Raw genomic sequence first — 60,948 nt, forward strand, 5'->3', positions numbered from 1 at the left:
GAGATGTCACGTAAATTTTTAAGAAATTTTGTCCATGATATGATATAATCTAAAACTGAGAGACATCAAATGAAATTTTGTGAAACACGAAAAATACGATAAATCATAAATTTTGCATCATCATTCTGAAAATTAAGTTGTGCTTACCCCTCGTGCTTCCTGCACATCGTCTTGCTTAATGTTTGGCCCATATGTGTTATTCTCCTGCAAAAAATTGATTGTAATATAGCAAATTTTATATTCGAAATTTTCAATATGGAACTTGAGTTATATTTATTTCATCAAAGGTGATCCTGAGCTACTCTTACATCAATACTTGGGGGAGCGTGGGCATTGAAAATTGATAGCACCATAGCTTTTTTTTTTAATCACTGGCTGTCCCTCCAAAAAGAAAGAAACTTTAATCACTTGGTAATGAAACTACTGCAATAAATTAAATAATATGAAATAATGAGACGACTTCTAGCTATTGTTGTACCACTAGGACTGATTATGATACGAGTCGAGTTTGAGTATGTCACTTAGGTCGACTCAAACTAGATAGTCTATATTCGAGCTCGAATCGAGTTGTTTGAATTTGCTTATTGCAAATATTTGCAATGCACCCTGTCAATTATACTAGATGGCATGAGCAATATGTTTAACACAAACAAATGTCTCACTTTCAAGTCTCAATCAACACAAAATATTGAAGGTCTGAATAATACAGCAATTAGAAAAAAATACACTATGTAGATGAAAATAAAATAAACTAGAATGAAAGGTTAGTTTTTCGAACATTCAGTAAGCAAACTCATGACTAGTGGAAACACTATCTTTATATCATATGACATACTTATTAAAACATGGAAATGCAAGGTAGATAAAATCAAACGCAATATAAGAAATAAATAATAGATAAATAAAGGGGTGAGAGACTGAGATCTGATTACCTTGGAGTGATGGGAAATTTTCGGGCTGCTAGAGAATCAGAAGGGTCAGACAGTTGCGTGGTTTTCGCCAATATATTGATGGAAAATTTAATATTGTGTTATTTGTGTATTTACATTATTACCCTTTGTATTTTATATTTGAGTATTGGTAAAAAAAAAAAATATTTTCTTAAAAGGATATTTGTTAGAAACAATTTAGTATAAGTCACTTTTTGTCAAAAATAACTTTTAAATTTTTTTTGTCAAGACAAATTTTAGTTTTCTGTCACATTAAACTTGCTGACGTCACTCCGGCATTGAAGGCCTGTTCTCCCCAGCTTATTTTCAGTTCAGTTCAGTTCATCTCCAATGAATTCAGTTCAGCTCTAATCAGATCAGTTCAGTTCAACTCCATTTTTTTTATAACCAATTTGTTAAATATTATTATTATGTTGGCATAATTTATTTTACTAATTACTATTATTATTATTATTATTATTAATTTTATATCATTACTATTAAGTATTATTATTATTATTATTATTATTATTATTATTATTATTGTTGTTGTTGTTGTTGTTGTTGTTGTTGTTGTTGTTGTTGTTGTTGTTGTTGTTGTTTCTATATATTATTTTTTTTATTATAGCTTTACACATTATTATTACTATCATTATTAGGAGGAACATGGTTTAGGTCAAAGAACAAATAAACCCACGTTTTTTAGCCCATAAACCAATCAAATCGCGTCAAGATGGTTTATGATGTAATTTTGCGGTCCAACCCAATCATTATTTTTATTACTAAATATTATTATATTATTAAATTTAATTATTAAAATAGTAATATTAGTTTACTTCTTAGATATTATTGTTATTATATATCATCATCAAGTATTAATATATTAATACAAATAATATAAAATAATTTTTATTAATTTTTATTATTATCATTAATTATTATTATTAATAACAATTTATGATTATTAATATTATTTATTTATAACTATCATTTAAAAATATCCAAAATACTACTATTATTATTCATTATTATTACTTATCATTATAATAATTATTTAATGTTCATATTATTATTGTTTAAATATTATTTATATATTTATTACATTCAATTTAATTTAATTCAATTCAATTTAATTCAGGTCAGTCCAGTTCAGTTCAGCTCCAATCAGTTCAGTTCAGCTGTAATCAGTTCAGTTCAGTTCAGCTGTTTTATGCCGAAGAGAACAAACCCTGACTCAATGATTGAAAAAAAATCCATCTTCCCTCCAATTCTTTAGCACTCAAAATGATTTTCCCTCCCTTGTGCTGCATAAACACCCTCTTTCTTGTTCCTTTGACTCTGGAATAGCCCTAACTTTCATTTGGACAAGCGTGTGGCTAAGCCATTGTCTCTCTGGCCAAAGACGGGCAGGAGGTGGCTGTGACGTGGTTGTTGCTTGTTGCAATTATGCTCGTTTTTGGTTCTTAATTTGGGATTAAGTGTTGGGGTTTTAGATGGTGGTGGATATGAAAGTGGAGGGGGTTGGGTGGAGAGAGAAAGAAGAGGACACCACTTATGGAGGAAGGAAGGAGGGATAGACCGAAAGGGAAGAGAAGAAGGAGTCGTGATGACGCTGGTAACGGGTGGTGGGTAAAAAAAATAAAAAGAAAGATTGTAATATGTGTTATTAATTGAGTCACGTCGGAACCAAGGATGTCTTGGCCTAGTGGTTAAGATTGAGGTGCTGTGAACGATAGGTCACAGGTTCGAATCCTCCTTCCCCTTCTTTGTACTTTGTACTGCCTTCGTGGCTCATATGGATCAAAAAAATAAATTTGAGTCACCGTCGGAGAAATAAGGTAAATGTCGGAGCGATGTCAATAGGTTTGCTCTATTCTTTTGGAAGCTGTTTGAGCAATTATGTAATTGTTGCCCTCTTGCCAACTGATTCTGAGTCGCTTTATCAAGATCAGAAGCAAATTGTCCAAAGGCTTCTAATTCTGCAAATTGGACTAGCTCCGATTTTAATTTACCATCTACTTTTTCATGGCTTTAATTTGAGTCGCGGATCCTACTCAAGAAACCGAAATGCCCAAATTAATAGCTGGTTGAATTAATAAAAATTCAATTATGTTTAATTCAGTTCTATTCGGTTCTGTTCAGTTAATTTTCTCTCACAATTTTTATTCATTTCAGTTTAGTTCAGTTCTATTCGTTTCAATTCAGTTAATTTCATCTCACAATTTTCGTTCATTTCAGTTTAGTTTAATCCATTTCAGTTTAGTTTAATCCATTTCAACTTAATCCAAAAGAATATATCCTAATGTGACAAAAAAAAATTTAGTTTAAAGTTTTTCTTGACAAAGAAAAATTCAAAAGATTATTTTTTATAAAAAGTAACTTTTGTAAAAAGTTGTTTTTGACATAATTTCTTTAAAAAAATAATCAAACAACTCAGACTGATTAAAATCTCGAGTGAGCTAACTCAAGCTGAAGTTTAATCAAGTTTCAACTAAGTCGAGATCTATTATTTCATAAGTTGTCTAATTTTGCTGATGTCGTAAAAAAAAGTTGTCTAGTTTTATAGTCACCCCTAACCAGTACCCACCAGCCACCAGTTACTCAATTAGGTAGTTACCAGTCACGACCTTTAGAGCGAGTCAAAAGTTCAAATTCGTTCGATAAAGGGGTAAAGCCAAGCAGTTTCTGCACTGAAAATTCATGACATTATATTTTCCATGCAGATTTAATTTGCTTTGCCTTAGGGAAATAATTTTACTAGTGCTGGCATCAGATTTATAAATTAAAATCTAGTCGTCTAAATTGCTAAGCATGCGATGCGTTTGGCCTGTGTATTTATGGCGTTTGTTGAAATTGCAGCTGGTGTTCAGTGATCAATTACTCCTCGTTTGTGCGTGAAACTCGTGTTAACGTGAAAGATCAAAGAAGAAATAAATAAAACACAATCATTCTAGGTGAAAGGAGATCGCTGCCATTACTTGTCTAAAAATGCATTCAAGACTCTTGTCTCTTGGACATAATGCCGTGAAGCAAGTGTCAATGTTTTCGTATGAAATTGCGATAGAGTGTTGGGGTTCTTGAAGTGATCTTGGAATAGGTTGAATGTGGCTGATGTGATCAAGTCGAAAGAAGTAGGACTTAGTTATTTCCATCTAGTGGTTCATGTTCTTGATTAGTTCCCCTATAGGAGTTAGATAGAAGAGTTTGGAACTCGAATTTTCTCCTTTTATTTTGTTTACTTATCTTCTTAATCAATAGCATATTCTACTCACTCTATATTTAAAAAATAAGAATGAGGTAGAAATAGTACAAAACTACAGTCAAAGTAAATTATGAAAATAAAAGAGAGAAAATGATGTTATGTGAGTGAAATGAGGATTTTAGGACTAGGTGAGAGATATAGGTATGAATAAGCTTAGGATGGTTGATTAAGATTTTTATGTAAAATACAAATTGGTTTAAGAGGTATACGTACGGTAATGAGTAGAACATGTAAGTATTTTAATCTTTCTTACTTATAAAATGGAGGAGAACTTAGATACGAAATTTCATTTTTGGTTTATTTTTTTTACTATTCCTAAAATATTGCCGCATGCATAGCGTGTATAAAAAGCTAGTTATTTAATATGCAAACCATTATCCAACAACAAGCTACAACATATACTGGTGATGTAATGCCAAATTTGTCAACCCAGAGTATTATATCATAGAGTCTTATCAAATAACCTACCAGTAAGTAGTAGTTATTATTAAAATTAAGTGAAAAATATGATATTAGAGATATTGGTGATATTATATTAAAAATGATATAATTTCTTACTAGTATATGTTAATGAGAATTAATTATACATAGATTGAGATTACTAAAAAAAATATTTTTTGGTGTAGCGGGGGTTGGGAAATAACAACTACTCCCTTCAATGTAAGTTACAAAACCCTTAAATGAATATTCATCCAATGAAGATAATCTTAGCATTTTTTTGGGCCTGTTTCAGGAACCCGTGATAAGATGAATTTCTTTTGGGTTGTCATTGTCCAGGGTCACTCACCAGAAGCCCAACAAGTTCCAACCCCCCTCCCCACCTTCCCCCAACAATATTTAAATTTTTGCTTCCACCAAGATTTGAACTTTGGTCTCCCATCTTGGAGATAGGAAGCCATACCATGGACCTAAGAATCCTTGGTTCTTAACATTTATTAATTTCAAATTAATATATAGTATGAATTTGCCATAAATTTTTAATTTATACTACTTTGAAAATTGTGTCGTGATTAGGCTATATTTTCTGATAAAATTTGGTTGACCCAGTGGTTAATTTACCTACTACTAGAATTTTTTTTATCCATATGAGCTATGAAAACAGTATATAGAAGGAGAAGGGAGATTCGAACTTGTGACCTATTGTTCACAGTACCTAAATCTTAACCAATAGGTCAACATATCCTTGATACTACTACTAGAATTTAATGTAACGTGGAATTATATTCAACTAGACATTAACAAGGCAAAAGCTAACAATCTCACATTAACAATTGAAACGGTTGTAAAAGTTGCTCTTATGCCCGTTCAAAGTCATGGGAGTTCTTAATATACCATCCCATATCCCCTCGAGCCATCCCACGATATTCGGTGCACGGGTCACATGGACGTCTAGAACGTGACTAACTACCTTCAATTTTGACTATTTTAGGGCTCCTCCAAGCCCGATCATATTTTTCGCCGAAAACATTCATATGGGGTGTGGCATGACTTATAATGCATTCTGGGTGCTTCGCACCATCTGAATTGCCCCAGAATGCCACCAAAGGACCATTTATTATTTTGTCGTGTAGCAATGAAATGACCCCGAAACGGTAGTAAAAAATGTGTTCTTATGCCCGTTTAAAGCCGTGGGAGTCCTAAATATACCATCCCAAGTCCCCTTGAGGCATCCTACGATATTCAGTGCACGGGTCTCGTGGACGTTTAAAAGCGTGACTTATAACCTTCAATTTTGACTGTTTTATGGCTCATCTAGGCCCGGTCATATGTTTCGCTAAAAACCTTCCTATGGAGTGTGGCACGACTTATAATGCGTCCTGGGTGCTTCGCACCATTTGAATTACCCCAAAATAGTTTTAAAAGTCGTTCTTGTGCTTGTTCAATAATGTGGGAGTATTTACTATATCCTCTCATGTCCCCACAAGGCATTTCACGACATCCGGTGAACGAGCCCCAGAGACAACTAAAAGCGTGACTTATACAATTCAATTTCGACCATATTACAGCTCCTCGAGTCCCGGTCATATTTTTCACCGAAAACATTCCTATGGGCCGGAGTGCGGCACGACTTATAATGCATACCAGATGCTGTGCGCCATATGAATTGCCCAGAATGCTACCAAACGACCCATTAATTATTTTGTGGTGCACCCTCAAAATGGCCCCGAATCAGTCGTAAAAGCAATTCTTATGCCTGTTCAAAGATGTGGGAGTCGTTAATATATCCTCCATGTCCCCACGAGGCATTTCATTACATTCGGTGAACGAACCCTGGGGATATCCAAAAGCGTGACTTATAGGCTTCAATTTCAACCGTTTTAAGGTTCCTCGAGTCCCAGTCATATTTTTCACAAAAAACCATACTATGGGGTGTGACACGACTTATAATACATCCCGTGGTGTTTCGTAGCATCTGAATTACCCCAGAATGCCACCAAATGACCCATTTATTATTTTGTCGTGCAGCCACGGAATGACCCCGAAACGGTCATAAAAGTTGTCCCTCTGTCCGTTCAAAGTCGTAGGAGTCTTTAATATATACCATCCCATGTCCCCTCGAGGTATCTCACGATATTCAGTGCACACGTCCCGTGAACGTCTAAAAGCGTGACTTATAACCTTATATTTTGAACGTTTTAGGGCTCCACCAGGACGATCATATTTTTCGCCGAAATCCTTCCTATGGGGTGTGTCACGACTTATAATGCATCCTCGGTGCTTCGCACCATCTGAATTTCCCAAATACCATCAAACCACCCATATATCATTTTGTCGTGCACCCACGGAATGGCCCCGAACCGGTCATAAAAGTTGTTCTTATTCTCGTTCAAAGCCGTGGGGGTTCTTTATATACCATCCCATATCCCCTCGAGGCATCTCACGATATTCAGTGCACAGGTCCTGTGAACGTCTAAAAGCATGACTTATAACCTTATATTTTGACCGTTTTAGGGATCCTTCGGGTCCGGACATGTTTTTCGTCGAAAACTTTCCTATGGGTGAGGCACGCTTATAATGCATCCCGGGCTTCGCACCATCTGAATTACCCCTAAAATACCATCAAACCACCATTTATGATTTTGTTGTGCAACCACCGAATGACCCGAAATGGTCGTAAAAGTTGTTTTTATTCCCGTTCAAAGCAATGGGAATTCTTAATATACCATCCCATGTCCCCTCGAGGCATCCCACGACATTCGGTGTACGGGCCCCGTGGACGTCTAGAAGCGTGACTTATAATCTTCAATTTTAACCGTTTTAGGGCTCCTCCTGGCCCGGTCATATTTTTCGCCGAAAACCTTCCTATGGGGTACGGCACGACTTATATTGCATCCCGGTTGCTTCGCACCATCTGAAACGCCTCAGAATCCCACGAAACAACCCATTTATTGTTTTGTCGTGCAACCACAGAATGACCCCGAAATTATCGTAAAAAATGTGTTCTTATGCCCGTTGTATGCCATGGGAGTACTAAATATACCATCCCATGTCCCCTCGAGGCATCCCACAACATTCAATGCAAGGGTCCCGTGAACGTCTAAAAGCATAACTTGTAGCCTTCAATTTGAACGTTTTAGGGCTCCTCATGTCCTCGTCATATTTTTCGCCGAAAACCTTACTATGGGGTGAGACACGACTTACAATACATCCTGGGTGCTTTGTACCATCTGAATAACCCTTGAATGACACCAAACGACCCATTAATTTAATTTTGTTGTGCATCCACAAAATGATCCCGAAACTGTCGTAAAATATGCTGGCTCTTATGCCTAATCAAAGCTGTGGGGTCCTAAATATACCATCCCATGTCCCCTCAAGGCATCCCATGACATTCGGTGCATGGTTGTCGTTGACGTCTTAAAGCGTTACTTATAGCTTTCAATTTTGACCGTTTTAGGGGTTCTCCGGTCCCGGTCATATTTTTTCTTGAAAACCTTCCTATGGGGTGTGGCACGATTTATAATGCATCATGGGTGCTTTGCACCATATTAATTGCCCCAGAATGCCACCAAACGACCCATTTATTATTTTGTCGTGTAGCTACGGAATGACCCTGAAACGGTCGTAAAAGTTGTTCTTATCCCCGTTCAAAGTTGTGGCAGTTCTTAATATATCATCCCATATCCCCTCGAGCGATCCTATGAAATTCGGTGCACGGGTCTCGTGGACGTTTAAAACCGTGATTTCAATTTTCGTTTTAGTGCTCCTCCGGGCCCGGTAATATTTTTCACCGAAACCTTCCTATGGAGTGCGGCATGACTTATATTGCATCCTGGGTGCTTCGCACCAACTTAATTGCCCAAGAATGCCACCAAACAACCTATTTATTATTTTGTCATGCAGCTACAGATAGACCCTGAAACGGTCATAAAAGTTGTTCTTATGTTCGTTCAAAGACGTAGGAGTCCTTAATATACCATCTCATGTCCTCTCGAGGCATCCCACGACATTCGGTACACGGGTCCCGTGGACGTTTAGAAGCGTGATCTCTAGCTTTCAAAATTGACCGTTTTAGGGCTTCTCCGACCCCGGTCATATATTTCGCCGAAAACCTTCCTATCGGGTCGCCGGTGGTGTTGTACGTACAACAGCTCGACGAAGGAGAGGAGCGAGAGAGAGAGTGCGATGAAGGAGAGAGAGTACGAGGATGTTGGTGGCCGGCGAAGCTCCGGCGAGCGGCGGCCGAGGCAGGGGCTGCGAGAAAATTGGGGAAAGTTTGGAGGATGGTGGGGAATGGTGGGAGGGAGAGGAAAGCTTGGAGGTTCATCCATGGAGGAGGGTGGGAGGAAGGAGAGAAACTGAAGAAAGAGAAAAAAAAAGTTAACGGCGTTAGGGTTCTGTCAAGAGTAAGGGTATTTTAGACCCAAACACAAACCTCGGGGGTATCTGAGGAATTCCCTAAATGTGAGGGGTAATTTGGAAATTACATCAAACCTCAGGAGTACTTGAGGAAATTTCCCTAATTTTGTTTTTCGAATCCTACTACTCTCATTTTCCTTTATTGATAGGTGTGTAGTGCACCTAGAAAAAATAAATAACATCAATGACATAAGTAACCTCTAGATCTTATAATGTATTGCATGATACTGAATTACAAAGTAATAATATAATAGTAATAATATATTTTATAAAAGATAAGATCTTGTAAATAAGTTCAGATCAGATCAGATAAGTTGAGATCAGAAAATTTCAGGTGAACTAAACATAGCCTAAGTCAGGGCCGATCACATAGAGAGAAAGTTGTTCATGATTAGCACTTAAATAATGGTAAGACTAAATGAGATTAATATCAAGAATAATGGTGGAATTAACTATACTAAATCATATCAAAATAAAAGACTATAGAGTTAAGTATCCCCACTAGCATGAATTAATACAATAATACTTCCTACCCCAAACTAATTAATTAAATATTCACAAGAAAAAATACTCCTATATAATACCATAAACCTCTCCCGAGTATCTATGGCTTACCTAATATATATATGCACTCAAGCCTACTCTTGTGAAATCATGCAAATTAAAGACATTACATGTGACACTCTTACTTCGTAACAATCCATTCTACCTATTCCCATGGAGAACTTCATGTCCTTAGTTGAAATATTCAAATCCGTCAAAATCCAACTCCCGTTGTGATCAAGACAATGGAATCATATGCACGATCAATTAAGCAAGAACAATTAAGCAATTAATTTGAGAATTTAAAGGTATAATCATGAATTAATTCACACTAGGGTTCAACTTAACCATATATCATAAACTATGCAAGCATAATTTAAATAAATAAAAATAGAGAATAATAATAAAACATCATAATAGAAAACAAGGAGAAAAGAAGAAGAAAAGAAATACTTGAATTAATGAAAGAAAGACAAAGTCTTGAAAAACAATGTAGATTTACAAGTTTCTCTCTATAAAAACCCTAAGTATAAATTTATAATGATGATATAATATCTAAGCCGTTGAAAATTAGGTTCAAAGTCCTATTTATAAGCTAAGAATAATATAAACCGACATAAGTTAGATCACGTGGAAGATATGACATTACACCAGGTTGCACAGGCAATAACAACTTCTTGCACGGACGTACAGGGTTGTGTACGGTCGAGCGAAATCTCGCTCGATCGTGCGAGTAAGGCAGAAACTTTTGTGGCTTGATTTCAGCAGGTTGCACGTACGTGTACACATCCGCACTGGCGTGCGAGCAACGCAGAGGTTTTAGCTCAATTTTGAACATCTATGACTTTTGATCTAGAGATTTTTTTTGTACATGTAATATATCGTTGGAAATATCTTGAAGCCTAGTTTCCAACCCAGTTAGAATTACCTCATTATCATTCTTGTATCAAAAATTATGAATAAAATGGTGCAGAAGTGTCATATTTCGCACAAGTACACAAAATCGTATGTATCTTTTTCACTTTCAATCCGTTTTGGGCACACGATATATCGTGTTGAAGGTCATCTACGTGCCTTAATCATCATGTCTTCAAATAGGAGTCCAAAGTACCTGAGATTACATCAAGAAATCAAATAATCCGTGAACGCATCGTAACTTATGAAAAGAGACCTAAATATGCATAAATGCAATGTAAATGCTCTAATGTTACATGAAAATGAACCCGAATATGCAAGTAAAGGATGTTAGAATATGCACTTATCATTAATCTCCGTGAAAAATGAAAAGTAAAGTGAGCACTATATTATAAGATAGAGGTAGTATAATATAAGAGAAATTGGTGGGATATGCCAAAAGAAAATTAAAAACTTGACATGAATGACAGACTGGATTGCAAAAGGTACACTTCTTTTTAAGAAGTTTTTTTTTTTTGATAATTTGGGATTGTTTTATTGATTTCAAAGGTCCGCTAAATGAAGTGGCCATTATTACAGAGGATTACAAATCCTATTTTCACATAAGAAAAGCTACAAATTTTCAACTAGAGAACTATTACAACCATGCAATAAATTCATCATGCCTGGAAAGACCTTGTTTTGCTAAAAAGTCTGCAACTCCATTGGATTCTCTCCTTTGATGTACGATTTCAATACCCTCATTGGCAGCCATTGCATTCTTGATGTAGTTTATAATGAAATTGATATTCCAAGGCCCAATTGAGACTCCATTACACCATTTAACCGCGTTCACAGAATCCGATTCCACAATGATCAGATGGCTAGGGGAACAGTAATCCAAGGAGGAGGAGATTTTGATTGCTCGCTCTCTGGATGGCTAGGATTTCAGCATGATTTATTTCCATGAATGGAATTGGTGATGAGAAAAGGCACAGAAATTTTCCCTCATGATCACGAAGGACACCTCCTATGGCAGCCTTGGAGTCACATATTTTCATTGAGGCATCCACATTCCATTTGAGGATGTGTGGATGGGGAGGGGCCCACAACAAAGGGGGTCGAGGAGTGAGAGATGAAACTAGCTTTGATGGGATCATGGACCATTTGAGACAGTGGGGGGATCGGATTACTTCTGATGAGCTATAGGGGAAAGGGTCTCCCCAACCTTGTATCCACCAACTTAATCTTAAAAGAATCAGTTCTTGGAGTTGAGGCAGTGAGCATGATTTCTCCTCAAAACATCTATTATTTCTCTCTTTCCATAAAGTCCACAATATTATGGGGAAGCTAGCAGCCCATACTTTCTTGAAAAAAGTATTATTTTTTGGGAAATACCATTGATGAAAAACTCCATAGGGAGAGCTAGGAGGGCACCATTGAAGACCTCAAAGGTTCAACCACCAACACCATAATTTTCAGGCAAAAGGACAATGAAGAAAAATATGCTCACTGGATTCCAAAGCTGACGTACATAGGACACAAAAGCCAGCTGATTGATCAATAACCCCGATTCGGATGAGTTTGTCTTTGGTATTCATTTTACCAAGGAGGGCGAGCCAACAGAATATTTCAATTCTGTATGGAATAAGATTTCGCCATAATCCAGAAAATAGTTTCTGAGGCCCAAAGCTGCCGTTTTTTGCAAGTTCCAGTGAGAAAGATTTCACAGAGAAATCGCCCTTTTTGTGAGGAGACCAGATGAGAGAATCATTTTCATTGGGGGCTAGGAATACCTGTGAGAGGAGTTGATGAAGGTGTGAGAGTTTCGCATTATCTCGTGGCCTTAGCGGGCGACTCCAATCGAGAGTCCAGTTCCATTTAGCCCATCCCATAAACAAAGGGACGCCACTAGGGCATTTTTGGAGGTGCTCAGCCGGAATAATCTGGGGCAAATAAACTTCAGTGGAGAATCATATACCCAGCAATCATGCCAAAAGAAGGAACTCAGGCCATTTTCAATTTTCTTTCGGATTTTGGATTTAATGAGGGCCTTTGCTTGGGGATGTGAGAGCAAAGCATTACAAATGGATCGCCATGGGCCTCCAGAGATGGGGGTATGGATATCAAAGGCCGAAAAAAGAGGCCCATAGTTATATTTCTCTTGAACTAAGTTGCACCAGAGAGGAAGCGGGTTTTTTAAATATCGCCAGACCCACTTTGCTAGAAGGGCGAGATTTTTTTAAGAAGTTGATAGTAGGAACTTCGAGTCTTGGCAAATTGCTAACATTTTAGAAGAAATCAAGCTCCTACTACAGAACTTCGAGCCATGACAAATCAAACATGTTATCAAGAAGCAAATAGAGCGCCAAATTGAATAGCTAATAACGTAGGGTAAAATTTTGAATCATGTATGCATCCTCCATTGGTAAGTGCTTCTAGATCTAATCAGCTACACAACCTGTTGGCCATCCCAATAAAATCTTAGCAAGCAATAATAAAAAAATATACCCCACAATTCAGGTGTGTCGCGTGTCAGTGGAGATACGCCTTGTGGTTGTGGACCGGATACCTGATATTCTATATATATTGGCTTTTTCATTATCTGACACACGCTCTACTAGGGAAAAAACTTGGTTAACCCACCGGGTAGACTACCCACCCCATAATGTAAGGTTGTGGTAATTATGATAGTGGAATCCAACTAGACTTAAATACTAATATTTTAATTGTCTATTAGTAGCGGATAGTCTACCCGGTGGGTTACTCAAGCAATGTCCCTCTACTAGATATATATGGTGTACTTCATAGCCAATCTATAGAATGCAAACATTCATACTTCCTCCGTTTTTTATTAGATGTTACACTTTTCAAATCACGGACTTCTAGGTAATTTTTGGAATGGAGAGAGATAGAGAAGAATGAAAAACAAAAGGCCCCATGTGAACATGTGATAGGATAGAGATAGAGAGAAGTTATTATCAAAAATAAAAGTGTAACATCTAATTTAAAATTTCCTAAAATAGAAAGTGTAACATCTAAAAAAACGGAGGAAGTATATGATTTTAATTTTTAAATGTAGTATGTATCATCTCCACATACCCAACAACTAACTTGGATAAACTAAACCTAATAAGATTGATTATCACTAGCCAATGCACATAGACTATATTACCAATATGAGAGTATTGACTTATTGAGTATACTTCATGTTTGATTAATATGTCAAATATTGATTGATATCTCTATTATATTAGTTTAAGCTATGATGATAAATTGAAATATAATTCAATCCCAATATGCTTCGAAACGAGACCTAGTCAATTATTACTCTTCACTCATATACTACCTCCGTTTCTTTTTAATTGTTACACTTACACTTTTCACACATGCCGATGCACTATTTTGAGCCTTTATATCTCTAATTTTGTATTTGTAAAAAATATAAAAACTACATATTAATAAAATACATACTAATACGAATCTAACAAGATCCCACATGACTATGTTTTTATTCACGTATAAATCACAAACGAGGGTCAAAGTGCAATTTGTTAAAGGTGTAAAATGTCAAAGTGCAACAATTAAAAAGAAACGGAGGTAGTATATGATAACCTAATTAATCTGAACCAACCGATTTAAATGACCTGCTTATTAGTTATAAACAGCTCTGCAGTGGACCGAAAAGTTATGACCCATGACATAACTGTATGGTACTAGCGTTTGAGGTAGCGGTTAGCAATTTGACAAGATTAAAACGCTACTTAAGAAAATTAGGAGTGTTTGGTAAGGTAGTGATTATAGTAGCGGGTAACAGTTGGAGTGAATTATGAGTAGCGGTTGTGGAACGTTACTAAAGTAACGTTTGAGATTTTGAGGTAGCGGTCTAGCAAATAAATACTATATAATAGCATAAGGTAGAATTATTAACCAATATTTTTTATTTCTTTTTTCTTCTCTGTTTATAAATTGTTTTATTTTACGGCAATTCAATGTTTATTTTACATTAGCAGAGATGTAATTTAAATATTTATCGTAAAGATAAGATATTTTACAAGTATTTTAGTAAAATTGGTAATATACATAATTTTTCGAAGGGTTGAATATTTTCTTAAATTTATACATTTCTTTGAGCAGCTAAAAAGTCCTATATTCCTTTTTGTGTAACTTCTTTGAAAAATAAATCTTGAATTTAACTATTAAACGAACATATGAAATTGTTGTAGTTAATTTCATATTAGAATAAATGTCATTTATTATCTTTTATAGTTTCAACAATTACTTTTGCTAAACACTTTTAATTAAACAACTAATTTAATCGTTGATCGTTGAAATCTACTAGTAGACAGTTAGCAACTACTTCCAACAACTATATCTACTACAACTGCTAACAGTTACTAGAAACCGCTAATTTTGCCAAACATGTAATATCTTCTGTGCTGATTTGGGAAATTATTTTTACTAACGTTGGCATCACCGCAACAGATTTGGTAAGTGGAAAATTCTACGTGTTAGAATTGCTTGCACGCGACGTGTTTAATTGGGTTTGTTAATCTAATGCCTTAAATCTTAATGTCAGTTGTTGGAATTGATGTGCTTGCTGGACAATTGCTCAGTCGTGTCTCGTCACTCGTGTGTGCGTGAATCTCGTGTTAACGTGGAAGATCAAAGAAGAAACAAAATCAATTATTTTAGAAGAAAATCAATTAATTTAGAAGAAACGCATTTTACGACCTTGTATATAAAAAGATACCATCAACATATTCGTGATGCCGCATAATTTAAAATTTAGGTTATGTTTGGCAATAGAGTTTAGAGTTTAGCGGTTAGAGTTTAAAATTTGCTGTTAGAGTTTTAATTTTTTATTTAACAGATTTGACTGCTAATTTGACAACTTTTTTTATTATAAATGTGTTTAGTAACAATTAGCTTATTGCTAAAAACTTATTGTCATTTGTTTGAATAAAATATATATATTTTAATACAATGTGTAGTAGTTTTATTAGAGGCAAAAAAGTCATTGAAAATATTTGTACCTAATCCTCTAAAGAAAAAGCTCCTATTATGAGCTTTTTCATTTTTAGAGTTTTCATTCCAAAATTCTTTCTAAAACTCTATTTTATCAAACACCCCTTTTAGAGTTTTTGACTAGTCAAAACTCTAAAAGTGATCCAAAACTCTAATTGCCAAACATCCCCGTATTCTTCATCATATGTTTATAAATTAAAATATATAGAAAAATAGTTTTACACTAAGATTAAACTAAATTATGATGCTTTATACGAATTTTTTGCTAATACAGTTACGAAATAAAACGAAGCATCCTCTTTTATCGACTTGTCACATATTCCTATCGAAATGTCTATTATTGGGATTAAACTCGTGATTATGTACTGTCTTGAAATTCGTGATTCGGTAATTGTGCAAGTCATTATCCAACAATACAACTATTATTTATGCTTGTAATGAAATGCCAATTTTGACACGCAGAGTATTATATCATATAGTATAACTACGAAATAATTTAGTCCCTTACAATCTGAAACTGAAATGTTTAGTACTCCTTAACTAGGCCGGTTGGAACATAAGGTGTCTGGGAGATTGTTGAGAAAGGTTATACAGGAACCAAAGATGAGTCTAACTTTAACCAAACGAAGAAAGAAGCATTAGATAATGAGAGGAAAAAGGATCGGAATGCACTTACTGTCATCCATCAAGATTTGGATGATGATATATGTTTGAGAAAGTTGCTAATGCAACTAGTTCCAAACAAGCAGGGGATACTCTACAAAACTCATTTGAGGGAGTAAATAGAGTAAAGAAGGTTCGACTCCAAACTCTAAGAGGAGAATTTGAAAAACTTTAGATGTTAGAGAAAGAATCCATCTCATATTATTTCACAAGAGTTTTAAACGTTGTGAACTAAATGAAGAGGCTTGGAGAATCGATGGAAGATTCTCGCGTAGTAGAAAAAAATATTGCGTTCGCTTAATTTTGATTTTGACCACGTAGTCGTTGCTATCGAAGTGTCAAATAATGACTCGGATTCGATGACAATCGATGAATTAAATGGGTCTCTTTGAGCCCATGAGCAATGAATGGTTAAGAAAGAAAAAAAAGGAACATGAGCAGCAGGTGCTGCAAGCCAGAGTATCCTTTAATGATAAAGGAGTTACACGTGATAAATAAAATTGAATTAACTTTGTAATATACACAAAAATTTTGTAATTTATAATTGGTTATTTTTATCTCTTTGTTCGAATGCAAGAGCAATAATTTTTCTCAACGTACAACTAATATACTTCTAACTATGATTTGAATTAATTGCCTTCTTCTTCTCAAAAAAAGTACGAAAAATTAATTGCCTTCTAAAAATTACAATGATCTTCAAAGATATGTTGGTCAATCCAATTTATCTTATTGGTGGGCAAGATTGTCTTTATCTTAACTTTCTTCAGTTCCTTGCATTATTACTTTTAAATCTATTTTCTAGAAATATGATTGTAACTAGGCTATATGCCTATATTGATATGTGTTATTTTGTAATTCTTTTTTTTTTTGTGATCAAAAAGGGGACAAAAACCCCAAACCAACGCAAAGAAACAAATTAGGAAAAACTAAAATAAAGCAACTAAAGCAAACTAAAATAAACTATTCAAACCACTACTGCAACTTCCTACTTTAGCCAGATTTAAGAGGACACTCTATTGATGACTTGATGTTATTTTGTAATTCTCATCTTTTTTTTCTAAGAATTTCTTCACTTCGAACCTTTAATGGATTCTTTCTAATAACTTCAATACCCTTTTTGCTTCTCATTTCTTTCTTTGTCCCTCTGTTTTTCAGCCCAACTTATTGACTTTTTTTTTGGGATTTAGAGTTATTTTCATGTATTATACTCCATCTATTTCCTAAAGATCTTCCCTATTTTCGTTTAAGTGTGTTTTCAAAAGATCTTTCCTCTTTTACTTTATTTCTTATTTGGAATTTTTTCCCCTTTTTACCATATCACATGGTCCACCATTATATTATTAATTCAGTTTTACTCCATTTCTCTCTCTTACTTTAACCCCTTCTTATTTGTTTATTTATCTTAACCTCTTTATCTCTCCTACTTTAACCACCCCACACAAATAGATCCTCCTTGGTATCTGTATGAACAGTAACAACGAAGATCTTTAGAGAATGGAGGGCGTATGTATTAATCATTTTATCTCCTTCTTTATTTAGGAAAAGTTGTAATCTTTATATGAAATTAGTATCTAGATTTTGCTTGATTTGTTGGAATTGAAATTGAAGAGAGAATAATCGAGACTTTTTGTGACATATTATTGTATCAATTGGAGGAGGATTGATAAGATATCATCTGAGGAGTGAGGATTAAGGGGGTTGAGGAGGAAAAGGCAAGAACGAATACTCCATTGAATTCAACGCTTATCCATTGAATAACAGAGGAAGTATAAAACAACTTTTTAAATTTTTAACGAGGAGGGCGGATTGGGGGATATGCATAACAAAAACTCTAGAGATATTAGTAATTAATTTTATTTATTTTTATGGAACTAATTAAAAATATTCAAAACACTAATATTATAGATTTACCGCCGATTTTGTCATAAATTGTCGATTTAATAAGAGTGTCATAGAGAATTTTTTTATGCTTATATATAAGTTTTACGATATGATTGGTAGCAAGTAACAAATGGTGATAATGCCAATAATAAGTGTATTATAAGTTGTATGAATTTATGGAAAAATTATGTGTCAATCGATGCAATAAATGATCAATTAATACATTTTATTTTCTATGTTTAGCTTATAATATACAATCTTAAAGACTGTATATAGCTTTCCTCATTATTTAATGGTAATTTGTCTAAGAATGAAACTCGTCTATCAATAAATTTTAGTGTGTTTTAAAATCATAAACAGGAAATTGTGTGTGATAATAACTGTTTAAAGTCTTTAAACCAATACAAAAAAGTGGTTATAACTTTGGCCATAATAAGGTGCAATCTTGTTAAATCTTATACTCCACTTATAAGATCTTCAAAAATATAGCTAAATCTATTTATTTCAAGAGTAAATCATCCACTCCTAATAAAAGAATTTTAAAACATGCTTTTGCATGTCGTGACTCGCATACAAGAATGATGTTATAAATAGGAACATGAACATTTTCAATTCTCCACAAAACACAATAACTTTACTTTAAACCTTCTTCGTGTCTCTTTCATCCTTTATTTTTCCTCCCCACGAAGGCCACCCATCCAAAAAAATATCCCCTACCATCGTTGTAAATCTCAACTAATGGCGCCTGTACTGCCTGTATACAACCTAAAAACAGAAACAGTTCTCCCTGCAGAAGAGCAAGAGCAGCAATCTGATCATTCCGATCACATCCTGTATGTCCGAGTTCGACTCGCAACTGATGAATCAGATGTTCCCTTCATTCATGGACTCATACATAAAATGGCAGCATTTTACCATCTGAGTGACGAATGTGAAGCAACAAAGTCTGCTCTTTCTTCCACCCTCTTCAACTCCAAAACTCCTTTCGAACCCTTCAAAACTGTCACTGTTTTCCTCGTTGAAGTCTCATCTACTCCTTTTGCACCTAATCATCCCTCAACTCAACACTTCAACCATATCGAAACCACTCTTCACCTTCCTCACCCCATCAATGACCCAGAAATGGAGCTTTTTCGCACCAAAGAAGGAACAATCATTGCAGGTTTTGTGATCTTTTTCCCTAGCTACTCGACTTTTTTGTCGAAACACGCGTTTCATGTGGAGGATTTGTTTGTGAGGGAAGGCTATCGAGGTAAAGGTTTTGGAGGAATGCTGATGAAGGCGGTTGCTACTCAAGCTGTGAAGATGGGGTATGCTAGAATGGAGTGGACTGTCACAACTTGGAATGTGGCTTCTCATACATTTTATGAGAAATTGGGAGCTCATATTTTGCAAGATTGGCGGATTTTCAGACTTGCTGATGATGCCCTCTTATCTTATGGTCGATCAGCTTAAGTAATCGGTATTGGAATTGAAAGTTACGTAAGTTACAAGAGCATGGGACAAGTATTTCAAGCTAAGGTCATCTATCGAATTTGTGTTTCAATTCAATAATGCTATTTATGATTTATCTCGTCGTTCATTAATAATTCAATACTCCACCTTATGTGTGTATTGACAATTTTATGTATAAGTCAGCCAATGCAAAGTGGTAGCTTATTATTGCCTAAAGTAATAAAAGTTCTCATGCATCTTTATGATTTTGCCTTTCCCTTATTATACGTATTATATATATACAAAGTACAGACCTACTAAACCAGCACCTCTAGTAAATCAGCCAGCCTAGCACATGAGTTAACGCTTGAGAGTAAGGGGATATAAAAGAATCTATACTCCCAAGTATATTTAGGTAGTGGAGTTCGAACTTGTGACCTCAAAGTCACAAGGTGAGTTCCCCACAACCTGCATCAAGCAAGCTTGGATGAGTACAGACATATAGAGCGACTTTAATGGTGCATGTAAATCTACTACCCCTCTAAAATACAAAATTCTTGACCTAGCTAGTTAGTTGGAGGTCCTCCTTCTGCTGTCTTTGTGATAAAGATTTGATTTTTGAACTTTACAAAATCTTCCAATTTACCTTCACTTGTGCAAGAGGTATTCATCTTACATACGGTGATATATTCAACAAAAGAACTTAAATGGATCCGGTTCATAATAACTTATTATTATACATCATGTATCGTATGACATAGTCAGTTTTTATTGATATAGTCAGTTTCTATTTGGTGTAGCCAGTTTTAATTGTATGACATAATCTCCTTTTATATAGTTAATTTTTATATTATATAGTCAGTTTTCTAAAATAGTCGTTTTCGTAGATATAGTCGGTTTTCTCTTATATAGTCAGTGTGGGTTTATAAAAAATAATTGTGAATCCGATCCAACAAAGACGAATTGCATATCAAATATTATTTTAGTGGCCGGTGTAAAATAAATTTTAAATGGTCAATATATGAAAGACGATATTACAGCAAATTTTGACTTTCATTGATAAAATGATCTCACATATCAAATTTAATATGTGGCTGAGTAACTCCAAACCTGACAATAATGTCAAAGCAAGCCCTTGGATTGCTACAACGAAAGATAGAGGTTAAGAGTTGGTGATGTTGAAGTTGGCAAAGTAACAACGAAAGATAAAGGTTTAACAGTTCGTGATGTTGAAGTTGGCAGAGGCAGCAAAGCTACGCACATAGACAGAGGTGTAAGAGATGGTAATATGCGTATTTTGGGAGGAGTAGCTGCTGTTACGGCTTTTGATGATGCTTTGTCCACTACCGCTGCGGGATGTGGCGGTGGCGGTGGAGGCTGCGGTGGTTGTTAACTGATGAAGTGGGCAGTGGCGATGTGGCAGTATATGATATCTTATTCTTACGTAGTCATCATCCTTGTGTGTTTAAGTTGTTTGACATTGTAAATTGAGAAGCAATCATGCAATTAATCATGTACGACTAATTTATTTTAATTTTGTTGATGCAAGTGTGGTAATCTCTTCCAATATACGCTTCTCATAGTTTTGGTTTTAGCCTTTAGGAGTTTAGATTTTGTTAAAAGTTCCTTTGTAGTATTTACTTAATTCAAAACTAGAAAGTTAAAGATGCATTTAGAAAAAATGAAAGTACCATGGACATGTTTGGCAAAATTAGTTGTTTATTAATAGTTATTAGTGATTAAAGTAGTTGTTTAATTCCAAGTGTTTGGCAAAAGTAGTTGAAATTGTAAAAGATAAGAAATGACATTTATTCAGATTTGAAATGAACTACGACGAACACTACGTAGTTGGTGGTACAAACTGCATCCCACCCCGTAGTTGGTGGTACTGACTGCACCTCATCCCACAATTGGCGGTATTTAGGTTACTAGTCATAGTTGGTGGAGTTGGATGTACCCAAACTATAATTTAGAGTATTGAAGCCAATTTTACCAAATCTGCAACGTATATGCAAAGCAATATATTTATCATCATTAAGGCTCAAAACCAAATCACTAACTAGTTCTTTGGTGGCAAGGCCCACGTTAGTTAGGAGCAGTTGCACAAACAAATCCACATGTAACATCAATCGTAGTGTCCATCGTGCAAGCCTTTCAATTTATTGTAGTAACTAGATTAATACCCGTGCACGATTTCTTTAAATATTTATGATTCAAAATTTTCTAAACTCCTCCTTTATAGGGGTAAAAAAATCTAATTTCAAATACAACTTAAATACTTCATATATTATGATTTAATTTGCTTTGCCTTTGGGAAATTATTTTACTAGTGCGTGGCATCAGATTTGATAAACTAAAATCTAATCGTCTGAATTGCTAAGCATGCGACCCGTTTGGCCTGTGTACAGTGTATTTATGGCGTTTGTTGGAATTGCTGCTGATAGTCGGTGGTCAAGTACTCAGTCGTTTGTGCGTAAAACTCATGTTAACGTGAAAGATCTCAGAAGAAATAAAACACAATAATTCTAGGAAATCAGCTGCCATGACTTATCTGAAAATGCATTCAAGGATCTTGTCTCTTGGAGTTGATGCCTTGAAGCAAGTGCCAATCTTTTCGTATGAAATTGCGAGAGTTTGGGTTTCGAATGTGATCTTGGAAAATGATAGGTTGAAGGTGGCTAATGTGATCAACTGGAAAGTAGGACTTAGTTATTTCCTACTACTATATGTTAATGAGAATTAATTATATATAGATTGAGATTACGAAAATTATCAAAAAAAAAATTGGTGGATTTTGTGAAAATTCCTCTTATATAATTTTATTTTGCGAAAATAAACCTTAAACAAAAAATTTCTTGCGAGAACAAACCTTATGCCTTATTCAGATTATTGATCAAAGGTTTCGGTATTCACCATGTTATGGATTTTATTGGGTTTAAAAAGTCAATTGTCTTGCACATGACATGGTGAATGCTGGAATCTTGGATCGATGATCGAAATAAGGTATAAGGTTTGTTGTTGCAAAAAAAAATTGTTTAAGCCTTAAGGTTTGTTTTTGCAAAAAAAAAAAAAAAAACTATATAAGTTTGTTCCTCACAAACTTCATATTTTATAAGATGGTTTTTGACAAAAACATCCTAACAACTATGAGAAATTAAGTAACCAATAATTATTAAGTCTATTACAAGAACTATTTGAAATTTTACTTGATTAGTTGAAGATCGAGTACTAAATTCTTCAGTTATACGACCATTCTGAAAAAACTATAAACTGAAAAAAAATATCTTTAATCTCAATAATTTTTGTAAATAGATTTATGTATGATTAAATAAGCTGAGCTGAAATATAATTGTATTATCATAGTTTATTATTAGAATAAAGTTGAGCTAGAAACTTTTATAGCAAGGTCGCACGATTAACAACCATGTGGTGGTGCGCGTGAAAACAAACCAACTATGATATACTCCCTCCATTCCATAATATAAATTCTGTTTTCTTTTGCGCAATTTGCAAGACGTACTTTTGACCTTTGATGTCATCATTTATGTATTAATAAAAAAAATATAAAAATTGATCTTATGAAACATATTATAAAAAAAAAATCTAAAAAGATCCTACATAAGTATGTTTTTTTTGTATGTATTAATAAAACTAAAGTTTGACACGCAAAAAGGAAACATGACTTATATTATAGGATGGAGAGCGTGTTAATACATTAGACATATGTAACCCCTTCGATCAATTCTATGTGAGTAACCCAGAAAATTTATAAGTAACCCATAGTATATTACTACGTAATCTCTAAGATACATAACGTCATAACCCCAACATCAGACATGAGTAACCCCTATTATATTAGTGAAAGTATTGTATCAGACGGTCTGACCGAAACTTTCGGTCGGACAACAACAACAACCCACAACAACTTTCTCTCTCTTGCATCTGGGTGTGCATCCTGTAATTTCAGGTTTCTTGGAATTTGTTGGGATATTATTCTCTTCGGTATGTATACACTTTTATGCTACTGTAGTAACAATTGTGAACAATTGTGATAGTAATAATTAAAAAAAAAGGTAGAGGTTTGGATAAGATTTGTGAAAATCATTTTTGAAGACGCCGAATCCGAAGAGGAAACCGATGGCGATAACCACCAAGATGAGGCAAATACAGAACATGCAAATCTAGCTTACTAGGACAACACATCTTTCTTTCTGCTTTATGCTTCTTTCTCTCTTTTCCTTTGCTCTGAATTTTGATTTGGTGGCAAGTGGTGTAAAGGAATTTGGTATTTGGTAATCTAATTTGGTGAGAGATTACTTGACTTTGAGGGGGATGAGGTAGAGTAGAGAAAGAAGATTAGTAATAATTTGGTAGAGATTACTTGACTTTCAGTTGGTGTGTAAATTCTTTCATTGTTTGTTTTTTCTTTCATTTGGTCTTCTGTGTTCTTTCAGTTGGTGTGTAAATTCTTTCAGCTTGTGTTGTTTTTCTTTCATATGGTCTTCTGTGTGTGACGTCCGACGAGAATGGTTTGTCAGACGAGTCTGACACAATACCATCTCATTATATTAATGCGTAACCTCGACCAATGTAAATAATCCGATGATATACTTCCTCTGTTTCTTTTTACTTGGAACTATTAGTTTGACTTTCATGTTTGTCAATGCATAACTTCAATTATTAACATCCAGAACTATCAATAATAAAATATTATCAAAAGTAGATTTTTAAAAAAGTACATATATATATTGAGACAAATTTAACAAGATCGCACATGAATATATTTTTCCTTAACAACAAATCACCAAAGATAAACTAAATAAAATTTGTAAATAGTGCAAAAGGCAAACCGTTCAAGTAAAAAAAAAGTATAGTAATAAATAAAGTCTCTTAGAATAGGGGTTACAATGAAGTGATGAACCAATCATTGTTGATGACAACCCCCGTGAAGAAAAAATAATAGAGTTTGGAGAAAAGAGGAAATATGAGAATAAGAATGATGAGGATAAGATTTTAAACAACCTATAACTAATATCCAAAGCGGTATATTAAATCTTTTTTTTTAAAACTAAATCTATTTAAAGCAACTAAATTCTTACGTTTCTATCTATTTCTAAGATGTTTGGATTTCTCAAAACTCCATGAAAAGCAACTAAATTCCTACCTCTCTATTTATCTTTGAGATGTTTGGATTTTTTAAATCTTCATGGACAACAACTAAATTCCTACCTCTTTATCTATCTCTAATATGTTTGGATTTTTCAAAACTTCATGGAAAACAATTCTACCTCTAATCCTTTCTATCTATCTTTGAGATGTTTGGATTTTTCAAAACTCCGTGGACAACAACTCTACCTCTCTATCTAACTCTGAAATGTTTGGATTTTTCAAAACTCCATGGACAACAACTAAATTCCTACCTCTCTATCTATCTCTGAGATGTTTGAATTTTTCAAAACTCCATGAACATGCAAAAGAGAAATTATCCAGGCTTTTTTTCTGACCTAGTTTCATTCCACACGTTCAATTTTTGACCTACCATGGAATGACCCCGAAATGGTCGTAAAAGTTTTTCTTACGTCCGTACAAAGTCATATACCATCCAGTCTCACCTCGAGGCATACAACGACATTCAGTGCATGGGTCTCGGGGACGTCTAAAAGAGTGACTTATAGCCTTCAGTTTGACCGTTTTAGGGCTCTTCCGGGTGTGATCATATTTTTTACCCAAAACAATCAAATAGGGTGCGGAACGACTTATAATGCATGCCAGGTGCTTCGCACCATCTGAATTGCCCCATAATGCCACCAAACGACCGATTTTCTTATTTTGTGGTGCACCCTCGGAATGGCCCTGAAACGGTTGTAAAAGCAGTTCTTATGTCTGTTCAAAGATGTGAGAGTCGTTAATATATCCTCCCATGTCCCCACGAGGTGTTTCATTACATGCGGTGAACGAGCCCTGAGGACATCCAAAAGCGTGACCCTAATAGGCTTCAATTTCAACCGTGTTACGGTTCCTTGAGTCCCGGTCATATTTTTCATTGAAAACCTTCCTATGGGGTGTGGCACAACTTATAATTCATCCCGGGTGTTTCGCACCATTTGAATTGCCCCGGAATACCACCAAACGACCCAATTATTATTTTGTCGTGCAACCATGGAATGACCCCGAAACAGTCGTAAAAGTTGTTCTTATACCCGTTTAAAGTCGTGTGAGTCTTTAACATACCATCCCATGTCCCCTCGAGGCATCCCAAGACATTCGGTGCACTGGTCTCGTGGACGTCTAAAAGCGTGACTTATAGCCTTCAATTTTGACTGTTTTAGGGCTCCTACAGGCTCAGTCATATTTTTCGCCGAAAACCTTCCTATGGGGTGCGACACGACTTAAAATGCATCCCGGTGCTTCGCACCATCTGAATTGTCCCAGAATGCCATCCATTTATGATTTTGTGGTGCAGCCACGGAATTGCCTCGAAACGGTCGTAAAAGTTGTTCTTATTCCCGTTCAAAGCCGTAGGAGTCCTTAATATACAATCCTATGACCCCTCGAGCCATCCCACGATATTCGTTGCACAGGTCCCGTTGACATCTAAAAGCGTGACTTATATAGCCTTTAATTTTGACCGTTTTAGAGCTCTTTCGAGCCCGTTCATATTTTTCACCGAAAACCTTCCTACAGGGTGCGACAAGAGTTATGATGCATCTCAAGTGCTTTGCACCATCTGAATTGCCCAATACAATCAAACCACTCATATATGATTTTGTGGTGCAGCCATAGAATGGCGCCGAAACGGTCGTAAAAGTTATTCTTATTCCTGTTTAAAGCCGTGGGATTTCTTAATATTCCATCCCATATTACCTCGAGTCATCCCATGGCATTCGGTGCAAGGGTCCCGTGGACATCTAAAACCTCGAGCCTTCAATTTTGACCGTTTTAGTGCTACTCCGGTCCGGACATATTTTTTGCCAAAAACCTTCCTATGGGGTGCGACACGACTTATTATGCATCTCGGGTGCTTCGCACCATTTGAATTGCCTTAGAATGCCTTCAAACCACCCATTTATGATTTTGTCGTGTAGCTACAGAATGACACCGAAACGGTTGTAAAAAGTTGTTCTTATGTCCGTTCAAAGTCGTGGGAGTTCTTAATATACCATCCCATGTCCTCTCAAGACATCACACGACATTCAGTGCACATGTCCCGTGAACGTCTAAAAGCGTGACTTATAGCCTTCAATTTTGATCGTTTTAGGGTTCGTCCGTGTCCGGTCATATTTTTCGCCAAAAACCTTCCTATGGGGTGCGACACGACATATAATGCATCCCAGGTGTTCACACCATATGAAATTCCCCAATATTCCCCAAATGACCCATTAGTTATTTTCCCGTGCACCCACGGAATAAGTCCGAAACGGTCGTACAAAATGTATTCTCATGGCCATTCAAAGTCGTGGGAGTCCTAAATATACCATCCCATATCTCCTCTAGGCATCCCACTACATTCGGTGCACGGGTCCCGTGAACGTTTAAAAGCGTGACTTAATTACAACCTTCAATTTTGACCGTTTTAGATTCGTCCGGGACCGATCATATTTTTCGCCAAAAATCTTCCTATGGGGTGTTGCACGACTTATAATGCTTTCCATATGTTTTGCACCAACTGAATTGCTCCAGAATGTCATCAAACCACCCATTTATGATTTTGTGGTGCAACCACGGAATAGCCCAAAATGATCGTAAAAGTTGTTCTTATATTTGTTCAAAGCCGTGAGAGTCATTAATATACCATACCATGTCCCCTTGAGGCACCCCACGACGTTCGGTGCACGGAACTCGTGGACGTCTAAAAGTGTGACTTATAGCCTTCAATTTTAACCGTTTTAGGGCTCCTCCGGGCCCGACCATATTTTTCACCAAAAACATTCTTATGGGGTGAGACACGACTTATAATGCATCCCGGGTGCTTCGCATAATCTGAATTGCCTCAGAATGCCATCAAACCACCCATTTATAATTTTGTGGTGCAGCCACGGAATGGCTCTGAAAGGTTGTAAAAGTTGTTCTTATGCTCCTTGAAAGTCATGGAAGTCCTTAATATACCATCCAATGCCCTCTCAAGGCATTCCACGACTTTTGGTGTACGGGTCTCGGGGACGTCTAAAAGCGTGACTTATAGCCTTCAATTTTAACCGTTGTAAGGCTCCTCCGGGCCCGGTCATATTTTTCACCCAAAACCTTCTTTTGTGATGAGTCAAGACTTTTAATGCATCCCAGGTTCTTCGCACCATCTGAATTGCCCTAGAATGCCACCAAACTACGCATTTATTATTTTGTCGTGCAACCACGGAATGACCCCGAAACGGTCGTAAAATTTGTTCTTATATTTGTTCAAAGCCGTGAGAGTCATTAATATGCCATACCATGTCCCCTTGAGGCATCCCACGACACTCGGTGCACGGAACTCGTGGACGTCTAAAAGCATAACTTATAGCCTTCAATTTTGATCGTTTTAGGGTTCGTCAGGGCCCGATCATATTTTTCGTCGAAAACCTTCCTATGGGGTGCAGGATGACTTATACTGCATCTGGGGTGCTTTGTATCATATGAATTGCCCTAGAATGCCAGCAAACGACCCATTTATTATTTTGTCGTGCAACCGTGGAATTACCCCCCAAAACTTTCATAAAAATGTGTTCTCATGCCCGTTATTCAAAGTCATGGGAGTTCTAAATATAACATCTCATGTCCCCTCAGGGCATCCCACAACATTCGACGCACGGGTCCCGTGGACGTTTAAAAGCGTGACTCACAACCTTCAATTTTGACCGTTTCAGGGTTCTTTCGGGCCCTCCGATCATATTTTTCACCAAAAACCTTCCTATGGAGTGATGCACGACTTATAAAGCATTTCGGGTGCTTTGCACCAACTGTATTTCCCCAGAATGCCATCAAACCACCCATTTATGATTTTGTGGTGCAGCCACGGAATGACCCCGAAACGGTCGTAAAAGTTGTTCTTATGTCTGTTCAAAGTCGTGGGAGTTCTTAATATATCATCCCATGTCCCTTCTAGTCATCCCACGACATTTGGTGCACGGGTCCCGTTGACATCTAAAAGCGTGACTTATAGCCTTCAATTTTGGGGACTCTTCCGGATCCGATAATATTTTTCAGCCAAAACTTTCTTATGGGTTGGTTATCCTTTCAATGATTTATTAGTATTTTCAAAGCATCCATTTATTGATATTACTAAATGAACATGAATTTGCCATAAATACTCAATTTATACTACTCTGAAATTTGTGTCATGAGTAGGCTATATTATTGATACCACATGCTCATGATTACGAATTTGCCAAATTTTGTTGGTAATTTTTCAAACAATGAGCCTCTTCTTCATAACAATAAGATTTAGTTCGTTTTAAAATTATAATGGAAAGTTGTGGGTGATAATAATTATTTAAACCAATATAATAAAGTGGTATATACTTTTAAAATCCTAAAATTATCTTTATAATTTCAATTTTTATTCAAACTTTATAAACTTTGACCATTTTTTATAATTCATATATAACTTGATTTATAATCTTGTTAGATTTAATCATAGCGTCTATCCCATTGATAAATAGGTAAATTACACACTCCTAATAATAGACAATTAAAAAACAACTATTAAAGGTGATTTGATACCGAATCATTAGTTAAATTTTATTAATAATAAAAACGTGTATCTAGGTTGCGAGGAAGTGTGAACTGGTCCACACAAGACAAACTTTTATTGGAAGGGAGGGAGGAAAAAAGTAATAACATACTAAGACTTTATTCTTTTGGGCTAAACTAATGAAAATGCAGTACAGTTTAATTCATACAAATTCAGTTTAGTTCAGAAAAATTCAACTAAGTTCATTTAGTTTCCTTTTACATTTTTCATTTAGTCCAGTCCAATTCAGTCCAATTCAAGAAAATAGAGCCGAAATCCAACATACACGGATAATGTTATAAATACGGACATGCATTTTCCGTTTTCCACAAAACACACACTTCACTTCAAACCTTCTTCGTGTCTCTTCCCCCTTCATTTTCCCATCCATGAAAATATCCTCAAAAACCATTATAAATCCTTACATTCACAATAAATGGCGCCCGTACTGCCTGTACACAGCCTAAAACCAAAAACAGTTCAAGACGAGCAATCTGATCATTCCGATCACATCTTGTATGTCCGAGTTCGACTCGCAACCGACGAATTAGATGTTCCCTTCATTCATGGACTCATACATAAAATGGCAGCGTTTTACCATCTGAGTGACGAATGTGAAGCAACAAAGCCTGCTCTTTCTTCCACTCTTTTCAACTCCAAAACTCCTTTCGAACCCTTCAAAACTGTCACTATTTTCCTCGTTGAAGTCTCATCTACTCCTTTTGCACCTAATCATCCCTCAACTCAACACTTTAACCATATCGAAACCATTCTACACCTTCCTCACCCCATTAATGACCCAGAAATGGAGCTTTTTCGCACCGAAGAAGGAACAATCATTGGAGGATTTGTTTGTGAGGGAAGGCTATCGAGGTAATGGTTTTGGAGGAATGCTGATGAAGGCGGTTGCTAGTCAAGCTGTGAAGATGGGGTATGCTAGAATGGAGTGGACTGTTACAACTTGGAATGTGGCTTCTCATACATTTTATGAGAAATTGGGAGCTCATATTTTGCAAGATTGGCGGATTTTCAGACTTGCTGATGATGCCCTCTTATCTTATGGTCGATCAGCTTAAGTAATGAAGATTGGAAGCTAAGTCATTACAAAACAACCAATCAAATTAATAAATGAAATATTAAAAAAAACCTAGCCTGGCCGTTTCTCAGTTTTAGAAATCCTAGTGAGTTCGGGGTTGTTACCATCCTTTTTTATGACTATAAGACCCAACTTTTACTTTTATGTACTTTTTTTTTCCTAGTTTCCATTAATAATAATAATCCTTTCTTCTTTCTCTAGTTGGGGAGCTTTCTACCCAATTATTGAGCTATTTGTCTCCTCTAATAGGAGTTTGAAGTTAGATCATTTAGTCTTGTGGGAGTTTAAAGTTTCATTTTCATGGTTTGTTGTAAAAATGCATTTTTTTGGAGAAATTCCTATTAAAATTTGCAATGAAATGATCTCATACGCTATCTACACGATCCAATAAAGAATAACTCTCAAAATTACATTACATGATAAATACTCTCAATAAAAGTCTGCATGATTCAGCAAAAGAATGGGGGGCTATACTATATTGTCATTTGGCTCATTATTATCGTAGTTATGTCGCAGAGGGACTTTATTTAATCAAGTTAGATTATATTTCGTTATTTTTTAAGATCGATTGTAGATGTTGTATGACTTTCGATTAATAAAATTTATCTTTTCCACTCAATTTATGTAAAAGCTCAATTATTATAAGTATTCCTTCATGTTGGAACATTTTCAATTTATGTAAATTTAATATTAATTGTAATATTACTAAATTTGATTTTATTTTTTGAGAGGATTACTAAATTGGTTAATTGTTCTATGTAATGATCTCTATTACACACGTCTTGTTTTAGCCTTCTTATTTATGTGCCATAGACTAGATATTGCTACCGGCCGAAGAAAGGAAGGAAATAAGTTTCAAGAGCATGGAACAAGTATTTCAACGTCACATAATATTTGTGTTTGAATTCAAGAATAATGTTATGTATCCCACTGTTCATCAATGTTATGTGGTTATTTTAGGTATTCCTATCCCCTTTATGATATGCTTGATTCTCCGTGCTAGAGTCTTACTAGCTCATATGATTTTTCAGTCAATTAAATGACTTGGCTTGCTCACGGGGTTTAAATCGAGATCTTACACCCTTGGCCATTCAATAGGATTTGGAAAATTAGTATTGCCCCTAAAATACAAATTTTATCATGGCAAATTCTACATAATGGTCTCCCCTTAATGTCAAACTTAGCAAAACGACAAATAACTGGTAATTCTCAATGTCCTATAAGTCATGCAGGCACAGAAATCGTAAGTCATTTACTCTTTTCTTACCCTATTACTCGACAATATTGGACCTTTAATTATACAAGGCAAAAACTATAGCCTAATATACCTTCATATATTGAGCAATGTCTTAATTCTCTTAGTCACCGTCCCAAGTCTATTAAATTGGTTAGTTATAACCTTTGGAGCATCTGGAAAGAACGTAATTATATTGTGTTTGAAAAAAGCACCATGAACATAAATCGTATATACGATAGAGCCTGACATTCGCAATAAGAATCGATCGCTCATACAATGGTAGATATCTGGGAAAGCACTATGAACTTTCTAATCCCCGCGAATGATAGTTGGGAAAGCACTATGAACTTTCCAACCACCGAATGATAGCTGGGAAACTTACTACGATTACTACATCACCTGAGCCAAAGCTTTTGACCACAGCTTACCAACTTGTAGCTATTACTTGTTGAACCAACCAAAAATTCTCGTCAGTCATCACCTAACAATATATATAATAACAAGTAAAACCATGATTAATATTATAATGCTTCCTAGCCCCTAAGAAAGTCAACAATCAAGCAGCCAATGGAAAGTTACTTGTAGAAGTTGAGAATTAGCTGCAGCTTATGCATTCAAAATCACCATGAATACGCTTTTTCAACCTCTTCCAATTTTTATAGGTTTTCCTCCTACTGAGCCCTTGATAAGATCGTTGATCACGATATCTAACGAGATATCCTCGCTAAGTAATTACCCCCCTGTACAGGTCAAAAACATCTTAGCAATGACTCGGAGAATCAGACTTCTTTCACCGCTGTTTACAGAGGTGCAAGAGCTTAAAATCCCGCTTCTTCCATCTGCAATCCTGTGTTTTACTGAGCTCTTGTCTCTGATGACGAAAGTGAAGCTTCTGATTCAAGGATGTACTGAAGGTAGCTACCTGTGGAACCTCATTCAAACAGAAGAAGATAGGCAAAGCTCTTGCTATATTACCACTACAATCTATGAACATAATGATAGATATCAGAGAACAAGTGGAGCTCCTGTGCAAGCAGGCGAAAAGGTTAGATTTGTCAATTGATCCCAAAGAACTGGAAAGAAGAAGTGAGGTTCTCCAAATAATAGCGACTGCCAAGGAAACCAATGAAAAAAACTATGGTTTCCTGGATGTTGAAATGGCAAGAGAGCTTTTGAGCAGCATTGGTTTGAGAAGTCCAGTTGAATTTGCAGAGGAAACTTCAAAGTTGAAGGCAGAGGCAACAAGTCAGAGCGGTACAGGTGGGCCCTTAGTTGTTTCCAAAATTAATAGTCTTATTTCTTTGCTTTCATATCTCAGGTCTATGATCTTTAGTTTTGAAGAGAATGAGATCAGTCTTAAACTCTTGAAGCAGAAAACTACTGCAAAGAAACTTGCTGCATCAGCATCTTCATCTTCTCGAGCAATACTGACAGATATTCCGAATCAATTCTGCTGCCCCATTTCATACGAGGTAATGATAGAACCTGTAACTGTTGCAACTGGACACACTTATGACCTACACTCCATTTCCAAGTGGCTTAATTCAGGGCGTAAAAGTTGCCCAAAAAGTGGATGGAAGCTGACTCACCTCGCTCTAATACCCAACTACAACTTGAAGAGTTTGATCCATCAATGGCACCAAGATAACAATATCCCGTTGAACAAATTAGCAGCATCTTCCTCGGAGTTTAAGATGAACAAAGAGGGTCAAGTATGTACTGATTATATCAGATTCACATCAGAATTTTTAGTAGGGAAACTTGCTACTGCATCTCGAGAAATGCAATGTAGGGCAGCCTATGAGATTCGTCTGCTAGCGAAAAGCAGCATGAATAATAGGAAAATAATTGCTGAGGCTGGAGCTATTCCATTTCTGGTGAACTTCTTAAGTTCTCAAGAACCAATTATGCAGGAAAACGCTGTGACTGCACTGTTGAACCTCTCCATCTACAGTAACAACAAAGTCTTGATTATGGAAGCTGCAGCACTTCAAAAATTAATAGAAGTTCTAGAAAATGGGAAAACAATCAAGGCAAGGGAAAATGCAGCTGCAACAATTTCAAGTTTGTCAATTGTGGATTATTACAAGGAAGATATTGGAGCTCAATCAAGTGCCATAGCAGCTTTAACACGTCTATTGAGAGAAGGAACCACAACGGGAAAAAGAGATGCCGTTTCTGCGCTTATTAATCTTGCATTATATCAACCAAATCAGACTAGAATAGTGCATGAAGGGGCAGTACCTTTAGTTGTTGACATATTGATGGATGACAGGGCAGGAATTACAGATGATGCCTTGGCACTGCTTGCATTACTCTCAGGATGCTCTGAAGGAATGAAAGAGATCACCAGAAGTAAAGATCTCACGCCCTTTCTGATTGATCTCCTGAGATTTGGATCCCCAAAGGGTAAAGAGAATTCAGTCGCACTTCTTTTGGGTTTAAGCAATGATGGAGCTGAGATTGTGAGACATTTGGACCCTCAAACCTTTTCCTTACTCCGGAGTTTGATAGCTAATGGGTCATTCGAAACTCAGGAAAGGGCTAGTCTGCTGCTCAGGTTACTCATCAAGTGCTGCTCAAATCCTGCAAACCTTTAGCATAAAACAGGATGAAACAAATCAAGGGTAACAATGAAATTGCTATGCTTGTCATTTGTATCAGGGTTCACAACCCATTTTATACATCTTTACAAGATATAAGAATACATATACAATTCAATCTACCCAATTTTACAATTCCAGTTTAGAGCTTGTAGCCAGGCACCATAAAGACAGAAGTCCACATAATTCTGGGGATGTGGTTCCTGATATTCATTCACACCATCCTAACCTTTTCTTCACTGAGGTGGGAATGAGTGTCCATTTGCTCCAATATATGTAGACAATGTAATAGTTCCGACGCAATAATAATTAATAATCAATTGATAGTTCATAGTATATGATAGCTAATGTCAACAGCTCAGCATCAGAAAGATAACAGCAACAGAAGAAACTACCCCAAGAAAGGGTACAAAAAAGAATTAACATTGTAGTTGTATCGCGTAATTACAGCTTCACAGTGAAAGTACACTGAAAACTTACCATGAGTGTCTCATGAGTAGGACATGCGAAAATACATAGCTGGATCACAAAATCATCCTATTGATCTAATAATACATGACAGAATATAGAGGGTACACTGCAGCTTCTAAAAGAATGAGACTCCAAAGCTTTTGAAGACCGCAGACTTCAATGAGTTGAAACGCAAAGGAAAAGATTATAGAGTGTCGAGCAAGATCATATAATTTTTCTTTGAAAAAAAATACTCATTCATTAATGTAGACAGGAGCTACTTAACAGCAAATAATATTACTTCATTAATACAACAAATTTACAAATATTTATCATATATTACATATCATGTACAAACGGGAGCTACATCATGGACAATAAGAGAGTGAGAGATATAAGAAAAGGAGCAAAATTGAGCCTTCCTAGTCTCTTCTATAGCACATTAGAAAAGAATGCCTTGTGAAGGTTCAACTTATGTTCAACCAATCAGAGGATATAGCAAAAGATTGGTCAGCGTACTTCTGTGAACAATTATTCACATGAGCTGAAGTGACAATGCTGTCAGTGGTTTACAATTCTACCATTTCTAACTTCACATGTGCTCCATCCATCTTGTATTTCCAATACCAGCTTCCACTATCCTTCTTCGAGTCTTCTATGGGGCCTAATTGCTTGGAAATACCTGAAATTAAGCGGATAACCTCATTTTTTGAATTTCTGGGACAGAGTAGTGAACTAAAACACCTAAAGGTTTCTTGTTCTCTAGTCTATGTCTTCTTATCTGATTAGACAACTTCCTTTATCAAACCAATATCAAGGAGTGCCTTGACTTTGTTATTAGACCGAAAGGGGTCATTTGAAATGTATCAAAAAGTGACCCCTTTATATAGTGAAACGGTTTCACGGTAAGACCATCTCATCTAAATATATGCCTCCAAATGGAAAGGACAGCATATCTATATGCACTCTAGACTTCAAACCCACTAAATTAACAAAACAAATTATGAGTTCTATTGAAAATATCAACAGGTCTCAATGTCAAGTGGAATCTTTTATAAACAAATAAATTATTATTTTCTACTATTCTCTTTCCATCCCATCAGCTTTTTTGCTCTATTTATCCTGGCACTTTTTCTGACCTAGTTTCATTCCCTATGTCCAATTTCAACAATACTACCTTCGTTTCTTAATACTTAGGAACATACTTTCCTATATCTTTTAGATGCAAAATTTGCCTTTTGGTGAGTGGATTAAAAGAAATCAAATGTTGCAAGTTAAAAAACCGAAGTATGGAAATGACACATGAACCGATTACCAAGGAGAAGGAGAGAGAGTGATGCATGGCCTATGTGATCAATGACGATGTAAGGCTTTCCTTGTATAAAAACTTACCCAAGAGAGAAATGTTGCTATTGTGAAACATCCCAACAAAGAATATGTTGCACGTACTAAGAAATGGAGGTAGTATTATCTACGTTGAGTACTCTTACAATTGTGGCAAAAACCAAACTTTATTTTGGGGACAAAGGAGGGAGTATGAACATGCAGCCATCAGCCACTAAAAAGTTTATCCACAAACCTGAATTGGTGGATGTAATCTTCAACCTGTGACCATCAGGAACCTCAAATACATGATTTCCCTGCATCACAAACATTTCTTTCATGAGAAATCACATGAACTATAAAATCTATTTCAGATATCATGGAACTAATGAATCTATTTCAGATAGAAACTTTACAACGCATATCAAAAGGAAATGTATGATCTATGAAATCAAGATGTCATTTACTGTCATCACACAAAGAGAAATTGCACAACATATTGTTGGGGTGAGGATTAGAACCCAAGGCCCTGGAATTCGGTGTAGTACTCCTCTAAGCTACCACCTCTTCCTCATGAAAGGTCCACTAATGACAATAATATCTTACCCTTTCTTGATAAAAGAGTCACTTGCTTACAACAATAACATTAATCAAAAAATCATTATTCACCTCAAGAGTAACATCAATCGCCTCAAATTCAGCATTTCCATGCAGCATAACCTTCAAACACTCGTTCCGATGCACCTCATGCCTCCAGTACATGTTTAGTCCAGATTCCCAGTCAATACCTTTGTTTAACACCCTGACGTTCTGCAACTTACACCTTGCACATCTACAGAAACCATAACATACATGAGCTGAGTTTGTATCTATTTGCTCTTTGTAAGGCATTTATAGTTGCAAAAATCACCTGTGACCATACTCTAACAGAGGTTCCCCACTTTTATCAGCCTTCATAGCACCCATCACATTATCAGCAACAATGATCAAGCTGCCATTAAGCTGAAAGAGAGCAGCAACGTCAGCTACAAGAAAAAAAAAAGTCTCATTTACAAGCTTCATATTTATTATTACCTGAACATCTTTCCAGAAAAACTCAGCAATCTCAATCTGCAACTCTGATCCTTTGGAGATGGAACCTCCATGAAACTGGAAACAAGGACAAGAAAAGGTGGAATCATGAAGCGTAAGTGTGGGTCGCATGTCTGGAGGCAGGATGGGAATGTAGAAATATGTGAAAGTGAAAGACGGAGCAACATTTCCTCCATTCTATATATATGTCCTCCATTCTATATAGCTGCAACATTTCCGTCATTTGAAATTTACAAATTGCAACATTACATTATTTGGTATTTTGTTCTCTGTATCTCTCTCCTCATGACATGAGTCTCTCTTTTCATCTATATCTATCTCTCTAACAAGGCTTCTTTAAAAAATGTGCCAAGAATACATGTTGCACTAATAATTGAAAGGAGGATGTGTGTGTATATATATATATATACACACACAACACAACACAACACAAACACACACTCACACAATTACTACAGCTCCAGAAAAGAGCCATCTTAAGAAGCATGAAGTATCTGATATTACCTTTTGCCTAGAGACTTCCCAGAGAGGGCCCAAAGCAGGATGCAAAAAGATGAGATATGGAGGGCCAGATTTGATGTAGTTTTCATTACCACCCACCTGTAAGATCCATATATATCAGTTCCAGCCACTTAACACAAATCAAGCATCAAGATTTAGGATACAACAATAAAGGTGCCCTTGGTAGTGTCTTGTGCTTACTAAATTGAGGGAAGTATTCACTACCCCTGTCTAATTAAAGTATTTTCCCATGGTGAAGAAAAATTAGTTGTGGGCCTGACAGATAGACCAAAAAGAGAATTTTTTAAATTTGGTAAGCATTAATTCCACCAACTTTTTTATAGAACTATTCAAAAAACTCTTTATTTACTAAATCCTGCCTAGTAAATGAGGTAGTCTATCATGATGAGAGACAATAATTGGTGCCAAGAGGCACAAAGTATATTGCCATATCGGCCGAGTAATAAAGGAAAAGAGGGGCTAAGTTTGAGCAATTTGCCAAGGAATTAAATTTCCAAGTCAAATATGAATTTTAAGATTTAACCAGACGCAATATGACTGATACATTAAATGATCATGAGAAGATATAATTCAGAGTCAAGGAGACTGGCATACTTCAGAAATCTTGATATCGCAGTAGGAAAGGAGATCATAGGCATTCCTCATAATATCCAATAATGCTCCATCTGGAGTCTGCAAGGAAAAAACGGCAACTAGTTCCTTCAAAACTAAGCAAATCAATATTCAAGAAGTCATTGCACTATAAGAAAAAATAATTCAAGGAGTCAGAGAGTTGCTCCAGGTGTTCCTTGAGCATACAACAGGAGCAATTCAGCATCCTCAACAAAAAATACTACTTTTTTTGCCTTGTTTACACTTTAGCATAACTGAACTAAGCACATTAACATACCATTAAAAAGTCCACGCACACATCAGGTACTCAATCCAACTAATAATGCTAGCAACCTTAAGCATATTAAAAGACTCACAAATGACAAGAAAACTGCTACCATAAAGATTTCAGGAAATTACATGGACACAAATCTATAAATCAATGAGTGAGCAACTTGTCTGGATGACAGGTATCAAGCATTTAAGTTTTACTTTGATAAAAGTCGCTTTAGAGACATTTCTAAGAATCACAAAAGCGCGACGATTCATTGATATGCGATCTCGATACATAGTTACAGAGAAATATGGCACTCATTTTTTGCATTAGTTATTATCTTTAAAAGTGGTTTTCCCCATTCAAACAAGGAGCCATAAATATCAGAACCCTTCCCAGAGTCATGTACACTGAGGATATAGAAGATGAGAAATAACAACTGTTGGTCCAAAAGAAAGATCCTATTGTAATTCAGCTGTGGCATCATTTTTTCTTGTTGGGCCATAAGAAATATAGCAGTTTGACCTAAAGGACTGAGTGGGAACGGTTGCATCACTACATAAGTGAAACTCCCCCTGATTACATCTTTGTTATCATATAGCATAGAAAATATAAATTGCATTTTTCAGAAATTTATTTTTAGAATTAATGATACTATATTATAAATCCATGGTCAATGTCAACAGACTCTAAAGTCTAAAATTAAAATAAGCCGGTTTTCGAGGGAGGGACTTGTTACCTGGTGAAGAGACATGCCACCTTGTTTCCTTTTCTTCTTGGCAGATGAAGTGACCTTTTTTCTTTCGTTATACACCATAAATGTATCCAGGACATCTGTTGTAGTCATTGAAATTAAGAAAGTGAATAAAGAAACAAAGATTAGATAATAGGGGTGAGACTAAACGCAGTACTGAGGAGTGGAAATAGCAGACCTTCTTTTACTCCATAACACCGAGATGGATATGTATTGCAGAAGTCATCTGCAATATTTTGCATTGTACATTCCAGCCTGCCACCAGAAACACTGCAACATGCACACAAGGGTAAGCCATAGCTTTTGTTAACCCTCCCCATCCCAGTGCATGTATGTGTGTGCACAGAGGGACCCATATGCTTCACTTTTCTTTTCTCCTTTGTTTGGGATGGCATATTTGTGAATTCTAAGCAAGTATTATTGCTTTTTACCTGTGCTTGACGCCATAATGATCAATGTATTCAATTTGCTTCTTAATATTTAGAACCAATCCAGGTAAACTGCTCTCATCACTGCGTGATCCAACTTGCTCCACAGAATGAAGATCAACATATAAAATGTTTGTATTGGCCGGGAACTCAGATAGCAAGCTGGGAAGATTAATATTACGGTAAAGGGTAAACATCTTAATAAATAAGGTCGAAGGAAAGGCATTAAGCAATCAATTACAAGAATGACAAAACAGGCTATGTGGCAATGTACAGAAGTCAATCATGCAATACATAAATAAGAAAATTTAAGCTTCCGAGTTCTAACTGCATGTCAAAGATCAATTCTGACAGGCAACAGTCTTGACGAGACTGGACATAATTTGACCCCCACTAAAGAAATTGACAGTATCGATTGAGGAAAGATTGGCCCCAAAGAAGAAGCTAACAAAGTAAGACGAAGATAGAAAAGGATCTTCCCCAGAGTCCCAGACACACAAATACACAAACACAATTCATCATAGATATACTAATTCCGACTTAAACATGATAATTCCACATAACATGTTATAGTATAGATAGATTTACAAATATTATCCACTAGAAAGAAGGAATGATTACATTTATAAGTCAGTTCCTACCTCTTTGATGAAGAAGAACCTGGGATCCCAAATTTCTCAAACTCGGTGTACTCTATGCATGAAAATCCATAAGCCCACTTCCCGCCAACTTCCTTCTTTTCGACTAGAACATTTATTCCTTCAGTAGCTCCAGGAATTCTCTGACAAGATGCAAAACCTAGTTTCTGCCAGAATTGTGCATAAAGAATAATAAACACATAAGATAGAGGGAAAAAAGTAAACTGAAATACACCACTTCTTCAGAATAAGGAACTTGGATTCTTAAATGATTCCAAGAACTTAAAATCATGAACACTACCAGGTACCACACAACTAGCAGCCAAGTCAGATTCAATTTTCATCTTTCATAATATTTCAAGTAGTTTGTTCATTAGATGTTGTCTCAGAAGTAAACCAGGTTAACAGAAATTAGTCTTCCAATCACATTTCATATTATTGAGAGATAATACCCGAAAATCCCCCACGGAACAACCACGAAAAAAAGCAACATAGATTATGCAAATCCTAGAAAGATTCACAAAATAGGAACCATTTTTGAAAGATCGTACTATTCAATCCAAGCACAGAACCCACAGAATACTACCTTGATTGCATTATGATCTACTTCATCCATTCAGATATAGTTCCGCCATTTCTATTTTATGCACTATTCACATGTTACACTTAGATTGTCTTTGGTAATTTATATTTTAGGAAAAACATTGTCATGTGGGATTTTGTTAGATTTGTCTCGATGAATATTTCTTTTAAATTTACTTATCGTAATTTTTACTTAATGATAATTAAAGATATTAATGGTTGTAATCATGCATCGGCAAGCATGAAAGTTACAAATTGGTGCAACTATTTCTAAACGGCGGAAGTATTAAGTAAAGAAACTTAAATACTTCTTCCGTTCCGTTTTACATGCAACAACTTCTTTTTTTTGACAGTTTCAAATTAAATGCAACAGTTCATTTTTTTCCATTTATGGCATAATATTTCACCATAAAACTACCCAAATACCCCTTGTTAAAAATTAAAACCTCATGTTACATTCTCTAATCAATCATTAATCAAACTAACCTAACCTTTATTAGACTAAGCTACCCCACTCTCTCCCATCATCTAGCACCTCCACCACCTTTGTACTCTCCACCTACATCTCTCTCACTCCTCCTCTACCACCTACCCCTCTTTCAAATCTTCAACCACCACAATTTCCGCCTAACAACTTCCACCACCAGCCCAAAACTGCTGCCACCACCAGCCCAAAGCCGCCGCCACCACCCCAAAACTGCAGCCTTTCCTTCTTCTCCTTTGTCTGCTTTCATCTTCTACTCCTTTATTTCTTTTAATTTCAGATTTTCTTCTCTCTGATTCCTTTCTTCTTCGCACTACCGCCCAATTCTTTTTCTTTTCTTCTCTTCTTCTTCATATCCTACTGCTTTCTTCTCTCTGTTTGTTTTGTTTGATTATTTATTTATTTTTTGTTTAATGTAGTTGATTTAGGGGTATTTTTTTATGGGTTATGCTTAATTTTAAGATTTAATGGATGAATTTCAGTGAGTTCTTGCATTTGGTGGTGATTTCGGGTCTAGATATTAGGGATTTGGTGGTCGACTCGGGATTTGGTAGGATTTAGGTGGTGTTGGCGGTGGATTTCGGTGGTGCTGGTTGGGGGTTGGGGGGTTGACGGTGATGGGTGTTTTTGGGACTTCGATCTGCGGTTTGACGGTGGTAGGAGTGATGGTTTTCGATTGGGGTTTTGTTGTGGTGGTGGTTGATCTTTTTTTGTGGGTGGATGTACGGCTGGTGGTAGGCTGTGGTTTGTACTGGTGGTTGGCTGTGGTTTGTACTGGTGGTTGGCTGTGGTTTGTACTGGTGGTTGGCTGTGCTTTGTACTGGTGGTTGGCTGTGGTTTGTACTGGTGGTTGGCAGTGTGGTTGCTGGCAGTGGCATGGCGGTGTGTGGAAGTGGTGGTGGGCGCTGGCAGTGGCGGTGTTGCTGGTGGTTGCTGACTGTTGGTGGTGATTGCTGACTGTTGGTGATGGTTGCTGACTGTTTTTCTATGGTGTTGGTGGTGGTTCCTTTCCCATCTTAATTACCTTAATCTCATACCATCACAACCCTTAATCACACCCAAAGAAAAAATGCCTAGGAGTATGTGCCCTCTAAAGTGTTGCATTTAAAACAAAACGGAGGAAGTATCATTTTTTCTACTTAGAAGGAAGTTGAGACATTGAAGTGAGATAACATTTCCATTGAATGAGAAGTTATAGGTTAAACCGTTAAACTGAAAAATAAGTCCCTCTCAGGTTGCAGCATCAAAGTCTCTACAGTTCAGCCCCAATTTGCTCGTACGCTCGTACGTCAGAGAGATTGCAGTAAGCATTAGCATTTTGGAATCAAAATGACAACTGGAGTTGTAAGAAAGTAGATGCTAGAAGCGATAACAAGACAAAATGAGAGGACAAAATTCATGTAATGCTAAATCAATAAACATCAGAGGGGGAAAGAAATCATTTGTCTTCCCACAGGCCACAGACAGTCATAGAATCAGACATCTGATGTATTCTACTTTTTTGCCATATAAGCTAAACACAAAACAAACCTTTCCATGGTGCAAACCAACTCCTGCCAATGCCAGTAGGGTTAAATCTGTGGCAGCCACAACATTACTGCACAGCTAACGAAAATCAGTAAACACCCAAAGTACCACGATTTAAATCAGATTCATGAAAAGTGCAGAGGAAAATTACAAAGATAACAGGAAAAAGAAATAAGCCAGAATTCAAATAAGAAAAGATAAGATCCTTAGCAGACCTGACTTGCCGAACAGTTGCACCTGTTCGTCCATGATCGTGAAACCATTGGAAGACACCCTTGTCATAAGCAAGCTTCCATATTACCCCATGACCTCCAGGCTTGCAAACTGGCGCAAATGGTTCAGAAACCAGCCACTCACCATCCATAGCATTGATGGCTGGAACAAGAGGCTGGCAATGCATACCATTATATGGCTTAGCACAAAACACCCACAGCATTCAAACATATAAGCATAAGATACTTCCAAAATAAACCTGTTCAAATAGTTGAAATGTTGATCGACCTCTTCCAAACCATTGAAGTTTCTCACAAAGTGAACTGATGCGTTCATGGTTGTTTTTGGCAGCACTTGTCATGATGGCAACAGGGGTGATGCACTGTTTTCCATATAGCTTGAAGTACAAAAATTCTCTAGCCTTGAAGCACATACAAGGACACACATAACAACATTACTAACGGAAATACAATAACTTATTTGAACCATAAAAGAAATTACAAGCAACAATAAGTTAAATCACATGTTAGCAAAAAGGAGTTGAGAATAAATTCACTAACATGAGAGACAGCTCATACCTGAAGATCCCTAATAAGTCCTTCTAGTAAAGTGCGTCCACAATATGGGAGCATAGCCGCAGGAAGGCATTCACCTGTGTCGGGATCAACGAAACCAAGCCTATCTGCAGAGCCACCCAGAGGATAAATTTCACCAAGGTGTGGTAAACCCTGAAATTCATCAAGTGATGAATACCCTAAAATAAAATTTATATTGACTCTTTTGGATAGGATATAGGAAACATCGATTAATACCAACCTCAATTCCCCACATAGCTGCTTGTGATGCATACTCTGTATCTTTACGAAGATCAACACCATTAGGGGAATGAATTTCCACAAATTGGCATTTCATTGACTCTTTCATGTGCTGAGAACTATTCATATTTTTCCCATGAGCTGACTCAGCAAGAAGCTCCAACACTCTTATCTGGTATCTGCCAACCAAGATGTGCTCCACATTATCAAAAACGAAAAACCAAGGCAGAAGAATGGCATTGTCGACTTTGGTATGCAAGTAACCATACGAAAATTGGATTTTGCAAAGCTTAGGAGCTTTCAGCATATAATCACTATTTAAAGAATGACGACATTAGATTGGATATAAGACAAATCATATGACTAGCCCGTAACTTGCACCAGGCGATATTCCATGAAAGTGGAAATATGCATATGTCCATTTAGGGAACCAATACAAGCTCCCTAACTCTAGCACTAATACCCCTCTATATCCTAATTGGCTCACTAATTCTAAGTTAAAAATACATCCCATTTAAAACCACTTGTAAAAGATAGATATATTCTTGTATATTATAAGATCTACCAATACTTAGGAACATGTTTATTCTAAGGTGGAAGAATAAACCTCCATCAGACTATTATTATATAATGACAAAAATCTTGTGAGCTCCAACTAAAATGCATGCATGTAATACACTGAGGACGCACCGCATCCATGAACACTAAGGTGTATAACTCGAGCATATGTTGTCTGCAACTTGAGTATACACCAGGGATACAACTCAAGCACAAAGTGCCTTCAAATCTGATACTTGGTGACTCTTCCTAGAGCACCCATGCACACGGTGCAGTGTTCTTCACACCTATGACTCGCATATACGTAAACATGAGCTAATGAACCCCTATCTACAGGAATCTCATCCCATAATTCTACACTAACTAGAGCTTGAAAACTAAAATTTCCAAATGCAACCGCCAAATTCATAAATTTATAAATAACTTTTACACTTCTACTTCCAGTAAGATAGTAAACATGAGACTGAACAAACCTAAAAAAAACTCTGAAAGTCATAGAACTCGCAACATTATTGCTCCATAGGTATGAAGACCAGCACAAGGACTGAAATGGACCAACTTTTGTGTATACAAGGACAAACTTATGCAAGCTGAGAGTCTAAACTCCCTACCCAAACCTTGATCTTCTTCCAACTTACCCTAGTGGGACTCTTCAAAACATTGAGCAACTATTCTGAGCAGCCTTCTACCAACCACTATGTTTTCCAGCACAGTCAGTGCTACTGCTATAATAACTGCAAACCTTGCAACCAAATTTTTTGTTTGAGGGGACCATGCTTGCCTCCAAATTTTCTTTTTGCCAGTCCCAAACTTTCCGTATAATACCAACTTACTTTTCAACACCTTCTCCAGTTTCAACCACAGTAAACCTGAATCTAGATCTTATCTTCAAACCGGACACCAATAATATTAGAAGCACAGTCTCACAACTTAGTTAATAAGTACAGAATTATTGAAAGAACAATACTTTGCTATACAACAGTAAAATATCACGAGCTCAATAATGCATCATACAATGAGAAATAATCTCATGGTCTCAAATTAATGCATTATACGCATACTTCTGCCATGCATACACCAACATAGGATACTTGAGTGCCTAGACCATGCACACTTGCATACTTAGAGAATCCCCTTAAGACCAACATAGATACTATTAGTAATCACATATTGAGATCATTCACAACTGATGCACACCTAAAAGTAAGATTATATTCACACCTGATGCACACCTGATGCTACCCAAATTTAGACCCAAGTAAAGTTAAGAAGTATAAAGTCTATATTAGAAATCACCTCACATGTCCCTAACAGGACCTTCCAATATAAGGCCCGTAGTCATGGATTAGTTTGCTCCTACTACGGATAGTAGCAACTTTCTTTCCCTTGGGACACTAACATTTTTTAGTTGGCTAGGCAGTATCTTGTTTCTTAATCACTGTTTCATTTTGCATCCATCACCTCTTCCCATTATACAGAAACCCTTGTACCAAGAACAGCTCCCCCGAAACTATCTAAACTTGTTATCATAATACACAATACAAACAAGCAAATAATAGATATCAATTCTTTGAGAAATCAGATTAGTGTGTTATTGCAATTGATTTTCGGCAACATCATATCTGTCATCTCATCATATTGTTGCAAAATCTTTGAGGACATGCATTCTGCAGCACAGTGGATCTTAGACTACAAGGGAGAATAAAAATAATGATAGTAGCGGAACCAATTCTGATTCCTAAACTCTTCAAGGTTGCAACACATGAGAGGTGTTCCAAAATTATATGTTTGGATGAAGTGCTTCGACAGTAAGTCTGCTTACTAGTTCCATTATTCCTGTAATCTTCCTTGTATGCTGTCCGTCCACGCATGCAACAACATGCACCACGTATAAACAGACAAAATAATTCCCTAAGAAGTTCCCTCAATCCCATCACAATGGCTCTTTTGATATTTAAATCTTATGACCCAATTGCTAGGTAGTAATACATGGCACTGATTGTAATTGCTACAGAAAGTTCCTGATTAGGTTTGTATTACTATGCATAACATACAGGCAAGGTTTGTACAATGTGAACACGAGAATCCTAAATATACATAAATTAGGAAACTTAACCCAGACATATCCATTCAATTAATTATATCTACTTTTATATCTTAGTGTAATTTCCTAAGTTAAGTGCCCTGTCAATGTCCATGGACATGCTTGTCTACCCATCAAGCATCTCTTTTCTTCTAAAAATTTCATTACCATCCGTTACCACATGTCTAGAGATAGAGTTCCGTTACCAAAGACAATGGCACTGAAAATTTTGCTTACAAATACACCTATAACAGCCCATTTGGCAGAGCATTAGAGCGAACGAGTAAGATGCCCTCAAAAGATATGTTCCCTCAAGTTTTCGGTCTTCACTACAATAAACTACTTCAAGAAGAACCATACCATAAGCCGGCAAATATAAATGAAACTAACAACAAAAATCCTCAGCCTAGAGTCATTATCTTCATCGCTCTCATTCAAGCCATATACATAACTAAACGGATAATGAAGTATTTGGATAACATATCATAATTCAGGACAATACATTATACTTCCTCCGTTTTCCTCTTTTGTGAGAGCTTCTTACGAGAAACGTTTCATATTTCAGAATGGAGGAAGTACATTACATCTAGAAGCACAGAGGAAGCATCTTCTAAAAACAACCAAGAAACAAAGTTGAAAGAACAAAAGAAACATAATTCAAAATGGAAAACTTACCCAATAATTCCACCAATGCAATCATAAAACCTCTCCAATTCAGTCAAAGTCTTCAACAACTTCTTCAAAGCTTTAATTTCCTCCTCCATTAACTTACTCACCCCTATCTTCCCATTCCCTGCACCACTTCCCACAATATCCCAGCTCTCAATCATCTCCGCCAACGAAAACAACGCATTCTTCAACGAACTCCTTGAAGAACTCTCAAATTCTCTCTCCTCCTCCTCCACCTCCTCCACTCCATAACTAATCACATGCTCCTGCCCCGCCGCAACAACACATTTAATCAAATACATCTCAAACGAATCCAATTCCACCGATTCCGAAACCCTAGAAAATCGATTCCGGCTCGAATTGAAAAAATTATTAACTCGCGAATCGCCGTCAACAACTCGGTGCTTCATCTCGACATTCCCTGCCTTAGAAAGCTTCAACCTCAAGTTCCTCAGTCGAGCGATTTCTTTGTCGAAATCGAATTCCGGCGCAGGCGACGCGTACTCCACCGGCGCCGTCGAAACGCGAGTGAGATGAAGTTGTTGCGAAGACGAAGAAGTGGAAGAGGAGAGAGAGTGAGAAGAGGAGAGAGAAAGTAGGTTTTTCTTGAAATTGAGAGAAGTGGAAATGTGATCAGTGAAAGAGGAGAGAGAATTTCGATTGAAGGAGGTGGTAACATGGCTGCTGTGTTGGAGTGAAGAAGTAGTTGCCGCCATTGTTGATGAGGAGAGAGAAAATGAAGGTGATTAGAGAGAGAGAGAGTAAAAAAAAGTGGAGGAGTTTTAAAGGGAGAAAAAGGAGGGAGGGATAATTGGAGAGATGCTTGAAGCATATACTGGAGGAGCATTGTTAAACATCGCCCATTATTTCCTTAAAATCGCCCAAATTTATATATGAATGGACGATTATGTCCTTATGTGTTTTAACCAATATTATTTTTTACTATATCTTCCAAATTTTTACTGTAATGCAAAATTTAATTTTCACTTCTCTCCAAACTCTAAAATAACCGGCGGCACTCACCAGTATTCATTGAAATTAACTCTAAAATTTACGGCAGCCGAGTCATTGAAATTAACGATCTCCAGCGAACGCCATTAATTAATATAGCAATAATGTCGTCTTTCGATCAGGTATTTTTTTTTTCGCCTCGAAAACAACGAACGTGTAGCCAGAACGATCGCCCTATGGATCCAACGTCTGGCCAGGACGTTAGATCCATAGGGCGAACGTTCAGGCCAAACGTTCTCCCATGGACTTAACGTCCTGGCCAGACGTTGGGCCCATGGGTCGAACGGCCTGGCCACACGTTAGACCCATGGGTCCAACGTCCTGGCCGGACGTTGGTTCTGGGAACGCCAACCCTATTTTTTTTTTGGAAAAACTGGAGGAAGATTTAACCTAATGAGTTATTAAATGTTCAATATTCTATTTTTTATATTTGTTTGGAATATTCTTAATTTTTTATTTGGCTTGAATATTTTTTTTTAATTAACAATAATTTATTTGTTTTTTTTTTCAGGACTTGTTAATAATGGGATTAATTATAATCGTTATTTTGACAATTCTCCTCAATTTAATAATCGTGATGATGCTGTCGAATGGTGTAGAAAGATTGCTCTTGAATTCGGTTTTTTTTTGGTGATAACCAGTCACAAAAAGAATTGTCAATATCTAGATTGTGAACGTGGTAAGAAAAAAGAACTTCGTGATTTCAGTTCAGCAATCAGGAGAAAAACGAAAGAAAAGCATTGGTTGTCCATTTCGGTTGTTTCTTGTCCCAATGAAAACTATTCGTATTGGGTTGTCAAGACTAAGGCAGAACATGGGTTTCATAATCACCCAATGATGTTATACCCAGAGGGTCATCGACAGATTAGCGGTCTCAGTCCCGGTGCGAAGAAGTTAGTTGGAGAACTAACTGCAGCCCATGTGAAACCACGACACATCATGAAAGCCATTACAAGTGCATTTCCGTCAGTGAAACCTAACATGAGGCACATTTATAATTGTAAAGATTTGTTAAGAAGAGAGAGATCAGAAGGCAGAAATGCAGCTCAGGAGTTTCTTCATCAGGCTGTTCAAAGCAATTATCTGTTTTGGCTTGATTCGGACGAGATGGGTAGGGTGACACATACATTCATTGCACACCCGACGTCCGTGAACTTAGTCCGTACATATCCGCATGTGCTTCACATTGATGCAACGTACAAGACAAACAAGTACTTGTATCCTTTGGTAGAGATTGTTGGTGTCACACCAACCAACAAGAATTTTCTTGTTGCATGGGCTTTGCTGCAACATGAGGATGCTGAGAGTTACCGCTGGATGTTGTCGGCACTGAAAAACCTCATTGGTTGTGGCGCCAAATGCCATTGTGAGTGATCGAGATCTGGCTTTATGCAAATATATCTCGGACGTTTTTCCCACATCTGCGCATCTACTTTGCACGTGGCATATTAACAATGATGTGGAGGCATGGGTAGCGAGGAAGTGTGGTGGGATAAAGCAGATCGGGATTATGTTCGGCCGAGGGGCTTGGGCTAGGGTTATGAAGTCAAAAACCGAGGATGAGTATGAGAAAAATGTAGCCAATATGATGGATGAGTGGGGTGAACTTGGCAAAAACACATCTATTGATTTTCCTACCTATATCAACGGAACTTGGCTTGTGCACAAGGAGAAGTTTGTGCAATGTTGGACGGATCGAGTACGACACTTTGGCAACACAACCAACAACAGATGCGAGAGTTCACATTGGCTTTGAAGGAGTGGATTGCTACTCCAACCGAAGCAATCGACACATTATTTATGCAGATCGATTCTTTTATTGCCGGACAGTTGACAGAGATCAGAAACTCCTTGGAAGCCTCCCGTCGTAGTCATGGGACTGAGTTTGACATACTACCATATAGCGCCTTGAATGGTGTTTGCTCTCAGTACTGTTTGGAGCTGATTCAGGATGAGTTTGGTAGAATCAAGGCTTATGATGGGGATTGGAGTAGATGCGGATGTGTAGTTCAGAATACACATGGTATTCCGTGTGCTTGTCACACCTTCTTCGCCGTGCAGAACGGGCGTCTCCTATACTGTCAGGAGGTTGATCCATTTTGGTACAGACTAGCCATTGGTGATGGTACAGATTCAGCTGAGATATTATCTGAGCGCGATCAGGACCGTCAGTTCTTCATGTCATTAGTGACCGAGGTACAGGCTAGGGATCCCGCGATCATGAGGTCTGTTTCTCGGGTACTCCAACTTGAATTGTACCCCGACCGTCGTTCATTTGAGGAGCCAGAAGTTAATGCGACGAGTAAAGGTCGGGGAAAGTTGAACAAGGGCTTGCGACGGAACAAAAGTGGGTTTGAGCACGTTATGGGCAAGTCTACGAGTAGTGGCAAATCTTCTGCGGCCACTGGTAATTATACGTATATCTATTTACTTTAATTGTTTGTTTTGTATAGTTGGACACATTTAATTAAATTGATTTGTACTAACTTTGCAGGATGGAGATTCGATATGGAACGTTTTCCATACTTTCATAGACTTCCACTGACCATCCAAGAGCATATTGAAGGCTGGCTTGATGTAGTTGCCGATGGTAATTGCGGTTTTCGATGCGTAGCAGATGCTTTTTGTTCGGGTCAAGACAATTGGGACATTGTACGTCGAACTACGGTGAGTGAATTGCATCAAAATGGTCCTCTGTTTCATTGGATATATGGTGATGATCTGAATGAGGCAATTACGCGTATTACATGGGAAGGTGAACGTTGCGGGGAGGAACACTATATGGAGGTCCTTGCAGATTTGTACCCCATTGCGAACCATTACAGATGCACAATCTTTTTTTTCGGTCTAAATGGTCTTTTGATATGTCGGCTACAATTCTTCCAGTTGATGTTGGAGGTAGGAACGCTCTGCCACAAAGAGAGTTAGCCATAGCTCATCTTGGGAGTTACAAGCATTTCATTCGGCTTCAACTTAAGCAAGGACACCCGGTCCCTCAGATTCCTCCACCATGGTTTAGAGTTGCTTCCCAAAATGTTCTTTCTTGGGCACAACATTATTCAAGACGGACACAACGTTGGGATTCATCGTCGACCTCTACGACTCGAACAACACTACAACTATTGATTATTTTTACTCTTTTTACTTTAGACTAACTGTGTTAATTTATAAAGTAAGAGTAGTATTTATGAATGAGTTGTGTTGAATGAATCATGTTCCCAAATAAATTTTAAACAATTCCAATCTCATCTATAGATGGTAATAAAGAAGAAAAATGAAAAGCATATAAAAACATAATTTGAACTAAATAAAACTACTACAAATAGTTAAAAGTATTATGAATTATAAAAACTAACAAAAACATCGAGTTCAAATAAAATATGCTAATAATGATTTAAAGTGTTTAAACATAACTAAAATATGCTACTCATTCTCTTCATTCGTATTGTTTAACACTTTGTTCCAATCCTGAATGAGCTGATCAAACGTCTGACATGTTTCTGTTAGCCATTCACTCTCATCCCTATGTTCTAATACTGGGCGGGCTGCATGTATCCACCTATTCATCCACTGAAAAACAAAAAAAAAAATATTTACGTGCTCGTCAATATATGAAATACAAGTACATTAATCCAAATATTTAAACATTTAAATATATTTACCTGCTCGGTCGCCGTACGATCTGGTATGGATCGTGCAACATTACCTCCATTCAATAGATATGGATGTGAATGTCGTTCATACCAAGATAAGTAATCAGTAGAACAAGCCGACGGTGTTGAACCTTTCTGAAATAGTTCTAAGTATATACAATTACCTGTTGTACACAAAATAATATTTGTTTAATAATATTAATAATAATAGTAATAATAATAATAATAATAATAATAATAATAATAATAATAATATTAATAATAATTAATAGTAATAATAATAGTAAATAATATAGTAATAGTAATAATAATAATAGTAGTATAATAATAATAATTAAATAATAATAATAATAATAATAAATAATAATAATAATAATAATAATAGTAATAATAATAATAATAATAATAATAATAATAATAATAATAGTAGTAATAATAATAATAGTAATAATAATAATAATAATAATAATAATTTCAATAATAATAATAATAATAATAATTATATTAGTATTTTTACCTGTCGGGAACGAGGACCATGATGACTCACAGTAGACAGGAGAAGATTGCACAACATACTTTCCCTTGCTAGGCCTAGATGCAGACTCTGGAGCAATAACAGGAACAGGTACAATCTGCATACGACCTAACTGCCGCAAACATCGATCAGGCATATAGGGCTCGACGACTCCCCGATATCGAATGGTACCCCTGTATAATGTTCTCGAGATGGTGGTCGGATCAAAATCATGACCATAAGGCAACCAATCCACCTGCAATTTTTACAAATATCAGCAACCTCACTTAATGACTTCAAGTATAATAATATGTTGTGCGCGTGGCCTGAAGCATGGAAAGTACTCATAAATCCATGCTTGGAGTAAAGTCAAACATCCAGTGATCCCAACTGTGGAGGTCCGACTAGCCTCACCCAACTGACGATACAAGTACGCAAGTGTAGCCGACCCCAGGAGAACGTGTGAATGCTATCTGGAGAACTGGCCTCAACAAGGTCAAATGGTCTCAACCTCGATCCACTCTTATCTGTGAACAAACAACACCCTAAAATCAACCATATAATACCCGTCAGCTGTCTCTCCAATGGAGCAGGTGGCTCTTCTGACAGAATCTCAGCAACCCCTGTGCACTAATAGCACCATTATCCCAAAATGGACTCCCAAGGTCTGCAACTGTCCTACCGATCAAGTCAGCAACCAAACCCCTAAGAGCACCAGATGAAGTGGTGTCATGAACCAGACACCCTCAACTGGAAGATGCAATATATGCACTACATCATGCATCATGATCGTCATCTCCCCAAACGGTAGGTGAAAAGAACTCGTATCGGGTTGCCACCGCTCGACAAATGCTGAAATCAAGGGTGCATCAATGTGTGTGAACATAGTAAAAGGGATATGGTACAGAGACGTCCTACGAAGACGAGCCTGTATCGGTGGAGGCAATGTCCTAACCCATGTCCTCAAACGTGCACAAATCCTCTCTCGGGTCTGACACTTCAGGGGAATTCTATCTCCTCCTCCCCAAATCTCCATAGCTACGTGTCCACCAAAACTAGGGATAACTGACCCAACCGTAGGTCCTCCTGCAACTGGACCTGTGACCTTCCAGCTAAGGTCATCAACATCTTTCCCCTTTCCCTTTCGACTCTCAACAGTCGATGAACTCCCCTCTCCCCGAATAAATCGCCCACCCCTACCCTTACGAACATTCCAACGATCATCAACTGTAGGATCTACATCTCTCTCAAACTCATGCAAAACTGACTCATGAACATCATCACCGTAAAGAACATCCCCCCCTCATCTACATCATGATGCTCCATTGCATCGTACGCCGCACCACCCTCATCGTGTAACTGAAGCTGACGTCGCGGCTCAGTCGGGTTCATCCGCGTCCTTCTAACGGAAGCGGAAACACCACGTGAATGCGGATGACGCGGTCCTGAATCCTCGTACTGCGCAACTCGAAATCCGGGAATCGTCTTACCAGCAAATTGTTGAAACCCAGATGGCTAGTTCACCAACAATTACTTTAATAAAATATTTCAATAATAATAATAATAATAACAATAATAATAATAAATAAAAATAACAACAACAAAATTATTAACCATAATAATAATAATAATAAATATAATAATAATAAATATAATAATAATAAATATAAATATAATAGTAATAAATATAAATATAATAGTAATAAATATAAATATAATAGTAATAATAATAACAATATTAATAATAATAACAATAATGATAATAAATAATATATAACAATATTAATAATAATAATAACATAACCTAAGAAATCACGCCATCCGTTAAAATAAAAAAAAAAAAAACCCATGGAATCGTCTGTCCAGGACGATCCTTCCATGGGGCGATCGTTTGCCCAGGACGATCCTCCCATGGAAGGATCGTCTGTCCTGGACAGTACTTCCATGGGAGGATCGTCCTGGGCAAACGATCGCCCCATGGAAGGATCGTCCTGGACAGACGATCCTCGTCCTGGACAGACGATCCTTCCATGGGAAATCGTCCTGGGCAAACGTTGGCGTGAAATTTGTGTAAAAAAAATTACCTGAGATGACGCTGCCGGTTCCTCGGCGTCCATTTCCTCTGCTGCCGCAAGCTCCGCCGCCAAAGCCGCCGCTTCCGCCTCCTCTCGGTGTCGTCTTGCCTCTGCCGCTCTTGCAAGTGCAATTTCTGTTGCAGGACGAAGGATAATTTTTTTCTTCTTGTTTGGATTTTCCTCAGACATTTTTTTACAAGCTGAGTAAATGTGGAAGAGTGAAGGAAGAAGATGAAGCGTGAAGGAAGAAGATGAAAAAGTAGATAAGTGGGAGGGGAGAGGGTAAAAAAATCAGAAAAATAAATAAGGGTAATATAGTCTATTTGTGTGTAAATTTGGGCGATTTTAGTAAATGATGGGCGACGTATAGAAGTTCAGATACTGGAGATATGGTGGGGGAAATTGAACATCAAAAACCATATCTGCTTTCTACTTTCCGATTGGTTTATGTTAGTTTGGTGTTAAGGAGTCTGTTGTCTCTCTCTTGTGCAAATTTGTTTCTCATGCTAATTTTTCTGGATTTTCCTCCCACGTGTTTTTGTTTCTGTTATTTAACGGTTGGGATTTTCAGATCTATAATTAGCTTGTTTTGTAAGCGAGAAATTTCATTGATGGAAGGTCAAATGATCTTTATAATAAGTATTATAAAAATACAGGATTAAATTAAATTCGTTTTCGAAAAAACTACAATGAACTAAATTGAACAATACAGCGCAGCCTTCTTGTATACTAATGGGGAAATTTATCATTTTGACATTGTTTGGGAAGGAAATTCTTGATTTAACCATATTGACTGCATCCGAATTCTCAATACCTTGATGTTGATGGTCTTGAACTTCAACTAATACGAATAATTTTTCATACCATTTTTTAAACTTACACGTGGAAAGAGAATAAAATCAAACTATATACAAACTTGCATGAAAGGAGAGAAATATTCCGAAAATTGGGTAGAAAACTCTCAAAAAAAAGAGAATGGAAGATTATTAATAAAAAAGCAATAACAACTTGAAGAAAAAAGAAGAATTGGGGGGAATTGGGGGCTTATTATCACCGAGAGATGATGGAAGCCCCAAACTAGAAGAAAAGGATTAGGGTTTTTTGAGGAAGAGGCTGGGATTTTATGTGAGTTCGGCTTTACGATAGACTATGAGGAAGTTTAAGTCTATATTCAAAAATTATAGAAGTACAATAGGAGATATTATTTGGTGCCTAAATTTTTTAAGGGAAAAATTTCATAAAATTATCTTTTACAACCAATTTTTTGAAAAATTTCTCTTAAAACGACCTTATATGAGTATTGAATGAATATATATTAGCTATTGGTGGTTGGTTGGTGTTGGATAAAATACTTTCCCTCACATTGGTACTTGCTTTTGCTTCTGAATTTTGTTTGATGGATGCAAGGGAGAGAGTGACAGTGCGAGATATTACGTGTTCTAAAAGAAGAAAGTGTAGAGAGGCAAATGAGATTCGTAAAAGAGTTGAAAATTTCACATTTCAAGGAGGAGAAAGAAAGTCATGTAGCGGTTGATTATATAGGAAAGAAAACGTAAAAGGGGAAGGGGGAGAAGGGGAGGGTGAGGAAAACAACAAAAAGGATTTACCAAAATAAATGTTCAATAAAATCAATGTCCGAATATCGACTTTTTTGGTTGGAATTTCAAAATATAGGTACGAACTAGCCACCATCACATTCTAAATGAGATTTATGAGCTAAAAGAAGTTTCTAAAAGATACTTTTAAATACTTCATCCGTTTAAAAAAACTTGCTACACTTCTTTTTTTACGGTTCTCTATGTAAATTTTCTTAGTGTTAATTAGTTGGGTTAGAGGAATTAATGTGATTATGGAGGGGATCACTTGCACTTTTATTAAGTAAGATGCATCATGCATGTGGTGAAAAAAAGGAGAGTAGACCACCTTAAAGTTAATTATTGTTAGTTGTTAATAGATGGGTTTTATTTTTCTAAGTAAGATAGTTTGGTAAAATAACACCTTTAAAATTATCATATAAGAAAAAAAAAGTGTAGCAATTAATGTGAAATATTCATATCTAAAAACTTTAGCGAGTATTTGAAACGAATGAAGTAAAAAGTATTTTTCAAAAGATAAAACTTAACAAATTTTCCTTATTTCAATCTACGTCTTTGTTGTACTCCTAGAAAACTTATGGGCTAACAATCAAATCTTTATATTGAGCTTCAAAGAGACGTACACTTAATTAATGGTCTAAGTAAAAAGAATATGCAAGGGGCATGTGTAAATGTGTTCAATCATTATGGCCCAACCCAATAACTTCATAAGCAAGTAAACCAAATCACTTTGTAGAGTTGTACAATTCTTTACATAAGCCGAAAAACAAGTGAAGTTGTGAAGGGGAAAATACTCTTTGCATGTTACCGCTTATTTAGACATTTAGTATGCAAATTTTTCTACTCCCTTAACGAAAAGACAACAAAGAATTTCTTCTCTTATCTATTTATTTCTCCCCCTGATTATTTTCACTTGTTGTAAGGAAGTAAAATCGTGACACATAACAGATAGATGAGATAGAATGATTTTATTTTTGTTACCTAATTATTAGCGCGTATCGATATTTAACATTTGTAGTATTCTAATCAATCTAAAACTTGCAATAAAAATCAAATTCTTGTGCAATTTTATCCTAATATAGACACTCAATAAATACAAAATAAGATAACTAAAAAGATAAGTTCACACTCATCCAAACACTCACATATTGATTAATCAAACTCTTATTTTCACAAACACATAGGAACATACATATCCCCTATAAACCCTACTACAAAAAAAACACTCATCCAAAACCCACCACCATGATCACCCTCATATTGATCCTACTCGTTACAACAACCACTACCACCTCCGGGGCCTCGCAACCGATCACGGCCCTCTACGTGTTCGGAGATTCAACGGTGGACCCCGGAAACAACGACTACATTCCAACTGCTCTCTTCCGGGCTAACCACCAGCCTTATGGGGAAGACTTCCCAGGTAGAGTCTCAACCGGCCGGTTCTCAGACGGTCGAATTGCACCAGATTACATAGCTAGCTCACTCGGTCTAAAAGAATTAATCCCGGCTTACTTAGACCGGTCTGTGACAGACCAAGACCTCTTAACCGGTGTTAGTTTTGCCTCTGCTGGATCCGGTTTAGATGATTTAACCGTTGATTTTACTCATGCAATTAATCCAACGGTTCAAGTGACAAATTTTCATGAGGCTTTAAGGAGAATGGAGAGATTTGCGGGTCGAAATAAAACGAGTTGGACCGTAGAAAATGCGATGTTTTTAATATCGGTCGGATCGAATGATATGCTTATTAATTATTTTGATATACCAACTAGGGCTTTGGCAAACTCTCCTTCAAGTTATTCGGAATTTCTTATTTCTAGGCTTCGGCTTATTATTCAGGTACGTAATGTGTTACACTTAAAAAGAAATGTTTTTTCGATGGTGTGATAATTGATTTTTGTGTGTTTTGACTGGTTGTATACTTGATTTTTAATGGTTTTGATGGGTTCGATAATTGATTCTAATGGTTTAGAATTATTCGATATCATTTTTTTTACTTTAATGTAAAACTAGTAATAGAGATATGAAACCGTAAAGAAAAAACTAATTTTAAGTTAAGTATACATCGAACTAGCCTTATTAATTTATCTTATTATCGTATTAGGTTCAGTTAAAGGTAGTAACTCTTTTATATATATGAAAAAAAAAATAGAAAATTCAATATATGACGTTTTGAATATATAATTAGTCACATAGAAATGAATTTATTAATGGTAAGATTACTATCACAAATTTTTCCTTCATCTTAGGGGGGTTTGCAAGTAGATAAAATTTTACGAGGAATATCTTCATCTTTACCTCTTATGGCTGATTTTTACCATATACATATATACTCATGACATATATACTCCTATTCTAGGAAATGTTTTGATGGTATATTCTTTAGCTAATAAGATATCATAATCGCGTCATTCTTTATAAATAACTAGAAATATATAATGATCAAAAGTGTGCACTGGATATTGTAAAACAAATAAGAAGTATCTAGATTATATACTTTTAAGTGAATGACTTATCCCGTGTTCAACACTTTCTATGGACGATTATAAGACACTTTGACACATTTGAAACACTTGACGAATTAACTAAATCTTTTGCATTTAGAATCATTGCATGAAATAATAGTCTTTAATTCATAAAATGATAAGGTGATATTTTCATAAAGATTAATCATAAGTAGAAACTTGAACATTAGAGGAAAATAAGTGGCCTTTCAGTTTATATTCTATAGTAATGTAAGAAAAAAGTTACTCCTATGACTTTTTATCAGTGTTACGTTACTATGACACCTTCATTTACCTCAAAAATGGAGTGTCGTGTCGTGTCCGACACAACACTTTATTTGGATACTTCATTTTAATTTTAAACTAAAAACTTGATTTTTTTCTACAAAATAGGCGAGTCGGACACTTAAACACCCTTATCCGAGTAGACACTCAATTCGTGTCTGAGCAACATAGCTTTTTATTACTATCCGCATCCGTTTTGTGCATCTTAATTAGGAGAGTATTAATTAAGTCAGATAGATCATGTAATTGTCTTTTGTTTGTTTCTGATCACTTAGTTTTAATTTGGTTGTTACAGTCACTACATAGCCTAGGAGCAAGAAGGTTCGCAGTGGCAGGTCTTGCACCACTAGGATGTTTGCCAATCCAAGTGAGTGTTGGTAGCATCATTCCTAGCATGCATTGGTTCCAACGAGTTTGTGTCGATCAACAAAATTCAGATGCTGTGCTCTACAATTACATGCTCCAAAGCGTCCTCAATCAGTTGCAATCTCAACACTCTGACGCTAGATTTGTCTATGCTGATATATACAATCCTTTGGCTGATATGATTAACCACCCTCAAACATATGGTAAAGATTTTTCTATCTATACTCCATTTATGTTTTCTTACATTAACTAAACTACTCTAAACACGTACTGTTAAGCTTTGCCTAGGGGTAAAGAATGAGGCCAGGGTTTGATTCCTGTTAGGGGCACTTTGGAGAGTTTCCCCTTATCAGTTACTAGTCTTACTACCCCTTACTCTCAAAGTGTCTGCCAGCAAACCTAGATCGAATTAACCTGTGAGAGGTTTCGATCTAGCAGGACCCTTCATCTTACCATAAAAAGTAATAATTGAAACATCGCAAAGTTGAGTTATCGAGTGTTCAAATTATTTTACTTGATTTGCTCGTGTACTTTAATTTGTTTATCATTTTTAGAATTGTGTGTTAAAAAATTTGGTTGTAGGTATTCGGAAAAGAAGGATAATATATAAACCATCTCTCCTAGTTTCGATAATTTTATATCGGAAGGTACTTACTTTGTGTTAGGCTTTAATTGATCATGGTAACTTGTCGCATGGAGAGGAAAGAGAATAATAATGAGAATGTAGAAAAAAAAAGCATAATATAATATGTTAAACATGCAATATTAATTATATGGAACAAATGGGAAGCAAAAAGAGAATTTAGACAAAAAGAAAACCAGTTAAATATATAATATGCAAAATAATTAATGAATCACAAATTCACAACTAGTATTTGACCTCGGGCGTTGCCCCGGGTTAGTATTGTGTTTCCGACTTGATATGCATTTTTTCCGCTCCCACTAAAAAAAATTAAGGAAAACTCAACATTTAAAATGTACAAATATAATAATGTGGACACTTAAAACATGATTAAATATTGGTTGAGATGGTAATTGTGTCACGTTTAATAGCAAGAGGTCACGAGTTCAAATCTTGTTGCAAGCTAATTTTACTTTTGTTAATTGACATGACTTACGTATACATTGGACTAACATAGGTGCCACGTGACAAACCAAAATTAAATATTACATCAATAACTAGGGTTTTCCCATAAAACAATCAAATGGTGAGTTTCTTATACTACCCCCGTTTCATATTATTTGCAACGATTTGACATAAAGTGTGAGTAGAAAATGTTTAATCATTGCAAATAATATGAAACGGAGGTAGTATATCTATATATTATACTACTATGAGTATATTGCAAGTTTGCAACATGTTTATTGGATAATATAATACGATTTGTTTGTGCAGGCTTTCAAACGACACTTGAAGGATGCTGTGGTACAGGAATTCTGGAATCAGGCAGTCTATGCAATACCGCGGTTCCAACTTGCCCTAATCCATCAACTTATGTCTTTTGGGATTCAATTCATCCAACACAAGCAGCACACCATGTTCTTGCTAATGCATTGGTTACCAATGTGATTCCTAAGCTACTATAGTTAACAACACCATGATATTTCGTATTAGTATATATAATCATACAAATGTTTAGTTTGCATAATATCTTGTTAGACTTACACACAACAAATATAGAGATAGTATTTAGTAAATAACTAGGGTTTAGTTTTTGAGTTCGGGGTACTTTTAAAAAACATTATGTTATATTTATTCCGGGAGGTTTGACTAAATGACACTAAAGATTATTGGAATTTAAT

At 36.4% G+C, this 60,948-nt stretch overlaps 7 protein-coding genes, 1 non-coding gene and 1 pseudogene across 8 annotated transcripts in view; 5 read left to right on the plus strand and 4 right to left on the minus strand.

The window, feature by feature from the left end:
- LOC104903067 (hypothetical protein) overlaps positions 1-1,064 on the minus strand; it is a 4,507-nt gene extending 3,443 nt beyond the window's left edge. The window contains exons 1-3 of the transcript XR_007271715.2: positions 933-1,064; positions 309-375; positions 148-204 (exon numbers count right to left, since the gene is read on the minus strand). This is a non-coding gene — a transcript (hypothetical protein). The remainder of the gene's footprint in view (positions 1-147; positions 205-308; positions 376-932) is intronic.
- A 17,598-nt stretch (positions 1,065-18,662) lies between these two features.
- On the plus strand, positions 18,663-19,760 carry LOC104906069 (L-ornithine N5-acetyltransferase NATA1). The gene has a single exon (XM_057393116.1). The coding sequence runs from the start codon at positions 18,799-18,801 to the stop codon at positions 19,513-19,515; it is 717 nt and encodes a 238-aa protein (XP_057249099.1). The 5' UTR covers positions 18,663-18,798; the 3' UTR covers positions 19,516-19,760.
- Positions 19,761-29,545: 9,785 nt separating this feature from the next.
- LOC130590629 (GCN5-related N-acetyltransferase 8-like) lies at positions 29,546-30,496 on the plus strand (annotated as a pseudogene).
- A 1,803-nt stretch (positions 30,497-32,299) lies between these two features.
- LOC104906067 (U-box domain-containing protein 1) lies at positions 32,300-34,416 on the plus strand. The gene is made up of 3 exons (XM_048638878.1): positions 32,300-32,447; positions 32,536-34,093; positions 34,278-34,416. The coding sequence occupies exons 1-3, from the start codon at positions 32,300-32,302 to the stop codon at positions 34,414-34,416; spliced, it is 1,845 nt and encodes a 614-aa protein (XP_048494835.1).
- Positions 34,417-34,867: 451 nt separating this feature from the next.
- Positions 34,868-47,975, minus strand: LOC104906066 (hypothetical protein). Its single transcript, XM_010694775.3, has 17 exons — positions 47,146-47,975; positions 43,831-44,008; positions 43,593-43,742; positions 43,274-43,435; positions 43,017-43,189; positions 42,805-42,871; positions 40,212-40,375; positions 39,574-39,732; positions 39,321-39,412; positions 39,128-39,222; positions 38,118-38,195; positions 37,506-37,601; positions 36,984-37,058; positions 36,820-36,911; positions 36,579-36,741; positions 36,166-36,226; positions 34,868-35,268 (listed from the first exon to the last, which is right to left on the minus strand). Exons 1-17 carry the CDS (start codon positions 47,853-47,855, stop codon positions 35,156-35,158), a joined length of 2,628 nt encoding a protein of 875 aa, XP_010693077.2. The 5' UTR covers positions 47,856-47,975; the 3' UTR covers positions 34,868-35,155.
- A 1,906-nt stretch (positions 47,976-49,881) lies between these two features.
- LOC104886303 (uncharacterized) lies at positions 49,882-51,078 on the plus strand. The gene is made up of 2 exons (XM_048638879.2): positions 49,882-50,557; positions 50,645-51,078. Exons 1-2 carry the CDS (start codon positions 49,882-49,884, stop codon positions 51,076-51,078), a joined length of 1,110 nt encoding a protein of 369 aa, XP_048494836.2.
- A 386-nt stretch (positions 51,079-51,464) lies between these two features.
- Positions 51,465-52,586, minus strand: LOC125495059 (uncharacterized). Its single transcript, XM_048639656.2, has 3 exons — positions 52,321-52,586; positions 51,813-51,967; positions 51,465-51,720 (listed from the first exon to the last, which is right to left on the minus strand). Exons 1-3 carry the CDS (start codon positions 52,472-52,474, stop codon positions 51,574-51,576), a joined length of 456 nt encoding a protein of 151 aa, XP_048495613.1. The 5' UTR covers positions 52,475-52,586; the 3' UTR covers positions 51,465-51,573.
- A 482-nt stretch (positions 52,587-53,068) lies between these two features.
- Positions 53,069-54,950, minus strand: LOC125494942 (uncharacterized). The gene is made up of 2 exons (XM_048638880.2): positions 54,402-54,950; positions 53,069-53,832 (listed from the first exon to the last, which is right to left on the minus strand). The coding sequence occupies exons 1-2, from the start codon at positions 54,579-54,581 to the stop codon at positions 53,554-53,556; spliced, it is 459 nt and encodes a 152-aa protein (XP_048494837.2). The 5' UTR covers positions 54,582-54,950; the 3' UTR covers positions 53,069-53,553.
- A 1,527-nt stretch (positions 54,951-56,477) lies between these two features.
- Positions 56,478-60,732, plus strand: LOC104906075 (GDSL esterase/lipase At2g40250). Its single transcript, XM_010694784.3, has 4 exons — positions 56,478-56,482; positions 57,172-57,829; positions 59,075-59,348; positions 60,542-60,732. Exons 1-4 carry the CDS (start codon positions 56,478-56,480, stop codon positions 60,730-60,732), a joined length of 1,128 nt encoding a protein of 375 aa, XP_010693086.3.
- The last annotated feature ends 216 nt before the right edge of the window (positions 60,733-60,948 follow it).

This window comes from Beta vulgaris, chromosome 2 (genome assembly GCF_026745355.1).
Source record: "Beta vulgaris subsp. vulgaris cultivar EL10 chromosome 2, EL10.2, whole genome shotgun sequence".
NCBI classification, from domain to species: Eukaryota; Viridiplantae; Streptophyta; class Magnoliopsida; order Caryophyllales; family Amaranthaceae; genus Beta; species Beta vulgaris.

Bases quoted from the DNA above. Each gene is read 5' to 3' on its own strand.
- LOC104886303 (XM_048638879.2), top strand. From the start codon at position 49,882: ATGCGAGAGTTCACATTGGCTTTGAAGGAGTGGATTGCTACTCCAACC. The intron at 50,558-50,644 runs GTAATTATACGT...CTAACTTTGCAG, and splicing joins CAAATCTTCTGCGGCCACTG to GATGGAGATTCGATATGGAA.
- LOC104906066 (XM_010694775.3), bottom strand. From the start codon at position 47,855: ATGGCGGCAACTACTTCTTCACTCCAACACAGCAGCCATGTTACCACC. The intron at 43,436-43,592 runs GTATGAGCTGTC...ATGTGCTTCAAG, and splicing joins GACTTATTAGGGATCTTCAG to GCTAGAGAATTTTTGTACTT. The intron at 43,190-43,273 runs GTTTATTTTGGA...ATGCATTGCCAG, and splicing joins CATTTCAACTATTTGAACAG to CCTCTTGTTCCAGCCATCAA.
- LOC125495059 (XM_048639656.2), bottom strand. From the start codon at position 52,474: ATGCCTGATCGATGTTTGCGGCAGTTAGGTCGTATGCAGATTGTACCT. The intron at 51,968-52,320 runs GTAAAAATACTA...TGTGTACAACAG, and splicing joins ATGGTCCTCGTTCCCGACAG to GTAATTGTATATACTTAGAA. The intron at 51,721-51,812 runs GTAAATATATTT...TTTGTTTTTCAG, and splicing joins ATCGTACGGCGACCGAGCAG to TGGATGAATAGGTGGATACA.
- LOC104906075 (XM_010694784.3), top strand. The intron at 57,830-59,074 runs GTACGTAATGTG...TGGTTGTTACAG, and splicing joins GGCTTCGGCTTATTATTCAG to TCACTACATAGCCTAGGAGC. The intron at 59,349-60,541 runs GTAAAGATTTTT...TTGTTTGTGCAG, and splicing joins TAACCACCCTCAAACATATG to GCTTTCAAACGACACTTGAA.
- LOC104906067 (XM_048638878.1), top strand. From the start codon at position 32,300: ATGACTCGGAGAATCAGACTTCTTTCACCGCTGTTTACAGAGGTGCAA. The intron at 32,448-32,535 runs GTAGCTACCTGT...ACATAATGATAG, and splicing joins GATTCAAGGATGTACTGAAG to ATATCAGAGAACAAGTGGAG. The intron at 34,094-34,277 runs GTTACTCATCAA...TTACAATTCCAG, and splicing joins AGGGCTAGTCTGCTGCTCAG to TTTAGAGCTTGTAGCCAGGC.
- LOC104906069 (XM_057393116.1), top strand. From the start codon at position 18,799: ATGGCGCCTGTACTGCCTGTATACAACCTAAAAACAGAAACAGTTCTC.
- LOC125494942 (XM_048638880.2), bottom strand. From the start codon at position 54,581: ATGTCTGAGGAAAATCCAAACAAGAAGAAAAAAATTATCCTTCGTCCT. The intron at 53,833-54,401 runs GTAATTTTTTTT...TTGGTGAACTAG, and splicing joins AACCGGCAGCGTCATCTCAG to CCATCTGGGTTTCAACAATT.